At 40.9% G+C, this 72,089-nt stretch overlaps 1 protein-coding gene across 3 annotated transcripts; it reads right to left on the bottom strand.

The window, feature by feature from the left end:
• Positions 1-31,522: 31,522 nt before the first annotated feature.
• On the bottom strand, positions 31,523-69,337 carry LOC108041451 (plexin-B). 3 transcript variants are annotated; one of them, XM_044460680.1, is made up of 5 exons: positions 68,478-69,337; positions 57,422-62,191; positions 56,772-57,358; positions 33,096-33,278; positions 31,523-33,038 (listed from the first exon to the last, which is right to left on the bottom strand). In XM_044460680.1, the coding sequence occupies exons 1-5, from the start codon at positions 68,989-68,991 to the stop codon at positions 32,931-32,933; spliced, it is 6,162 nt and encodes a 2,053-aa protein (XP_044316615.1). In that variant the 5' UTR covers positions 68,992-69,337; the 3' UTR covers positions 31,523-32,930. The 3 variants fall into 3 exon arrangements, with proteins under 3 accessions (XP_044316615.1, XP_044316617.1, XP_044316616.1); XM_044460682.1 differs by lacking the exons at positions 56,772-57,358; positions 57,422-62,191 and having other exon boundaries at positions 68,478-68,554; XM_044460681.1 differs by lacking the exons at positions 31,523-33,038; positions 56,772-57,358; positions 57,422-62,191 and having other exon boundaries at positions 33,175-33,278.
• Positions 69,338-72,089: the final 2,752 nt, after the last annotated feature.

Below are 72,089 nucleotides of genomic sequence, written 5' to 3'. Positions count from 1 at the left end.
GTTGTACAAATTAGTAAATGTCCCGCACAGCAGTCAATGTGTCGGCAGCGGGAGGGAGTGCGCCGGGCAAGTCAGCCTAGCGATCTTCCTTCTTTGTTGGGAGCTATGTAGGGAGTTAATCAGTCCCGCGCAGTAGTCAATGTGTCGGCAGCGGGAGGGGTTGTGCCGGACAAGTCAGCCTAGCGGTCTTCCTTCTTTGTTAGGATTTATGTAGGGAGGAACTACCTCCGTTATCGCTGGCCCTTAAGGCACAACAACCAATAATAAAAAATGTGTAACGGCTGAGCCGGAATTCAAATCAAAGAGCGATGGCTCTGTCTTTATTGAGATATAAAAATGAACTGAACTTAAAGCTAACATAAAAAGGGAATCATAGTGGCCACTCCAATGGGTAGTGCTTGCCGGCTATGCACGAGCTTCCGGCCAGACGCGGTGTCAGCAATTTGGCCGGAGCGAGCTTTCGGACGATCGGTCATTGCCGTCGCCCGGTTAACTTAGTTAACTACTCTATTACTATTACTTACTCTATTACTCTACTATTTGGGCGATCATATTTGCTATCTGGACCGTAGTTCTCCTGGCCTGGATGACTCGCCGATAGGTGAAGCCGACGCAGATCAACGCGCAGCATATTGCTCCTGCCACCAGTACTATCTGATGTGAATGATAGTCGTTGATATTCTCCCCAACTCTCTTGATGTGTTCCAAGTTACGCTCACTTAATCGGTGAAGGTATGGAAGACTGAGGATGTTGTGCTTCATAGTAATATTTAGGGAGGGCGAGCTGGCTACTCCTGGGACCCTTTTCTGGGCCCTATCATTGTTGACATAACGGGTTTCATTAACCATGGCACTCTCAGTAAAGGTAATGAGATGCGTGCCTCGTATATGGATGTAAGTGCCATTATTCACACTCCCACGTGCCGGACGATCGTTTACAATTATGATGCCTTCATCTACGTGAGTAATTGGATGTAGATCGCTGTGCTGGATGTCACAGTGCGCTACGCCTCCAGCGTGGAGCTCCAGGTGTTGTGGAACAATTGTTGACCGTGTGGATTTCTCCATTGCAATCTGCTATTATTCTGTCCTCCAGCCTGAGCATCGTGTCGTGATGGGACACGGGAAAAACAGTGATTTTAATACACGACGATTTGATTATTGGAAACTTGATAACAAAGTACAAAAGGTTAGCGGACTGTAATATTTTAACGGAAGCACCGGACAATAAGTCTTTGATGGGGGTATCTGTGGGCTCTTCTATCCATATATCTTCTAGGTCTGCATGATCTAGTATACTAGGGCTCACAATGTTGGCCTTAGCTAGAGCTATCGCTAGAAATAAATTTTGCAGCTCCATACTAATCATTCTATTTCGGGATAATAACAACTCATATAGATGCCCCAGTCAACTTGGGTGCCCTTGGCCGACCTCAGAAGTTGGTTGACGGTGGTAGTAATATTATTAATTTGGTCCTGTACTTTACTATTGATGTTTATCTGCCTATTGTTTGCATTTATTAACTGAAATTCATTAAGTTTAATTTTTTCGAAATCCTCTGCATCTGGCGTTCCCGCCACTACCTTTAACGCCGCTCCTAGGAAATCTAAACTCCTAGCTACTTTGTGGTGGATGCCCAACGAGTCGAGCAGGTCACGCAGATGAGCGACATCGACACTCAAAAGTTTCTGCATGTGTGACTGGGGAAACATGCTGGTCATGCCATCCGTTTCTTCCACCACGCGCCTATATTCCGAGAGATTCGCCGAGTGTGTAACGAACGCGAAGTCTTCCCAAACTAAAATTTTACCATCAATGATGGGAATATATTTGGCCTGCGAGTAGTCCGTGACGTGCCCCGATGTTACGGTAAGCAGGACTAACAGGGATACGATTTCGAACCTGTAATATTGGATGTATTGTAGTGTTTGTTTAAAAGGGTAGCCCACTACCAAAGCATAAAGAATAAAGCACAATTATAACAAAAACTTATACCAAGTGGATAGGGGTGAGAAAATATGGAAAAGATAATAAAAAATGAATTATTATTTAATGTTGTCCTTGTGGACCACCCTCCCCTTAATGAGGACCGTGGTCCCCAGGTCCGCTTCGACAGCTTTTTCCTCACACAGTGGTGTGAGTTTATTGCCAAGCCGAATATTCTGCATTGTCGGGAGGCATTTTCCCTGGCCCTGAGCGTGTTTTGCGCCCTAATGATCTTATTCTGGACGTCCGTCTGTGGGTCGTCTGGGTGCTTTTGCACGATGTCGACTAGCCGTTTGTCAACGACAGAATGAATTGACTTATTATATTTGGCGGTTGCCAATAAAATAATTTCCACAGTATCGGTTATTCCCATGTCGATTTTTAGGCAACGAGCAAGCTCCAAAAGGGTGCTGTGAAAGCGCTCTACTTGCCCGTTTGAGACGCTATGAAGTGGTGGTGCATTTGTAATGCTAACGCCAAAATGGTTGTCAAGCATGGCTGAGATAGTGTGCGAATTTAACGAAGGTTCATTATCGCAATAGACTACTCTAGCCCTAGGGAAAAAGTTCATGATTTGAAGTATGGCTGGTTTAAGATCCTCGATTGTCCTAGACTGGACATGTTGCACAACTGCAAACTTCAAAAACTTGTCGATGCAAGTGAGGTAGTATTTCTTGTCTGTGGAAAAGATGTCGATATGTAGCAGTTCTCCCACATGAGAGGGGATCGGAGTCTCGCCTAGCTCATGCTTCTTTGGGTGCCTATCGTACTTGGCATATAAATAGTGGCGTAATTTGGCCAGTGCCCAGACTATAGCTAACAGCTCCCTTTCATTGGTAGCGTAGTTAACTTCTCTGTCTATTAAGGTTCTAGAGATCATTGTTATGGGTCTCCCTTCTTGGGATAGGACTGCGCCAATGCCGTATGCTGAGACATCTGTCGTTAGATCAAATGCCTTTTGGTAGTCGGGGTATCTGAGGATGACATCCTCGGAAGCCAGAATGTTACGCAGTTTTTGGAAAGACAGCCGTTGGGGCTCGTTGAACTGCACCTGGATGTTCCTGGATCTGTGTCTACTGACACTTCCAAGTTCCCCTTTCAAAAGATCAGTGATGGGCCTAGCTATGGTCGCAAAACCTTTTATGAAGCATCTATAATAGCTGGCCGAGCCAAGGAATGATCTGACCTCGAATATGTTCTTAGGCTCTGGGAATTCCTGAATGGCTTTTATTTTTTCTGGGTCTGTGGTAGCCCCGTTATTCGTGACTATGAACCCTAAAAAGCTAACGCTTTTCTTGAAAAATAGTGATTTTTCTGTTGATACCCTCATATTTGCATCGTGTAGGCTCTTGAGAACCCAATCCACGTGCCGGATGTGGGAGTTTTCGTCCTCCGAGAAGACGATAACATCATCAACATAGACATAGCAAAATTTGCCAATCTGCTTCCGCAGTATGTCGTCAATTGTTCTTTGGAAAATGCTGGCTGCATTTTTTAATCCAAATGGCATTCTGCGAAACTCGTACTTTCCTCCGTTAACGGAAAAGGAAGTTTTTTCACGGTCGCATTCTGCCAGCGTGATCTGATGATAACCAGACTTCAAGTCCGGGGTTGTGAAATACTTGGCCTTGCCTAAGTTTCCTAATATCATCGAGATGTTCGGCATGGGGTATCGAATGTTATTGTAGGGGGATTTCGACTTTTGGATGATGCCATTTTTTAGCAGATCTTGTATTTCGCCGTTGACAAAATCAGCTGCCCCCATTGGATATGGGTAAAGTTTGGCATAAATGGGCGTCTCATCAATGGTTCTGATGGTGGCTACCACCGACGTATTGTAAGACAGGGCCTCATTGGGGTCTGCGAAGGTTTTTTTCCTGTCGCTGAGCATTTTCAAAAATGTTTTTCTGACCAAAGGTGGTGCGTCTGAGCAGTCCACCTCAGTAAAATTTACATCGGGACATGTATGAAAATTGATTTTCTCTTCTTCCGTGCCCCATTTTAGCTGACCGGAGGCCAGACAAAGTGACGCCCCTGCCTGTTTTAAAAGGTCAAGGCCGATGATTCCATCAAAGGAGGACAAATCTGGTAAAATGAAGAATGTGGCCTTCAAGTTGAAAATTGTCACGAAGCATTTCTTCGTGATAGTGGTGACTCCATGGATCGAATGAACCTTGAATGGAGATTCTACCGGGCGGACGCCTTTCAATCCTTCGTATGGTCGGATGAAATTTTTGGCCGCGCCCGTATCGACTAGAAGTCTCATGTCAATCCCCGCTACTCTTCGTCTGATGACGGGTAGCAGGGATTTTCCCCTAAAAAATTAATGGCATCCGAGTCGTACTCGCTGATAGCGTCGTCATCAATTTCTTGTGCCGCGCTAGAGGCCGCTGTGGTGTACGTGTCACCAGTTTTGTCAGCGCTCTGGGCAATGTGATTTAGCCTTTGCCTTTTTTGTGGTTGCGTTCTCTCGAACGCCGCCGGCTTCCTATTCTGGTATGCCGGGGCCTGTGATGGTTTCAGCATCTTGGACAGTGATGGGTCAACATCCATGGGTTCGGGAGTATTTCTATGAAACCTGTCACTGTGCGGAGCAGAGTGTACTTGAACTTTGTGTTGTTTGGAAAAGTGGGGATTTTAACCGCCGCTATATTGGGAATTAGCCTGAGGGGTGGCCTGATGACGCTCTTGTGCCTTAGGAAATTGTTTTTTCTCCTTATCCTCCTGGCTTTTTGCAAATGATGATGCAAAGGTGTACCTATCATGGTTCGACTCCACCTCTTGAGCCAAGGCAAGTGCTGATGGCATGTCCTTGGGCTTTGCCGCGAAGAGGACATCAGAGAGACTGCGTTTTAATCCAGAGATAAATACGCGAAGGGCATCATCCCGGAATTTTTCGCATAAAACTTGTGCAGCCGTGGCTTCGTATGACATGGTCTCCTTGTTGGTGAGGAGGGTGAGCTTCCTTTCAACCTCGTCATAATACTGTAGGAGCGAGAGACTCCCCTGTCTGAGGGTACCCATCTCCTGCTCTATGACATGCATTGTCCGCTCGCGCTATAAGTAAAATCGAGTCGATTTATAATCGCGTCGAAATTAAGCACTGTGCCAAATGAGGATAGCACTGAATCGGCCGGGCCCTTATTTTGCTCCTAATTATAATGACCGCCTGATAATGGCGTGAACTTCCTACGAAATTCTTAAAAATATAGTATGCGCCTACTTCCGCCTGCCGCCAGGAGACGTATGTTTCCTGGGCACCCGAAAATTCGGGCAGGCATTTGACGGCGTCTAGTGGCTCATTACAAATGACGGTGTTATCAATGTCTATAGGTGTATAAACTTTAATTTGAGGGGCTACTGTTGGAGCGGGTGCGACTTGTATCGCCGCCACTTGGTTGGCCAGTTGTTGAATAGTCTGGCGCAACTCATGCTCCCTGCGCTGGCTGTCCTGTAGGGCATGGTTGACGGCAGCCTCTACTACCGCCTTTATTTGTTCTGGGTTAAATGCCATGTTTCTGGCTGAGGGAGTGCCGACGTTTACACTCTTCGGTGTAGAAGTTCTTGCCGGCCCTTCGGTCTCGGATTCAGAGTCGCTGGAGACCTGCCTGTTGTTCCTATAGTGCTGGAATGGGTTGCTCATATGGAGCTGTGCAAGCTAAATCGGCCTAGCAATTTAATGCATGCTCAAGCGGTCTTGCCCATGGATATGGCGAGGAAGCCGCGGGGGCTGAGATGCCGCTTGGTAACGATGGACGAGAGCTCGTTGAAAACTGAGCTGTTGCCTTGCCAAGCAATGACGGGGATCGCGGGGACAGGGTCTCCGCTATGGTAAACAAAAATATAAACAACAAAAATTGACACAGTAAAAATCCGTGGTGACTAAGCTGCCGTTCTGAAAGACAAAGAAGCGAAGCTAAATAAAATCGGAATACAAACGTCGCGGTGTCGAGTTCGAGTGTCGTAGTGGAGTGGGTAAGCGATGAAAAAAAAACAAACCCAAGATTGTTGCGAAGCTAACACAAAGAGTTTAGATGTAAGAAAAAAAAGAACGACTACATATAAGGGGTAAATTAAATGCACAAATTTAAATGAGACAGTATCCGTCGCCAATAAAAATATATCAATAAATGCACAATTAATAAATTTATTTCCCGGCGGCGCCTTTGCGTCTAGGCTGGGTATTAAATTTGTAGTCTGGTAGTTATATTGGCGATAATATTCGGCACCAAGATATTTATTGAAAGAATTTAAAAAATGCAAGCAATGATAAACATAAATAATATCACTTGTGATTATACCTATAAAATTGTCAAACAATTAGTGAGTATGTTTATTTATAAAAATGTTAACACGAAACTCTAATATAGAGCTGCAGAAAATATAGCGTATTTAAATATTTTACCAATGCAGATGCCGGAAAATTTTTGGAACAGAAGTGCTCACTTACATGATTTCCCCGACTTAGATGGGTAATTTAACGTGGGCGCCAATTAGTAAATGTCCCGCACAGCAGTCAATGTGTCGGCAGCGGGAGGGGGTGCGTCGGGCAAGTCAGCCTAGCGATCTTCCTTCTTTGTTGGGAGTTATGTAGGGAGTTAATCAGTCCCGCGCAGTAGTCAATGTGTCGGCAGCGGGAGGGGTTGTGCCGGACAAGTCAGCCTAGCGGTCTTCCTTCTTTGTTAGGATTTATGTAGGGAGGAACTACCTCCGTTATCGCTGGCCCTTAAGGCACAACAACCAATAATAAAAAATGTGTAACGGCTGAGCCGGAATTCAAATCAAAGAGCGATGGCTCTGTCTTTATTGAGATATAAAAATGAACTGAACTTAAAGCTAACATAAAAAGGGAATCATAGCGGCCACTCCAATGGGTAGTGCTTGCCGGCTATGCACGAGCTTCCGGTGTCAGCAATTTGGCCGGAGCGAGCTTTCGGACGATCGGTCATTGCCGTCGCCCGGTTAACTTAGTTAACTTACATAAAACTGTTTAATCAGCATGCTTTGGAAATAATGCCTTCATTGTTGTACATAAAACTGTACAAAATTGAGTTAACGAAACATTGCCAAAGTTTTAAATGAAAATAATGCCTGCTTTGAGATCAAGACTTGGACGGCGTTTACGAAATGCGATACATTCTCAGAATGTCCGTAATAATCAAACGCAAGAGGTACGTGCAGAAATAAATGCATCGGCACGCGCCCGAATTGCACAGCTTCGCGCTGCACAAAGACCAATCATCTGTTGAGATACCGCCGTTTGTTTCAACAGTACTGTGTCTCAATTTCATTCGTTTCAATCAGTCGAAGTTGCGCTCAGGCGAGTACATCCACATGCGTGACGCCATCGCTACTGAAGGACACGCGGCCAGCATCGGTTGTTTGACCATTCTCCCAGCTACTTATGTTGGAAGCCCGCCCCATATGCAGGAGTACGCTCAAGATGCGATGACGTATGTCCGTAATTACAGACGCCCGGATTTATTCATCACGTTCACATGCAATCCGAAATGGCCCGAAATTACGAATCGGTTGCTTCCAGGACAAACATCTAGCGATCGACCTGACATCACTGCACGAGTATTCAAGCAAAAGGTGATCTTTTACTTATGAATTACATCTTTAAGCAGAAGGTTTTTGGCGCAGTACGATGTTGGATTTTCTTGGTTGAGTGGCAGAAGCGTTGCTTACCACATGCGCACTTTCAGCTTTGGATGTTCGACAAGATCCGACCAGACCACTCTGGGGTGATATGAAGTCGTGAAATTGGGGTGAGACAAAGTTCTCCGGGTGCTCTAGTATTATATATATTTGAGCAATTCCACCAATTATGTATTCCACCAATATATCGTCTTTGACTTTCAAAGTGAACGGTCGTGTTTTTTTTCTGCGCTTCGAATTTTGTATTTTGTTTTCGTTTATTCCCATCGGTGGGTTTTATAAAAACAACATTAAATTTTCTTTCGGTTATTTAAACATAAATTTAAACTCCGTTCGCTTCGCGAGTGCACTTTGTATTGATACTATTAAATTGTTTTAGTTTTTCGTAATTCTTATCTGTGTTTTCTATCCTATTTATATCCACGCTGTTTCTCTTTTGTGCATGCACTTTAACTTATTTACGCTCCCGCTCTCTTGCTCTCTTTGCTTTTGAAAGTTCTAAGCGTGCAGTTTCTGCGCTCTTGCGGTACTTATAACTGCTCGCTTATAAATTTCAATTTCGCTTTCTTGGTACAGTGGTAAATAAATAAAATGAATAATAAAAATTTAGTCTGCTTTTGCAAAAAATGCAGCCTCGTAATCAGGGCTGACCAGTCTAATATGACTTGCTGGCTGTGTGAAAATATGGTGCACACCAAGTGCGCCGGTTTTACTGGCCGGACAAGTGATGACCTTTCAAAGGGGCCCAATTTGCAGTTTTGTTGTGACGCTTGTGTCGAGCTTGCGAACGAGATGAAATCGTTCATGCGCCAAACTAAAGGCGGCCTGATGGGACTGATTAGCTGTTTCGGAGTGGCTAGAGATAGTTTTCGCCGAGCTGATGATCTCCTATCTGCGCTGGACTCGCAGTTTAATAGTCGTAAGCTATTTGAAGAGTCCCCTAAGCGCAAATTTTAATATACCTGGAGTTACTTGGTCCACTGAGGATGGATCGAATGTCTTACTACCTATAGCACAACATGATTTTATTGATGGCCTGCTTGACATATCTCTATCTCAAGTAAACCATGTTCGAAATTCATTAGGTCGCCTACTTGATTTGTGTTTTGTATCGAATCCTGAAGGTGTGTTTCTGTCCAGAGTAGCACCACTCACGCAACCTGAAGATCCATATCACCCAACAATCGAACTTTCATTTGATACGGGTAGAGTTATAGAAGAAAAATCAGAAAAATCCAAACGAATACATTGTTTTCGCAAGGCAGACTTTCTGAGGCTTAATAATTTTATTTCTGGCTTTAATTGGTCTGATCTTTACTTATGCAATAATATGTCCGATGCAGTTAATGTTTTTTATACTGCAATAAACTCATTTTTTAATTCCTGTGTTCCGTGGTACTATCCGTCAACTTCCATTAAATCACCTTGGTTTAGCAAAGAGTTGACACACTTAAGAAATGTAAAGTCCAGACTTTTTAGGAAATATAAAAATACCGGTTCTCAATCTGTTTTTACTAGATATCTAAGTGCTCGGTCAAGATTTACCGCGCATAATGCTCAGTGTTATAATAGTTACTTAAACCGTTGTAAGGTCCAGTTCTCTCAGGACCCGAAACAGTTTTATAATTTTGTTAACACCAAGCGTAAATCTAATTCTTTTCCTTCCTCGCTGTCGTTCGAAAACATGACGGGAACCACAGATCAGGCAATAGCCGATATATTTGCCCAATTTTTTCAAACGACTTACTCTACTTTAGATTATTCATCTCAGCCTTATTCTTACACCATGCCCAAGTCAAACCTCATATTCTGTCCCACTTTAACAGAAAGCTCTCTTCTTTTGGATCTTCTTCGTATTAAGCCTGTTTATTCGCCAGGGCCCGATGGTATTCCTGGGTGCGTGCTTAGGTATTGCGCTAAGGCTCTGTGCAAACCTCTTCACAAGTTGTTTACCTTATCTCTAGAAACGTCCCAATTCCCAAATATTTGGAATTAATCATTTGTTATTCCTCTTTTCAAAAAAGGTAACAAGTTAGAAGCCAGTAACTACAGAGGTATTTCTAAGTTGTCAGCTATTCCTAAGCTTTTTGAAAAAATTATTACTCCTCATTTGCAGCACTTTTGCAGATCAATTATTTCTCCGTGTCAACACGGATTTATTAAACGTAGATCCACAATTACAAACCTTCTAGAGCTCACTACATTTGTGATAAAAGGCTTCAATAGTAGTTTTCAAACAGATGTCATTTACACTGACTTTAGTAAAGCATTTGACTCTGTAAATCACTTACTTCTTATTCATAAACTTGACCTTTTAGGTTTTCCAGTTGATCTGCTTAAATGGATTTCAAGTTATCTAAATGGCAGGTCACAAAGGGTCCTTTTTAAAAATTCAATTTCTGAAATTCTCCGTGTTACCTCCGGTGTCCCACAAGGGAGCCATCTGGGTCCGTTACTTTTTACATTATTTATTAACGATCTTCCCTCAATTATAAGTCATTCTCGCGTACTTATGTACGCAGATGATGTTAAGTTGTGCCTGCAATATAAGGACATTTCCGGCCATTTAGACTTGCAATCCGATCTAGATAATTTTCAAAACTGGTGCCGAGATAATTTACTAAATTTAAACGGCTCCAAGTGCAAGCTGATGACTTTTTATCGGGCCAATCCGATATACGCGACTTACACGTTAAGTGGCAGCTCTTTGGATAGAATAACTCTTGTAAACGATCTTGGCGTTCTCTTGGACCCTAAACTAAAATTTTCTAATCACATTTCGTCCATGGTTAATAAAGCCAGAGGAGTGCTTGGATTTATTAAAAGGTGGTCAAAAGAATTCGATGATCCTTATTTGACTAAAACTTTATTTATTTCGCTAGTCCGTCCGATTCTGGAGTATGGGTCTCCCGTCTGGAGTCCACAATATGGAATACATATTGGTCGTATTGAATCTGTACAAAAAAACTTCCTTCTTTTTGCTTTACGGCGCCTAAACTGGGATGCAAATCTTATCTTACCTTCTTATTCTAGTAGACTTCTTTTGATTAATTTACCATCCCTAGCCAACCGTAGAACGATGCTTGGTACTATCTTTATTTATAACCTTATACATGGTGATATTGACTGCCCCGACTTGTTAAGTCGGCTAAACTTTTCTGTGCCAAGTAGATTAACTAGAAATTATATTCCCCTAATTTTAAATCATTGTAGATCTAACTATGCCTTGCATGAGCCTTTCAGAGTATTATGTTCTGACTATAATAGACTTTTTCCTGTAATATCAAATCTTGACTCTCTGCCGCTCCTAAAACGATTAATACTTGCTTCATTGGCACAAGATTGATCTAACTATTACTTTTTTCCCCGGACCTTTACCTTTATTTTCCTATCTCGCGTCTATCCTATCGCGAATCGTGCCGTACGATACACGGCTGCGCCCCTCGGTCGGTTGGGCGGGTAAGTGGGCCGTGGGACTCCGCGCGAAAAAAAAAAAAAAAAAAATATATGAAATTGAGTTTCAAGTTTTTTTGTCATTTTGAACTATCCATAAGCAAAACTTTAAACTTGTGAATACTCATACTCATTCCTTCAGATGATCATTATATTGATCTTTATAATAATTAATGAATAACTTTTGGCCGGAAAAAAACAAATCTGCACAAAACGGAGCACGGAAAGGTCTTTTTTGCATTCGTTAATCAACCATAGAGTAAGAATCTGTATAGAGGCGACATTTCCAGTGATGCCACGTAGGGCAAAAACGGAAAAAAGAGAGTTAATTTGTTCGATCGAACTTCATTGGAGTCCCATGGTGAACTATTATTTCTGCACTGGTCGCTCTTATTCCTAAGGATTGGTGCGAGAACTCCCCATACTATTGCTAGTGCTTTGCACATGTTAGGGGTAGTGAGAAACCGAAGTTAGCTTCGAACATAGCTCTCAGCAGAGCTTTGGCAGAGGTCCGGGCAGAGCAAATTAAACCTCTATTTAGATTCTTACTCTACGATCTAAGAATATAAAATATATTTTTTTAAATGAGACCATTCTCAATTTTTAATATCTAAATTTTCGAAAAATTTTCTCGCTGCCGGGTCCCTGACCATCGCGGGAAATCATTTCTGGACTAAGAAACTAATTTTGTGTCAAAAGAGCTTCTATGATTGAATAGGAGTATATAAACTCGTCTTTGACTTTCAAAGTGAACGGTCGTGTTTTTTTTCTGCGCTTCGAATTTTGTATTTTGTTTTCGTTTATTTCCATCGGTGGGTTATATCAAAACAATTTTAATTTTCTTCCGGTTATTCAAACATAAATTTAAACTCCGTTCGCTTCGCGAGTGCACTTTGTATTAATACTAATAAATTGTTTTATTTTTCGTAATTCTTATCTGTGTTTTCTTTTCTTATATCCCCGCCGTTTCTCTTTTATACATGCATTTAACTTATTTACGCTCCCGCTCTCTTGCTCTCTTTGCTTTGAATGTTCTAAGCGTGCAGTTTCTGCGCTCTTGTGGTACTTATAACTGCTTATAAATTTCAATTCGCTTTCTTGGTACAGTGGTCCCAATAAATAAAATGAATAATAAAAATTTAGTCTGCTTCTGCAAAAAATGCAGCCTCGTAATCAGGGCTGACCACTCTAATATGACTTGCTGGCTGTGTGAAAATATGGTGCACACCAAGTGCGCCGGTTTTACTGGCCGGCCAAGTGATGACCTTTCAAAGGGTCCCAATTTGCAGTTTTGTTGTGACGCTTGTGTCGAGGTTGCGAACGAGATGAAATCGTTCATGCGCAGAACTAAAGGCGGCCTGATGGGGCTGATTAGCTGTTTCGGAGTTGCTAGATATAGTTTTCGCCGAGCTGATGATCTCCTCTCTGCGCTGAACTCGCAGTTTAAAAGTCGTAAGCTATTAGAAGAGTCCCCTAAGCGCAAAAAGGCCGCTGGTGGTAAGGAGCAAAAGAACCCGCAACCGAAATCAAAAGAACAACAGAGCATTCCGGCTGATCAGCAGCTGTTGCTAAGATCAGCAGCTAAAAAAGATTCGGTATCCGAACAATCCGTTACAGAATGCATGCAACCAGGGACTTCTAAGAATTCCGATTTGTCCGTAGTGGTTTCACAATTAGTGGATCCACCTATCTCTCACAATGTAGCATCACCACCACAAGGGACTACTGACTCCGGACAACCGGCTCAAGTTGGTTTTGCAGAAACAATGTCTGCTCCACCAAAATCCCTTTCAGTGGTTCTACTTAAGAAACAAATTTTCGTTTCTCGGCTTTCCCCTGATCAAACATCTTCTGATGTATTGTCTTATAAACAAGACAAAACTAAAGCCGATTGTAATAGTGTAAAGGTGGAAAAGTTTAAGTTTTCTTAAGCTAGAGACATTTCGTCTTTCAAGATAACTGTCCCTAACGAGCTTTTTGAAGCCATATGCTCGGGCGACTTTTGGCCGGATAATATGGTTGTAAAAGAGTTCGAGGCTAAGATAAAGAAAAAGGGGCCCGTGGGAGTAAAACTTCCTAGTCGAGGCCAAACCAGTGTACCAATTTCAAAAAACTAACTTCTAACCTCCTTCTTTCCCATCAGAATGCAAGAGGTTTGCGTAGCAAATTGTGTTTACAGAAACCTAGTTAAAGCCGGAGATCTTTAGCTCCAAAGTTTTTCCAGGTAAGTACACAATATATAGGTATGACCGTCCCTCTAGACGGGGAGGTGGAGTCTTAATTGGAGTTGATTCAAACCTCCCGTCTGAGGAGTTATTATACCCTTGCAGAGGGTATTATAATTTCAGTCAAAAGTTTGCAACGCAGTGAAGGAGACATTTCCGACCCTATAAAGTATATATATTCTTGATCAGCATCACCGGGAGAGTCAATCTAGCCATGTCCGTCTGTCCGTCTGTCCGTCCGTCTGTCCGTCCGTCTGCCCGTCCGTCCGTCTGTCCGTCCGTCCGTCCGTTTCTACGCAAACTAGTCCCTCAGTTTTAAAGCTATCTGCTTGAAACTTTCCCAATAGTTGTCTTTCTATTGCAGGTAGTATATAAGTCGGAACGAGCCGGATCGGGCGACTATATCATATAGCTGCCATATAACTGAAAAATCGGAAAAGCCATAACGTTGGTGTTTTTAAAGTTAGGAAGTTGGGACTTTTTATGAGTATTAAGAATACATCATATGAATAATTTTGAAGAATATAATTTACAGAATATTCTGCAAGGGTATATCAACTTCGGCTCCGTCCGAAGTTAGCTTTCCTTTCTTGTTTTTTGATGAATTCAATACCATTGAATTTATTTGTGTAAAGTTATCGCTTCCTGGTAACTTTATATACATAACTTGCTCATATATTCCGCCGTTGTCTGAACTTCCTGATTATTTAAATCACCTATCCGTTATTAAGTCCGTTGCAAATAAGCTTTCCGATAGGGATCAGTTGGTAGTTCTAGGTGATTTTAATATACTTGGAGTTACTTGGTCCACTGAGGATGGATCGAATGTCTTACTACCTATAGCACAGCATGATTTTATTGACGGCCTGCTTGACATATCTCTATCTCAAGTAAACCATGTTCGAAATTCATTAGATCGCCTACTTGATTTGTGTTTTGTATCAAATCCTGAAGGTGTGTTTCTGTCCAGAGTAGCACCACTCACGCAACCTGAAGATCCATATCACCCAACAATCGAACTTTCATTTGATACGGGTAGAGTTATAGAAGAAAAATCAGAAAAATCCAAACGAATGCATTGTTTTCGCAAGGCAAACTTTCTGAGGCTAAATAATATATATTTCTGGCTTTAATTGGTCTGATCTTTACTTATGCAATAATATGTCCGATGCAGTTAATGTTTTTTACACTGCAATAAACTCATTTGTTAATTCCTGTGTTCCGTGGTACTATCCGTCAACTTCCAATAAATCACCTTGGTTTAGCAAAGAGTTGACACACTTAAGAAATGTAAAGTCCAGACTTTTTAGAAAATATAAAAATACCGATTCTCAATCTGTTTTTACTAGATATTTAAGTGCTCGGTCAAGATTTACCGTGCTTAATGCTCAGTGTTATAATATTTACTTAAACCGTTGTAAGGTCCAGTTCTCTCAGGACCCGAAACAGTTTTATAATTTTGTTAACACCAAGCGTAAATCTAATTCTTTTCCTTCCTCGCTCTCGTTCGAAAACATGACGGCAACCACAGATCAGGCAATAGCCGATTTATTTGCCCAATTTTTTCAAACGACTTACTCTACTTTAGATTATTCATCACAGCCTTATTCTTACACCATGTTCAAGTCAAACCTCATATTCTGTCCCACTTTAACAGAAAGCTCTCTTCTTTTGGATCTTCTTCGTATTAAGCCTGTTTATTCGCCAGGGCCCGATGGTATTCCTGGGTGCGTGCTTAGGTATTGCGCTAATACCCTGTGCAAACCTCTTCACAAGTTGTTTACCTTTTCTGTAGAAACCTCCCAATTCCCAAATATTTGGAAGGAATCATTTGTTATTCCTCTTTTCAAAGAAGGTAACAAGTTAAAAGCCAGTAGCTATAGAGGTATTTCTAAGTTGTCAGCTATTTCTAAGCTTTTTGAAAAAATGATTACTCCTCAATTGCAGCACCTTTGCAGATCAATCATTTCTCCGTGTCAACACGGATTTATTAAACGTAGATCCACAATCACAAACCTTCTAGAGCTCACTACATTTGTGATTAAAGGCTTCAATAGTAGTTTTGAAACAGACGTCATTTACACAGACTTTAGTAAAGCATTTGACTCTGTAAATCAGGTACTTCTTATTCAAAAACTTGACCTGTTAGGTTTTCCAGTTGATCTGCTTAAATGGATTTCAAGTTATCTGAATGGCAGGTCACAAAGGGTCCTTTTTAAAAATTCAATTTCCGAAATTCTCCGTGTTACCTCCGGTGTCCCACAAGGGAGCCATCTGGGTCCGTTACTTTTTTATTATAAGTCATTCTCGCGTACTTATGTACGCAGATGATGTTAAGTTGTGGCTGCAGTATAAGGACATTTCCTGCCATTTAGACTTGCAATCCGATCTAGATAATTTTCAAAACTGGTGCCGAGATAATTTACTAAATTTAAACGGTTCCAAGTGCAAGCTGATGACTTTTTATCGGTCCAATCCGATATACGCGACTTACACGTTAAGTGGCAGCACTTTGGATAGAATAACTCTTGTAAACGATCTTGGCGTTCTCTTGGACTCTAAACTAAATTTTTCTAATCACATTTCGTCCATGGTTAATAAAGCCAGAGGAGTGCTTGGATTTATTAAAAGGTGGTCAAAAGAATTCGATGATCCTTATTTGACAAAAACTTTATTTATTTCGCTAGTCCGTCCGATTCTGGAGTATGGGTCTCCCGTCTAGAGTTTGCTTAGCAAACTACGTTACATTTAGAAATTGATAATAAACAATTAAATTTAGGCGTTCTGCTGCGAACATGGGAAGATGATGGCTTTCAACCGATTTGGTTTCGATTGGCAGAACGGCGATCCGGGCTATGGCTCTCCTGAACTGTCCCTTTGCGGTGCGGATGACGACAACTCTTGAAATGCCGTCCCCTCCTGTGACGACGCTGTCTACTCTACCAAGGGGTCACTTGAGTGGCGGTGCATTGTCCTCCTTAATCAGGACCATGGTTCCAGGTTGGAGATTTTGCCGAGTCGTCTTCCACTTCCCACGCTCTTGAAGCTGGGACAAGTAGGATATGCTGCACTTCCTCCAGAACGCTTGCTGCATTTGGCACACCTTTTGCCACCGACTGAGGTGTCCTGCGTTTAGGTGGGTCAAGTCAGGCTCGTCGATCGTTGGGTTCCCCTAGCCCCTGATAAAATGGCCAGGTGTAAGAATCTTCAAGTCGTTGGGATCTTCTGAAATAGAATAAAGAGGTCTTGAGTTGAGCATTGCTGAGATTTGACAGATGAGGGAATGAAGGAATGTGGTATGGTAGTGCGTGATTATTGCATCGGTAACTGGATGATGCTTAGGCAGCAAAATCGGATGCATGGCTTCGAACTCGAGGTTTGAATTCTGAGTACGACCTCCGACGCGCAGAAGTCCTTCGTCGTCCAAAAATGGGCATAAAGACCGCAGCTTGCTAGTTGGGGCAGCGGGTTCCTTAAACTTAGCGCTTTGTACTCCTCGCCGAAATGCACAATGTGAATGCTTTTCAGCAAAAGTTGCGTTCCGCCTTTGAGATCATCTGGATTGAGTAGTGCCTTCGGACTCGCTGAATATGATGCGCTTGATGAATTTATTTACGAATGCACAAATCCGTTGAAGCTTCGTGAAGGAATTGCTGAATTTACAGGACGCTGCCAAATCCAGCCGTTGCGTTAATATAAGTGTTTTTGAGCGCCTCTCGGGTAGATCAGATGGATGAGACGCGGTTTGTGGCCATCCTGCGCTGCCGGCTTGTAAAAAGGAAGGTCCGTTTTTCCAAAGTGGTGATTCTAAAAGTTCAAGCGGCTTGCATCCTCTTGACAATATATCCACCGGGTTCAGTTGTGACGGCACATGATGCCAGATCATTCCCTTTGTCCGCCGCTGGTTTTGAGCTACCCTGTTGGAAACAAAAATGTTGGAGTTAGAAGAGGCTTCTCGTATCCAAGCACTATTGTAGAATCGCTCCAGCAGTGGTATTTGCGAACAAATTTGAATTCCTTGGCGATGTTTGTCATAAGATCGGATAAAAGAAGCGCTGCTGAGAGTTCGAGCTTTGGGATTGTCAGCGTTTTCAAAGGAGAGACCCTGGATTTCGAGCATAACAAATATGAAGAATATACACCCTGCAACTCAGATTGGACGTATACGCAACCGCCATAAGCAGCCATGCTTGCGTCGCAAAACCCATGTAGCTCAATTGTGGCCAGTGGCGTTAGAATGAATCGCGGAAATGTTAGACAAACACTTGAAAGCTGAGAAATTTGCAGATTCCATTCGCAGTGCATTGCTTGCGGCAAGCATTCGTCCCAGTCCAACCTTTCCTTCCATAGAGCTTGAAGAAATATTTTGAGTTTGGTAACGACGGGTGAGATTAATCCAAGTGGGTCGTAAACCTTGGCTATCATGGATAGCATACTTCGTTTTGTGATGGGTTTGTCGGGTAAATTATGTGCGAGGTTAAAGAGCAGGCAATCCATCCTTAAATTCCATAAGCTTTTCACAATCTGAATCGCTTTCTCTTTCTTTCGGAAAATTACACTTTGCCAATAGTTCTTTTACTTGTAGACGGATTTGGACGGCCTCCTCCACGGAATCTCCTCCTGAAATTAAGTCGTCTACATAAAAATCCTGTCGCACGATTTTCGCAGCTAGTGGGAAGTTTCTTTCTTCGTCGAGAGCCAGATTCTGCATTGCTCGAATTGCTAGAAAGGCAGCGGGCTTGGTTCCGTACGTTACGGTATCCAACGTGTATGTCCTTATTTCTTCATCGAGATGACCGCGCCATAGGATGCACTGAAGAAATTGATCTGGGTGAGTTACTCGCACACAGCGATACATCTTGCAAATATCGTTGCACATAGCAACTCTGCGAAGACGAAATTTGATGAGAATGTTACAAAGTTTGGGTTGTATCGACGGGGCCGTATGTAGCAGATCATTTAGAGATACTCCTGACGTAGATTTGGCTGATCCGTCAAAAACCACACGCAATTTTGTCGTAGAGCTATCCGGTTTTTCAACGCAATGATGCGGCAAATAGAATTGTGGGAAAACATGCTCGATGTATTCGTGCATGAAAGCAGAGTACTTCAGTTTAGTTTGAAGGTTTTTTGCCAGTTTGACTTCGAGCGCCTTGAAGCGTCTAAGTGCGCGTTGAAAGGAATCTCCTAACGTGTCAGTGCTGAATTTAGTCGGCAACCTTACGGAGTACTGACCCGACTCAAGTCTAGAGTAGCACTGTAGAAACTGCTGTTCGCATATTTCGTCTTCAGCGGATGTTATTGGAGATTCGCCGCACGAATTGTCGATTTCGCAGAATCTTTTTACAATCTCTGATAAGGAATCATCCTCAAACTTCGGGACTTTACGAAAGGCCGCCAGAGATGAATAGCTGTTGCGAACGAGATGGTGTCCACCTGAAGCCACCCAACCTATTTTGGTCTTTTGGAGAATTGGTAAATTGTCTGCCATTCGAATTTGGCCTACACAGATTAGGTCGAAAAATAGACCGGCCCCAAGCAATAAATCTATTCTCTGAGATTTGAAAAACGTGGGGTCTGCGAGTGATATATTTTTAGGAATGCTCCAGTTGGAGATGTCGAGGCCAAAGTTCGGTTAATAATCTGTTATTGATTGAGTTATGACTACTGGGAAGGATGTGGTGAATCTCTTGTCATAGGACTGAGCTACAATGTCAGTTGACAAGTTAGATGCTATCGTTGACTCGCCAATTCCTGATATCGATACGGCTGCATGATGAACCTTGATCTGGAGCTGGTTAGCCAGACGCGTGGTGACAAAGTTGAGTTGGGATCCAGAATCCAACAAGGCACGGCATGGTATATACAGGCCTGAATGGCCTTTTGCATAAATGATTGACCACGTTCCTAGAGTTGTCTTCAGGGTAAGTGGCTACGAGAGTGGAAGCTAAGGGCGTTGATAAATCTGGTATACTTGGCTGGGATGCAATTGCAAGCTGCGAGCCAGGTGCACATGAGACTGATGATTGAGCCGCTATGGGGGCCAAATGCAGTAAAGAATGGTGCTTTTGCTGACAGTGCCTGCAATGCCCTGAGCGACATTGCTGCAAGCCATGACCTTTCCGGAGACAATTTAGGCACAGATTTAAACGTTTGGCTTCCTTGTGACGTAAGCTTGGGGACAGATTTATGAATTGTAGGCATTTCACGATATAGTGATCCTTAGAATCGCAAAAGGTACAAAGTTGTTGGTTTCTGATGTTTGTGGCAATGAAAGAGCTTCGATTTGATCTATGGGAGCTTCGGCTCACCTGAAGGCTAGGTGTGGGAACCGTAGCGCTGTTAAGATTTTCCAGCATGCGACATCTCCTTTCCAGGAAGGTTGACATATCATTACAGCTGGGAAGCTTGTCGGATGGCAATGCCTCCTCCCATCTTTCCTGAGTGCTGTGGTCGAGCTTGCGTGAGATAATGTGAATGAGTAATCCATCGGCCAGTTGAGGAATGGTTGAGATGGTGCTAAGTGCCCGAAGGTGTGAGTTGATTTTGTCACTTAGACCGCGCAGGGCTTCTGAAGATCCTTTTTCAACATTTGCCAGCCCAAAAATAGCTCGAACATGACCCTGAAAATGTAGCAATTTGTTATCAAAACGCTTTGTAAGTAACTCCAATGCCTTATCGTAATTGGCATCGGCAGGTTCCAACGATTTGATTGTGCTTAGAGCCGCGCCATCCAAGCATGCGCGCAGGTGTTGAAATTTCTCTACATTGCTTAAATCCTCGTTGTTCCCTACGACACTGTTGTACATGGCAATGAAATCTGGACAATCCTCGTAGCTGCCGCTAACATTGATATTGTCCTGGTAGGCAGGAAATGGTGTTGAGTTAGCATCTGCAATGTGTGACTTCATAAAGGCATCCATGTGGCGAGTCAGCGAAGACTTTGCTTTCCAATAGGAAATTGCGAACTCGGAGCGTGCATTTGAGGAGAGCTCGATTAGGTCCAGCCTTTCCACTTTATCTTGCCACATTTCGAAGTCGTCCTTCATTTTCATACGAACTAATAAGTCGGCTTCATCGTAGGTACTCAAGTCGCCGATGCTGAAATGGTCGCCCATTGCCTTTAGTTGGCGCTGAAGGGATGCGCACTTGGCCTTGTAGAAGTCAATATCAGCCGATTCTTTATCTTGACTGTCTGCCGGTGGCAAAATGTCAGCAACTTTGGCCATCTTAGATGTTGTTCACTGTAGCACGACTAACGGATGCAAGAAATTTACCCTTGACGATTGCGAAAGTCAAATTTGGGCACAGGAAAACGCGATTACCGTTTTCTGGAGACGATTGTATGTGTGTGTGTGTGTAAGAAATGTGCCTGACGGCGTTTGGCCAGACAGCAAAAGGTTAGAACTGAAGTTGCCATTTGCACTAAAACCCAGATAGAATCACGTCGGGGTCACCAATGTTTTGAGGAGATGCTGTAAAATAAAAAAAGCCTAGCCTTCGTTTTAAGATCGCGTACTTTTAAGCTTTAGGCAAGAACGAGAGAAGAGAATAGTAGGTGTTGTACAGTGTTTGTTTTTTAGGTTTTACATTCGTAGTGTTAAATTAACATGGTGCTGTTAGCGCAACGCATATGCTGTTAGCAAACTACGTTACATTTAGAAATTGATAATAAACAATTAAATTCAGACGTTCTGCTGCGAACATACATATTTAAATTAAATTAAATATATTTGAATATACTATGATTGCTAAACAAAAACAAAGCGAAGTATTTTTAAATTGAATATTCTTAAAAGATATTTAATTAAATATATTTCGCTTTATTTTTCATCCATGGCTGTTTTTTATTAACTTTAAAATGAAAAAATTAAAATTAATTTTTATTCAAATATATTAAACTTTGATTTAATGATTTATGGAAACATTAAATTTAATTTTAATTCAAATATATTAAACTTTGATTTGATAACTTAAAATATTTAAAGTAAATACGAATAACAACATATCTAATATTATCAACATGTATTTAAATTTGTTCATATTTAATCAAACAGTTTTATATGTTTTATTCTAATTATTAAATAGTATATTTAATATATTGACTATTTAAATTATTTGTTCGCAGCAGAACGCTTTATGGAAGGAAAGGTTGGACTGGGATGAATGTTAATTTCTCAGCTTTCAAGTGTTTGTCTAACATTCCGCGATTCATTCTAACGCCACTAGCCACAATTGAGCTACATCACGTTTGTTATGCTCGAAATCCAGGGTCTCTCCTTTGAAAACTCTGACAATCCCAAAGCACGAACTCTCAGCAAAGCTTCTTTCATCCGATCTTATGCCAAGGAATTCAAATTTGTCTGCAAATACCACTGCTGGAGCGACTGTACAATAGCGCTTGCTTGGAAACGAGAAGACCCTTCTAACTTCATCATTTTTGTTTCTAACAGCCTAGCTCATCCATCTGATCTACCCGAAAGGAGCTCAAAACACTTATATCAACGCATCGGCTGGATTTGGCAGCGTCCTGCTTAGAATTCAAACCTCGAGTACGAAGCCAGGCATCCGATTTTGCTGCCTAAGCATCATCAAGTTACCGATGCAATAATCACGCACTACCATACCATATTCCTTCATGCTGGTCCTCAATTCCTCCTTGCAACAGTTCGTCAGCGATATCGAGTATCATCAATAAATGCATCCGCTGCTTTCGAATGCGGCCCAAACTTCTCGACCAAGTAAGTGCCCACTGCCAGCCGAGCGCGCCCAGCCAAGCCCAACATTTGATGTAACTGGCATTGACTTTTGCGGTCCATTTTAGACAAAATCGGAAATAAGAACCCGCGCGCAAGAAAAATGATACGTCTCAATTTTCATATGTTTTGCAACGAAGGAAGTTCGTTTTGAATTGGTGGAGGACTTATCGACATCATCATTTCTCGCAGCATTGAAACGCTTCATAAGCCTTCGAGGGAAACCGTATTCAATATGGACTGATAACGGCACGAACTTTCTGGGTGTTCGGAACGAGCTAAAGGAACTTCGCGAATTATTTCTAAGTGATCCACAGAGAAGCGAGATTTTCAACAGCTGTACAGCGTTGGGAGTCAATTGGCATTTCATTCCTCCACGTTCCCCACATTTCGGTGTATTATGGGAGGCCGCTGTAAAATCAGCAAAGTACCATTTTTACCGCATCGTTGGAAACTCAACTCTTTCATTCAACGAGCTTCGAACCCTCATCTGTCAAATCTCAGCAATGCTCAACTCAAGACCACTTTATTCTATTGACGAGCCTGACTTGACCCACCTAAAAGCAACTCACCTCAGTCGCTGGCAAAAAGTATGCCAAATGCAGCAAGCGTTCTGGAGGAAGTGGAGCACATCCTACTTGTCCCTGCTTCAAGAGCTCGGCAAAATCTCCAACCCGGAACCATGGTCCTGATAAAGGAGGGCAATGCACCGCCACTCAAGTGGCCCCTTGATAACGAGAACACCGTCATCACAAGAGGGGACGGCATTTCAAGAGTTGTCGTCATCCGCACCGCAAAGGGACTGGTCAGGAGATCCATAGCAAGGATCGCCGTTCTGCCAATCGAAACCAAATCGGTTGAAAGCCATCATCTTCCAACGGGGGAAGCATGTTTGCAGCAGAACGCCTAAATTTCATTGTTTACTATCAATTTGTAAATGTAACGTAAAGTTTGCTAACAGCTGTGCAGCATCTGCGTTGCGCTAACAGCTGTGCAGCATCTGCGTTGCGCTAACAGTACCATGTTAATTTGAGCAGTACGAATGTAAAACCTCGAAAACGTACACTGTACAATACTTACTATTCACTTTTCTCGTTTTGCACTAACACTTCGAAAGCACACGATTTCGAAAACGAAAACTAGGCCTTTTTATTTTAATTTAATAGAAACGGCCGAAGTGGGGTGCAAAACAGCATCTCCTCAAAAAATTATTTAATCAATTTAATAGAATATTTAACATATTAACTATTTTAATTATTTAGTATATTTAATAAATATAATACTTAATATACATTTACATATACAAATATTTATTATTTATTTTTACAGGGTAGGTTTAATATTCAAAATTTAGCTACCTTAGGAGTATATGTATATAAATATAAAACAAGTACATTTTATGTAAGTTATCCAATTTATCTATTTCGTATGAAAATAAAATTTGGTTTAATGATTTTTTGCCTTTTAAATTTGATTTTAAAAGCGCGCAAACCTATTTTGTTTCCCCTTTGGGTTTTTCTTTTTTCTAAATAATTAAAATAGTTAATATCAAATACTTATATAAATTTAATTTATATTATGATAATAATTTTATATAGTGTTATTATAATACGTATAATTTAAAAATAGCACATATTTTTAAATCAATATATTTAAAATACAATAAATATAAAAATATTCATCCTGTTCAATCGCAAAATTTCTGAGGCTCCTAAAAATCGTTCACACGTCGCACGCTGAATACCCTAATGACAATTATTCCAATGTGAAGTCATGGATGAAATAATAGACTAAACCATGTTATTTCTACTACCGACTCTTTGCCAAGTCTGAAAGCATTAATTTTATCTTACTTAGCACAAAATTAGTATTAGTATTAGTCTCGTACGTATTTCTAACTTAGTCTGTCCGCTTCTATATTGTCCTTTTTAACTTCTCATTTTTACGCCCATTGGGCTCCGCGCGTACAAGCACTGCTTGGTTTCGTAAGGGTCACTTGTTTGCGCTGATCATAGTGCATCCGAAAATAAAATAAATAAATAAATTATGTATCTTTATAGATATATTTGGTAATTTCTAAAAAATATACTACATTCGATACATACTAATTATCATATAAAGGCAATACAAAGTAAGTGTTTTTAATAATGCTAGAATTGAAAAATAAAGAGTATGCTTGTGAATACATGTGCACACACACATTCGTCGGCTGTCGCAGTATGCGTGTAAGAGAGCGGCTGGCTCTAGAGCACTCTCTCGCTGGCTTTTGGGTAGGAGAGCGAAAAGCCTGTTGAAAAGCCAGTTGAAAAGCCAGCACAAAAAATTCGTGTGTAAAAAAATCGTATGGCGTTATGCATTCTAGCGATTATATTGGTATTTAGTTACTGGGACTTCTGATACTAGCGAATTGGGCACGTCGTGGTTTCCGAGTGGTGGGGCGATGAAATCTCGTTAGGTTCCGGGATGGACTCCTCGAGTACTTGTCAGTCTCCCGGGAGATGCATAGGCGCCGAAATATGGAACCTGACTCTGGCTTACTTCGGTCTTCTTGGCTCCCGGCATGAACCCTTTGTCGCCTCCTAGTCGGTTCGGAGCTACAGCTATCGAGCTGTAGTGCTCCTGTAGTTGAGCGAGTCGTTTCCACACCGACTCTGGAAACGATCCTGTAGCGAACGCCTTCTGCGTTTCTGCTACGGTGCCGTCGGCGCTGAACACGAACTCGAGTGCTAGAGCGGCTAACTCATCTTTACGGCGGGCATAGATCAATCATACTCCAACGCCTGGGTTTTCAATCGAATCGGCTTCTTCATACTCGCCGTCGGACTCCTTCGTATCAGCCATGCTTTATTGTAGTACGCGAAACTCCTTTCTTTTCCTTTGCAATATCGATCCTCTACTTTTCCTTCTTATTTTACTCTCTGTTTTCCTTCGCTCTAACAGTTTGTAACGCTCGGCAGGGGCGCGATTCTTCAGGGTAAAGCCACTTTGGTGTTGCTCTAGTTAGCCTCAATGTCCTTGCTCGGGCGCCACTTGTAAGGATGCTCTCTGGCCGGGATGCAATTCTCATTCGGATCCAGAGGTCCTTTTACAAGAAATTTGTAAAATCACTGAGACACTGGGAAATGTCCGCGGGGCGAACGATGATTTTCAATTAATTATTCCAGAGATTTACGCCTATCCACTCGAGGGAGGTATTCCAGGACCTTCGACGTTATGACTTCGGACGGAAAATTCCACCGGCTGGACCTTCGGGCGAGGCCGTAGCCGGGTTTTATTGTACGTGGCCGAGGTGTGAGGGTGGTGGGGTCAAAGATTCCACGGGCTGGATTTCGGGCGAGGACGCAGCCGAATTCCACCGATTGGTCGGGGTGCGAGAGTCGTGAGGCCAGGAATCCTACGGGCTGGACCTTCTGGTGGGGCCGCAGCCGCATTCTGTCGGGGTTGGCCGGCTAGAAGCTAGTTTGATTAACCATGTCGGAAGGATCTGCCATTCCGCTACGATGTGGGATTAGTGGGGCAAGTGAGAGAATCCCATAGATTCGCTTTCCAATTACTAAATAATAATTCTTCATTTCCTTTCTCTTACAAACTTATGATAATAATATTAAACTTAAATAACCATCGTCTTTGACTTTCAAAGTGAACGGTCGTGTTTTTTCTGCGCTTCGAATTTTGCATTTTGTTTTCGTTTATTCCCATCGGTGGGTTTTATCAAAACAATTTTAATTCTCGTCCGGTTTATTTAAACATAAATTTAAACTCCGTTCGCTTCGCGAGAGCACTTTGTATTTTATACTAATAAATTTGTTTTAGTTTTTCGTAATTCTTATCTGTGTTTTCTTTTCTTATATCCCCGCCGTTTTTCTTTTGTGCATGCACTTTAAATTATTTACGCTCCCACTCTCTTTCTCTCTTTGCTTTAAAAGTTCTAAGCGTGCAGTTTCTGCGCTCTTGCGGTATTATAATAAATAATAAAAATTTAGTCTGCTTCTGCAAAAAATGCAGCCTCGTAATCAGGGCTGACCAGTCTAATATGACTTGCTGGCTGTGTGAAAATATGGTGCACACCAAGTGCGCCGGTTTTACTGGCCGGACAAGTGATGACCTTTCAAAGGGGCCCAATTTGCAGTTTTGTTGTGACGCTTGTGTCGAGGTTGCGAACGAGATGAAATCGTTCATGCGCCAAACTAAAGGCGGCCTGATGGGGCTGATTAGCTGTTTCGGAGTGGCTAGAGATAGTTTTCGCCGAGCTGATGATCTCCTCTCTGCGCTGGACTCGCAGTTTAATAGTCGTAAGCTATTAGAAGAGTCCCCTAAGCGCAAAAAGGCCGCTGGTGGTAAGGAGCAAAAGGGGAACACCCCGCAACCGAAATCAAAAGAACAACAGAGCATTCCGGCGGATCAGCAGCTGATTTCAGCAAACACAATAACTGCTCCACCAAAATCCCTTTTAGTGGTTCCACTAAAGAAACAAATTTTCGTTTCTCGGCTTTCCCCTGATCAAACATCTTCTGATGTACTGTCTTATATACAAGACAAAACTAAAGCCGATTGTAATAGTGTAAAGGTGGAAAAGTTTAAGTTTTCTTATGCTAGAGACATTTCATCTTTCAAGATAACTGTCCCTAACGAGCTTTTTGAAGCCATATGCTCGGGCGACTTTTGGCCGGACAAAATGGTTGTAAAAGAGTTCGAGGCTAAGATAAAGAAGAAGGGGCCCGTGGGAGTAAAACTTCCTAGTCGAGGCCAAACCAGTGTACCAATTTCAATAAACTAACTTCTAACCTCCTTCTTTCCTATCAGAATGCAAGAGGTTTGCGTAGCAAACTCAATAAATTGTATTCTGATAGCCTTTCCTTTGCATCTCATATTATTGTGTTCACAGAAACCTGGTTAAAGCCGGAGATCTTTAGCTCCGAAGTTTTTCCAGGTAAGTACACAATATATAGGTATGACCGTCCCTCTAGACGGGGAGGTGGAGTCTTAATTGGAGTTGATTCAAACTTCCCGTCTGAGGAGTTATTTTTTGATGAATTCAATACCATTGAATTTATTTGTGTAAAGTTATCACTTCCTGGTAACTTTATATATATAACTTGCTCATATATTCCGCCGTTGTCTGAACTTCCTGATTATTTAAATCACCTATCCGTTATTAAGTCCGTTGCAAATAAGCTTTCCGATAGGGATCAGTTGATAGTTCTAGGTGATTTTAATATACTTGGAGTTACTTGGTCCACTGAGGATGGATCGAATGTCTTACTACCTATAGCACAGCATGATTTTATTGATGGCCTGCTTGACATATCTCTATCTCAAGTAAACCATGTTCGAAATTCATTAGATCGCCTACTTGATTTGTGTTTTGTATCAAATCCTGAAGGTGTGTTTCTGTCCAGAGTAGCACCACTCGATCCATATCACCCAACAATCGAACTTTCATTTGATACGGGTAGAGTTATAGAAGAAAAATCAGAAAAATCCAAACGAATGCATTGTTTTCGCAAGGCAGACTTTCTGAGGCTAAATAATTTTATTTCTGGCTTTAATTGGTCTGATCTTTACTTATGCATTAATATGTCCGATGCAGTTAATGTTTTTTACACTGCAATAAACTCATTTTTTAATTCCTGTGTTCCGTGGTACTATCCGTCAACTTCCAATAAATCACCTTGGTTTAGCAAAGAGTTGACACACTTAAGAAATGTAAAGTCCAGACTTTTTAGGAAATATAAAAATACCGGTTCTGAATCTGTTTTTACTAGATATTTAAGTGCTCGGTCAAGATTTACCGTGCTTAATGCTCAGTGTTATAATATTTACTTAAACCGTTGTAAGGTCCAGTTCTCTCAGGACCCGAAACAGTTTTATAATTTTGTTAACACCAAGCGTAAATCTAATTCTTTTCCTTCCTCGCTCTCGTTCGAAAACATGACGGCAACCACAGATCAGGCAATAGCCGATTTATTTGCCCAATTTTTTCAAACGACTTACTCTACTTTAGATTATTCATCACAGCCTTATTCTTACTCCATGTCCAAGTCAAACCTCATATTCTGTCCCACTTTAACAGAAAGCTCTCTTCTTTTGGATCTTCTTCGTATTAAGCCTGTTTATTCGCCAGGGCCCGATGGTATTCCTGGGTGCGTGCTTAGGTATTGCGCTAAGGCCCTGTGCAAACCTCTTCACAAGTTGTTTACCTTATCTCTAGAAACCTCCCAATTCCCAAATATTTGGAAGGAATCATTTGTTATTCCTCTTTTCAAAAAAGGTAACAAGTTAGAAGCCAGTAACTACAGAGGTATTTCTAAGTTGTCAGCTATTCCTAAGCTTTTTGAAAAAATTATTATTAATTATTTGCAGCACCTTTGCAGATCAATCATTTCTCCGTGTCAACACGGATTTATAAAACGTAGATCCACAATCACAAACCTTCTAGAGCTCACTTCATTTGTGATAAAAGGCTTCAATAGTAGTTTTCAAACAGACGTCATTTACACTGACTTTAGTAAAGCATTTGACTCTGTAAATCACTTACTTCTCATTCAAAAACTTGACCTGTTAGGTTTTCCAGTTGATCTGCTTAAATGGATTTCAAGTTATCTAAATGGCAGGTCACAAAGGGTCCTTTTTAAAAATTCAATTTCTGAAATTCTCCGTGTTACCTCCGGTGTCCCACAAGGGAGCCATCTGGGTCTGTTACTTTTTACATTATTTATTAACGATCTTCCCTCAATTATAAGTCATTCTCGCGTACTTATGTACGCAGATGATGTTAAGTTGTGCCTGCAGTATAAGGACATTTCCTGCCATTTAAACTTAAACTTGCAATCCGATCTAGATAATTTTCAATACTGGTGCCGAGATAATTTACTAAATTTAAACGGTTCCAAGTGCAAGCTGATGACTTTTTATCAGGCCAATCCGATATATCCGATGATCCTTATTTGACTAAAACTTTATTTATTTCGCTAGTCCGTCCGATTCTGGAGTATGGGTCTCCCGTCTGGAGTCCACAATACGGAATACATATTGGTCGTATTGAATCTGTACAAAAAAACTTCCTTCTTTTTGCTTTACGGCGCCTAAACTGGGATGCAAATCTTATCTTACCTTCTTATTCTAGTAGACTTCTTTTGATTAATTTACCATCCCTAGCCAACTGTAGAACGATGCTTGGTACTATCTTTATTTATAACCTTATACATGGTGATATTGACTGCCCCGACTTGTTAAGTCGGCTAAACTTTTCTGTGCCAAGTAGATTAACTAGAAATTATTTTCCCCTAATTTTAAATCATTGTAGATCTAACTATGCCTTTCAGAGTATTATGTTCTAAATATAATAGACTTTTTCCTGTAATATCAAATCTTGACTCTCTGCCGCTCCTAAAACGATTGATACTTGCTTCATTGGCACAAGATTGATCTAACTATTATTTTTTTCCCCGGACCTTTACCTTTATTTTCCTATCTCGCGTCTATCTTATGCAGTACGATACACGGCTGCGCCCCTCAGTCGGTTGGGCGGGTAAATGGGCCGTGAGACTCCGCGCGAAAAAAAAAATTGCTTATATCTATTGTGGTGGCCTAGCCGTCAGTCAGAATCGTCACAAATGCCATCTCAATTATCCTGTTTACATAAACCTCGTTAAAACCGGGGATCTTAACCTCCGAAGTTTTTGCAGGGAGGTGGAGCCTTAATTAGCGTGAAGTAGGTCAAGTAGGTTAACTAGAAATTCTATTCCCATAATATTCAGAGTGTTATGTTCAGACTGCAATAGACTTTTTCCTATAATCTCAAATCTTGACTCTCTGCCGCTCTTGAAACGATTAATGCTTACTTCATTAGCACAAAATTGATCTTACTCCATTTTTGAATATCTCGCGTCTTTCTTCTCGCGAATCGTCCCGTATAATACACGAACATGTGAGAGGGAAATGAGGGGAGGGTAGATAGCCCTATCGCTAAGTTTGTCGGGCAAAGCGGACTGTTGCTAAACGAACTTTACAGTTAATTTTGAATACTCAGGCACATTTAAAACTTATTCTGGTTATGTTGAAAAGGTAAGAAGCTTACCAAGAACCACGCCCAAAAGCGACGAGCTTCTTGGACTCTTTTACCTCGGCCCAAGTCCTTTAGGACAGTTTCTAACGCCGAAAAAAAAATTGTCTCTCCGTTTCTATACCAATAAAAGCCTGACTGCTACAGGCTATCATGGTTACATCGTATCATGGTCTTACATAGTTCATAGAAACAATCAAGGTTCAAATATACCACTCGAAGTATTTAATGTCTTATTTATTAAGTTTTCACTTCAGTTGGGGTTTATTTAAATCGAGTTCAATATATATATATAATGTCGCATTGAAAAATAGCTTGTTTCTGTATTGTGTCTAAAGTGGCTAGATTGTGCTCAAACTTAACATTGTTACTGTAAAACTCAATAATATGTGTATAAAGATGAAGTTTAAAAAACGGGTCTGATCGGACGTCCATAACATATAGCTGCCACAGGGACAATCGGGTTAAAATTGCATTTTTAAAAGAAGCTTTATTCTATCGCTGTCATAGGAACCAGCGGATAAAGTGTAATAAATTTGGTTGTTTTAAATTATAGGCACAATTCAATTATATTATATAATATATAATCATACCTCAGTATTATTATGGTAGTATGACTACCAGGCTATTAAAACTTCGTCTTGCCAAATCAAGCTTCGGTTTACATTAAAAAAAAATAAACACGAAAGGAAATAAACTTCGGCAAGCCGAAGTTTATACACCCTTGCAGTTAATACAAAATACAGTTAATCACGAAAAACAATGAAGTTATGTCGATTTTGCGCTGCATTTTGCCATCGTTTCTATTGCATCTATATGATATTGATTTTGACAAAACTAAAAGCGTAGTTCTGATATATAGTATAATTACTATATCTCAAAGGAATATTTTAATAACAAGAAAAACAAAAATAAAATATAAAATTTTTTTTCATTTTTATTTTATTTAATTTCTTGATTTTCTTATGGGAGCTCTATGATATAGATGTTTGATTTTAATTTAATTAAAACCGTAATTCCATAGTATGTAAATATTGCCAAATCCAAAGGAAGAAAAAAAATAATTGAAAACAACAAACTTACACTTAGAAAAATCTCGATTGTTCCAATGGGAGCTATTTGATATAGTCGCCCGGTCCGGCTCGTTCTTTCTTATATACTATCTGCAATAGAAAGACAATAGTTTTAAAACTAAGGGTCTAGTTTGCGTTGAAACGGACGGACGGACATACGGCTAGATCGACTTAAATTATAATACCCTCTGCAAGGGTATAAAAATTATATTTTTTGGATACCTGGTCAAAAAAAAAGGCTAAATGGGGGGCTATGATCCAAATTTTTCGGTATAAATGTATTAATAAGAAAGTTTTCGTAATTACATTTGTTTATTATTATTTTTTTTTAATTTACCGTTCTTTTACAAATTATATATTTTAATTGACATAAAAAGAGAATCGTGGTCGAAAGATAAATATTATCTGGCGCAAAGTTATTCTAAATCGAGGTTCATCGTTGTTAAAGAGAAAGATAATCTATCAATTTCATTTATGTTTTTGGGACTTAATATTAAATACAAATATATTTATTAACATTTTTTATCTTAATATGATTACAGAAATTTTTATGATAGGGATATATTGATCAGTTCTTAACTTGCTTACAAACTTTACTAACGCGAAGGTAAAATGCACAACACATTTTGAAAGATATTACTTTTATTACATAAAATCGAGCGAAATTGGGTAATCGAATTCGATTTACGAAAATATCCATGTCGTTATACAAATATAACCTTTTCAGCTAAAACTAAATTATTTGCGTGTTTTCGTAATTTTGGTTACTTGTTACCCAAAAATAACAAAAAAATGTATTCACGATGTACCGCGATTTACTATGGTTTTTATGTTTTTTCTTACAAATCAAACGGCTTGAAATTTTTTGATAGATCGGTCACGTGATCGATCGGTTGAATCACGGATGCGGAATAACTTTATTTTACCCTTAAAGCATTTGAATGAAATAATAAAAATTATTAAAATAAAAAGTTTTTTCTTTTCTTTTAGTTTTTTAATTATTTATAATGATCATAGTCCTTAACTGCGGATTATAAGTTTGACAGAGGTACAAAGTGACAGATCATGTTTAAAATTGGAATGTTAGCCAGCCTGGATAAATAAAAAATTGGATGAGCTCGTGCACAAATCCGTACAAACCGTGACAGAATTAAATTTATGTATCAAGAAAAACAAAAAAAAAACATTGAAATGTGAAAGAAATAATTTCTCAAGTATATTTAAAAAAAAACATTGTCCGTTGGAAACCACTTTTGGACATCAGTTTCCCCTACAAGAGTATTGCTAATTATATACTTACTTATCACGATAATCTGACAAAAGGTCTATATACTTAGATTGCCATACTATATTTAAATGCAATAAAGGCAATACGCACGTGTTTTTGCGTACAAGTACAAAAGTATACAACGCAAAAATGATCAGTATTTCTTTGAAAATGTTGTGTATTTTTTCTTCGCAATAATATCAAAAGGTTGTTGATCTTATCTTACAAAGCCTGCTTCTTGTACATACATGTTTGTTTAGAAACAATTTTTTATGTCTACTTCTATGCACACTATAAAAAGTACTCAATTTTTTAAACCAGTCATTTTTTTTTAATTAAAAAATTAAAAATGTTGCCAAGGACCAATAATTAAAATTGTCTCGGTAACAAAATCTGAATCGAAATGTAATACATTTTAAAGTCCAAACAAATTCTTGCTTATGTCAGCAATTAGATGTTCCGTCGCCGTCGAGTGTAGCAGCAACATTTTCTAATTTTCGGGAAAGTTGCATCTTTCGGCAATTTATATCGGTTTCAAGTGCTTCCATAATCTTTAAAAAGAAGAAATAACAGGTTAAAGCAAAACACATAATTAATAATATTATTACCTGATCCTTATATTTGGTTATGTAAATGTATAACTCTTTTAATGCAGAAATAGTATCAAATTCCTCATTTTGTCTTACTGATAGTTGTTGCATAGCAGTACTCATTTCCTGGTCGCTTATTTGTGGAAGCCTTGATACGTCGCTGTAAAATTGCTTAACCATAATTCTATAGTTTGGAATATCCTGCATATAAACAAATTTTTAAGGTGTTTATGAGAAATAATATATTATTTATTTTAAAAATGTATTATTATATGACATATTTATAATATTATTTGCAATTAAATGTCCGGTTAATCATTAAGTAGGTCTCCGCACCGATATTTTACATTTCTACTTCTTACAACTCCAAGCCGGCATGAAAATAAAGCAAGGCCATCATCACCTACGGATATTGCACAACGCCGGTTTCAGAAGCAAGAAAAGCGGCGACTACCCAACACCATGCACGAGCCGACGGGTCAGCAAGGCATAGGGTTCAGCTTTTATTATTAGAATTTAAATACTTAGTATTTAGTCAATCGTGACGGTCATAGCCTCGCTATCCCCAAAGTGTTCTCATTGGCGCAACACTGCGCGTCTTATATTATTCTTTACTACAGGAAATACTTAACTGGCAACCAACGCGTTCGAAAGACCCTCGATCCGTTCAGATAAAAAAAAAAACAAAATATTAAAATTAAAGTAAATTAAATTTAAAATTAAATGGTCTTCACCAAATTTATAAAAATTATAAATATTTAAAATAAACTATTTTAAAATTAAGAATAAAATAATTTAAAGAGCTCTCAGACAAATATAAGCACAATTTCAGAAAAATTTCAGCAAAAAACTAAATGGAAAAGGAACAAAAATCATTGTACTTAGTTTAAAAAAAACATATGAGTGATAATGTTGTTGAAAAATGGTTAGAAATTGTTAGAATTGTCAGAAGCGCGGAAATTGCCCAAGAAAGTCCAAGCAATTTAAATATTGGCAATCTCGAGCGCGAAAAATTACAATACATTCAGAAACGCTTGGGTGGTGTAAATATCAGCACATCAGAAGTAGAGACAAACTAATGGCGGCTTGAAGGGACTGATTAGCTGTTTCGGCGTTGCTAGAGATAGTTTTTCCCGAGGTGATAATAATATAATATGATGATTAAATATCCGTAAGCTATTAGAGAAATCCGATAAGCGCAAAAAGCCTCATTCAAAAAACAGCAGAGCACTCCCGTGTATCAGCAGCCGATTGCAGCAAACCTTTAAATGTTGCTAAGATCAGAAGCTATAAACGATTCGGTATCCGAACAATCCGTAGTAGAAGTATGCAACCAGGGATCAGTATGCAATTAGTGGATCATTCTATCCATGATATTTTAGCTACACCTCCACAAGGGATTACTGAGTCCGGACTACCGGCTCTGTGGAAAAAAGGATGATCAAAAAAAACCCGTTTCAGTGGTATTTGTTTTTCGGCTTGATCAAACATCTGAAGTCTTATATACTAAACCAAACTATAGCCGGTATAAAATCGTGTAAAGGTGGAAAAGTTTAAGTTTTCATCGTTCAAGATCACTATCAAAAATGAGCTTTTTAATGACCTTGCAACTTTTGGACGAAAAATACGGTTGTAAAAGAGTTCGAAGCTAAGATAAAAGGGGCCCATGGGAATAAGACTTAATAGTCCAGGCCAAGCCAATGTAAAGTCTTCAAAATAACTTCTAATTGTATTCTGAAAGCATTTTATCTCATATTATAAGAAACCTGGTTAATGACGTGAAGTTACTTAAAGCACAACATGATTTTGTTAATGGCCTGCTTGACATATCGTTATGTTAAGTAAACCATGTATCACATATCGTTATCTTAAGTAAACCATGTTCGAAATTCGCTTGACTTGTGTTTTTAACCAAATCCTGAAGGTGTGTTTCTGTCCAGGGTAGCACCACTATCGAAGTGACAATCGATTCGGGTACCGAAATAGAAGAAAAATCAAAGAATTTACCCAAAAGAACACACTGTTTTCGAAAGGCAGACTTTCTGAAGGTAAACAATTTTATTTCAGGCTTAGAAAGTTGTGACGCTGGGCGCGCACAAATCGATATGAAAACAAGAGAGAACGCTATAGTCGAGTGCCCCGACTATCAGATACCCGTTACTCAGGTAAAGGGAGTGCGAGGGAGATGGAGACAGAAACTTTGATCACGCATAACTTTTTAACGAATGGTCCGATTTGAAAAATTTCTTCTACATTTCGATAGGTATTGATAAACACAATAAAACTGCATTTTTACATTTCTGAAATATTTAAATTTTTAAAATCGTATATAAGCAATTGTGGGCGTTAAAGGGGGCGTGGCACCTTTTTGAAACAAACTTGCGTTGCGTAGGAACTCCTAGAATCTGCATGCAAAATGCCAATCTTCTAGCTTTTGTAGTTTCCGAGATCTCAGCGTTCATACGGACAGACAGACAGACAGACGGACAGACGGACATGGCTATATCGACTCGGCTAGTGACCCTGATCAAGAATATATATACTTTATAGGGTCGGAAACGCTTCCTTCTAGCTGTTACATACTTTTGCACGAATACAATATACCCTTTTACTCTACGAGTAACGGGTATAATTAAAAGACTAATAAAAAGAACGTTAAATTCGAATTCAAACTAAGAACGCGCGCGCGCCAACGTCCGCTCACGTAGGGGCACACTAGACCAAGAGAGGTGGCCACACTTATACCGGCAAATCCCACACAGGCTCGCCGAGCCCTATATAAGGCGGATCACGGGCCATAGAACTTCACTGAACAGCAGACCGTCTTCGGGTAGAGAGTGGTGGTGAGCAGCAAAGTCATTCTCGGTGGACTGGATCATTCGATCTAAGTCCGCTTATAAATTGTAGTTAGAGAAGAGACGTTTGAGTTCAGGATCACGCCTCCTTACGGCTCGGTTCATCGGCCGCGCTTTCTTTCTCTTGCGGCTGACATTAGCACCAAACCGTCTCTCTCTCTCTTGCGGCTGACATTAGCACCAAACCGTCTCTCTCTCTCTTGTGGCTGACTTTAGGGTCCCCAAGCACCACACCGTCTCTCTCTTGTGGCTGACTTTAGGGTCCCCAAGCAACATACTCTCTCTCTCGTGCGGCTGACTTTAGGATCCCCAAGCAACATACTCTCTCTCTCTTGTGGCTGACTTTAGGGTCCCCAAGCACCAAACCGTCTCTCTCTCTTGCGGCTGACTTTAGGGTCCCCAAGCACCAAACCGTCTTTCTCTGTCTTTTGGCTTACTTTAGGGACTCCCCGGCACCAAACCGTCTCTCTCTTGTGGCTGACTTTAGAGTCCCCAAGCAACATACTCTCTCTCTCTTTCTTGCGGCTGACTTTAGGGTCACCAAGCAACATACTCTCTCTCGCTCTTGCGGATGACTTTAGGGTCCCCCAAGCAACCTATTCTCTCTCTCTTGTGGCTGACTTCTGGGTCCCCAAGCACTCAAATCATCGCCCGTAGGCGAGTGATAACCGGCCAAGGGCCGTCCGATACTCTCAGTCTGTTCTACCAGCCGCCGTAATCCCGTGCTGTTCCTCTCGAGCAGCTGGACGGCTCCCGCCACCCGGCAGTCGAATTGGACGAGGGAAACGAAAGCCGCAAGGGCGGCACACCGCCAGTCAGGGGAATCCATTGGTCAGAATCAATCAAATGTCAAGAATCTTACCGAAATAAACCTAGTTATAATCAATTACTGTGTAATTCTCCACGACTTCTACTCTGGGCTGGGTCGGAATTCCCTTTCAGCAACCACGCCTGACACAAATTTCTGTGACGAACCCTGTCCATCCCTGAGCCATCCTACAGTGACAAACCGTCATAGTGGCGCCCGAGCAGGTTAACGCGGTTGCAAGAGATGGACCGACACCGTCGGAGTAATGTTGAGCTGGGTATATCTGGCAGCAAAGAGCGAACTAACGGAATACAAGGAAGAGTTCGGATTAGAAACGGCAGAAAGACGCGAAGATTTAAGCCGTTTGTTGGTAGCGTTCGCCAAAAGAACGGATCACACAGAAACAGTCAGACAAAGACTCGCAGAACTGACAGAAAAATATAAGAGAGAAAAAAGCCAGGCAAAAGAAACAATTCTGGCGATCGTTGTAACCAGGGAAGAGAAGGGGAACAGCAACGAAGGCCCATCAGCCAGTACAACAGCTGGGATAATAGCCACCAAAGAAACAAGTCTAAGTGACAAAATGGAAGAAGAGATAGAAAAAAAATGGAGAAGAAAATGGAAACAGAAGTCGTAGACCGGGTACGCGATTGGGGCATCCGGTACCAAGGAACAACAAAGCCACTGGAGTTCCTAAGCAAAATGGAACAGTGGGCAGGCGGATATGGAATCCGGGAGGACCAGCTGATACAAACGATGCCATTCATTCTAGAGGGGGTCGCGAGCGATTGGTGGAACACCACGCCGACCAGGATCGTAACGTGAACTCAGCTCAGAACGGAACTGCTGAAATACTTTTTGCCGCCGAGGTATGAGGAAAAGTTGGAGACTCAAATTGCACAGATGAAACAGAGAGAAACGGAGCACGTAAGAGAATACGCAATGGGACTAAACTAATGCATTTTTTTTTTTTTTTTTTATAGTTTATTGAACACGCCACACAAGGATGGACCTTGTTTTCGTGTATTGACTAATTATTTCTAAAGATCCCAAAAAATGCGGGTAACGGGTGCTCCATTCTTGAGCAAATCAGGTGTGGTCATAGCCGGTCAAAAGTTAATCAAGATGTGTTATTACAGAAGGCGACCGTGTCTGTCACGGCCGAGAATCCATAAGTCTGCCGGGTGTCGTCTGCGGAGACGCCGTCGACCCAGTGGTGTTGCAAGATGTCTTGCCAGACAGTTTGCATGTGTGAGCAAACGTTCCCGGTATCGACTTGAGGATTTGCAAATCGTCTCTGTTACCGTCGGCACTCCCGTGTCCTGGAACATAACTCGGTTTTCTACATAATGGTGCCACTTCACCCCTAGCATCCGCCTGAGAGCCTTTGTAATGCATGTTTGCACCCTTTTTAGTGACGAATCACAGGCCGTGCCCCAGCAAGTGATTCCCCAGTTTAAGGTTGGGAGGACAATGGCCTTAAAAAGCCGCACCTTAGCTTCAAGGGATAGGCCGCTGCCTGGACGAAGGAGCCAGTCCATTTTGTCAAGTTTTGTTCTTGCTGATCCACAAACTCGATCAATTTGTCCCTTCCAACAAAGGCGACGGTCTAAGGTAACTCCGAGGTACGTCACCTTATCTTCGTGCTTGAGCCTATTCCCATCAATGTAAAGGCTACGCGAACGGCCAGGGCGGAGAGCAAAAGTGGCATGTTGCGTTTTGTCAACATTAAGCGCAATGTTCCATCGAGAGGCCCAGCACTCAAATTCGTCTAAGAATGTCTGGACACGTCGGGACGCAGACGTAGTGGTGCTACCAGCTGCAAGAAATGCAGTGTCATCTGCATATGTGGCCAGGAGTGTACCACGAGCAACTGGGTTTGGAAGATCCGAAGTGTAAATTGTATACAGGACCGGGCCAAGGACGCTTCCCTGCGGGACACCAGCACGAATTGGGCGAAGTCCAGAACGGTGTCCACGAATGTCTACAGCAAACTCCCTTTTATCTAAAAACGATACAACGAGATTCCAGAGCCTTTCAGGCAAAAGCGGCATTAGCTTGTAGAACAGTCCTTCGTGCCAAACCCTGTCAAAGGCCTGTCGAACATCGAGAAAAACGGCTGAGCAGTATTTGTGGTCTTCGAAAGCCCCCAAGACATGGTTAATTACTCTGTGCACTTGCTCGATAGCACTATGGCGACTACGGAAACCAAACTGGTGGTTCGGAAGTGCGTCTTCAAAGGCGTTAATAGCTAGAAGTCTACCAAGCATGATCCGCTCAAAAATCTTGGAGAAAGTGGACAGCAAACTAATCGGCCTATAAGATTCCGGGCAACATGGGTCTTTTCCTTTTTTTGCCACCATTGTAACTAATGCTCGTTTCCAAGGTGATGGAAAATAACCAAGGTCCAGGCAAGCATTAAAGAGGAGACAGAGCTGTGCAATGACAGAGCTAGGCAGAGCCTTTGCTACTTTTCCATCAATCGCGTCCATGCCAGGAGCTTTAGTAGTAACCAGTCGCTTTATATGACCACGTACTTCATCTTCGTCTACTGGACGGACAGTAACAGGAGGACCAAATGAAAGTCCTAGCCTAGAGATTGTTGTCTGGACTTCATCGCTTGTTGCAAATTCAAATGGAGTAAAGCGATTTTCAAGATCATCAGCAAATACTTCAGCAATCTCGGAATCACTGTGGGCCCAAGTCCCATCACCACGTTTAAGGGAAAACCTCTGAAGCGGCTGTCTTTTAAGGTTGCGGGTGCATTTCCAGAGCGCAAATCCGTGATTCTGGTTAGGATCAATTGCACTGAGCTTGTCTATAAAAAATTCTGACTTGGCCGAACGGAGGACTTTCCTTAGCTCTGATACAGTAGCCTTCCACCTTGCCATATCGATGGTATGCCTCGTCCTCATCCAGACACGGCGAAGTGCATGACCTTTTCTGGCCAAGGCAGCAATTTCTGGCTTTGAATAAGCCCAAGATGGAGGAGGAATAGGTATGCTTCTAGGAGGAGGGGCAGCTTGATGGATCTGTTCAACTAAGACCTCAGCAAAGGAATCTACGTCGTCCACAGAAAGAAGAGAAGGTTGCTCCTGAGTCAGAGCAGTAAGTTGCGCACTGAATCTTTTAAGATCCGAGCCCCGGGGAAGAAGCCTGGATTTGGTGACGATCGTATAGGCAGCCACGCAAAAATATATCAGGAGCGGAATATGATCAGAGGAAAGTCCCGTACACTCTGAGATTGTAAGGTGGTTGCACGGGATGCCTTTGTACACAGCAAAATCAATGGCCGTCGGGAGGTGGTCATTGATCCAAGGAAAATGAGTGGGTCCGCCAGTAGCCAAAATCTGCATATTTGAGTCAGCAATAACTGACATCAGGGTGTTTCCCCGAGGGCATGCTCGCCTGCACCCCCAGAAACTGTGGTGCGCATTCCAATCACCTCCAATGAGAAAGCGGCTACCTACAGAGCCAAACAGACGCAGAAATTCCTCAGTCGTCCAAGAAAGGCGGTGACCAGGTGGACAGTAGACAGCACCAAATGAAATTCTGCCAAACCCAGTGACCAAACTTATGGCAACTGCTTGCAGGTGAGGCTCCGATATTGTGGCACTTAGGTGATAATCTAAACAGGATTTGATGATGACAGCAGCACCACCACGATGTCGATCATCAGGGTGGTTGGCAGAGTGAACAGCATATCCATTAATGTGGAAGAATGAACGGCTGGTAAAATGTGTCTCTGAGATCAATAAAATGTCAATGTTGCGTTCCTGGAGGAGATGCTCAATCTCGAGTGATTTGCCAACTAAGTTGTTGGCGTTCCAAATAACGATATTTATACCGTAATTAGTCATCGCATTGCGTTGACCCTGATAGATTGGCGTGCTTAGAAATCACGCTCTGTAACATTTGTAGTGTGGTCGTCATTACTGACATCATTTGATCAAAGCGTAACAACAATTTATCAATTGCAGCCGCTTGGGCTATCGCAGCAGCCTCTTGTTGCTTCCTTAATCCATTAATAAATTCCAGAAGCCTGTCCTGAGAAGGTTGTTCAATCAAGGAGGTCTTTTCACTTGGATGTGAATTTACCGTTGGCGAAGTCTGACTTAAGGATGCAGGAAGACGCGTAGAAAACCAAGCATTTTGAGCCGGGGGAATGGCAGGCTTAAAAGTACGTTTTTCAGTGGGTCTACGCCCTACAGAACCAGTGGGCTTACGTCTTTCAATAGCCTCTAAATAGGCAGGACATCGACGGGAAGACGCACTATGATTAGAACCACAGTTAATGCACTTGAGTTGTTCCTCATTTATGGCCAAGCACCGCTCCTTGTCTTTTGTTTCATGGTCACCAGCGCATCTGGCACACTTTGGCAAGAGTGAACAAAAATTTTTAGAATGTCCAAATTCTTGACATCTGAAACACCTTAAAGGACCCTTTCTCTGAAGCTGCGGTTCTACTTTAACCACCTGGTAGTCAATTGTCTGGATATCATACACATTTTTGTTGTTTCTAGCTGGTTCCAGCTCCACAAAGAATATATCCCGGTTCGCCTTCCCATTTTCACCAGGGGGGTTGAATACATTCCGAGGGTTGTGTCCCAGAGCTTTCAGTTTTGCAGTGATTTCGGCTATTTCAGTGGAAGCGTGAAGTCCCTTGATGACGACTCGAAAGGCTCGTTCATTTTTAAACTGAAAAGTGCTGACAGGAATTCCATTATCCTTGAAAAGCTTCTGGACTACACGGTAAACATTGCCGTCATCCACAGTAATCCTACAGGAAGATTTACCAGTTGTCTTGAGGCGAAAACCATTGGTCACAGAAGATAGTAATGAAATTAGTTGCCTAAAATCAGTGATTCCCCTCAAAAGGAAGGGTGGCGGACGGGGATCACGTTTCTTGGTTTTAGCTTGAGAAGAGGCATTGCGTGGGGACACCGAATGCAAGTTAGCTTCAACAGGCTCAGACAAACCATGACCAAATTTAGAGGTGGTGATTGATTCATTATTATGAGTAGAAGTCATTGTATCATCATCATCATCGTCAGACAAAATAGCAAAGCTATTGTTGTTTCCTAAGTAGGTAGAGCCTTCTTGACTTGAAGAATGTGATTGTATGGTCATGCCAGAGGATGGAGCTTGAGGACGTTTATGGTCGCCAACAGGGTTTGGCAGCGATGATTTGTTGATATTACTACCTTCGAGTATGTCAAGATTTCGTCTTTTCCTTAGGTTATTTACCTGAGTAAAGCGTTCATCATCGGCAGCATTTTTACTAATCCACTTGGGGGTAAAAATGGTCATAGTCGGGACAGATGAGGTGTCTGAATAATTGGAATCATCAAATTCATCCGAAGTATCAGAGAGGCACCTATTGGCATCAAAGGCAGTCGCCTTGGCATTCCTAGAGGCATTCATAACAGCTACTTTAGCAGCTTCATCTGTATTGACTGGTGGTCGCGTAACTTGGTCCTTAGCAAAGACCGAGTGCTTAGCCACATGAGAGTCATAATTGGTTTCCCGACAAACTTTCGTCGAGATGGCTTGAAATTGGAAGACATCTTTTTTGGGAACTGCACCAGCATCTGACATTGTACTTGCGTAATGAACTAAGAAAACAAAGAAAAAGAAAGTTAACCGCAGCAGCCGGCCTGCCAACCGAGGGCAAGGCCGGAAAATGTTTTGTTAAGAAAGTCAAAAGAAAAATCGTAAAGACACAGGAAAACAGAATTTTGTATAAAACTTTTTTTTTTTTTTTTTAAATACGGGAGCTCTGAAATAAACACAACCGGTTAGCCTGACACATAAGTCGAGACTCCGAAAAACTAATGCAATTCACAAAACTCTCGGAAGAAGCAAAACTGGACCGAGTATACAAAAACAGCAGGAGCAAGATAGAAGGGCAGGATTCAACTCGTTGACAGAATTCCTCAAACTAGCGGAGGAAGTAGAAGAAATAGAGGCAGAGAACCTGACACGGGAAAGTCAACCTTCACAGGAGCAACTAAGACCGGAGATATGCATGCGCTGCGAAGGAACCGGACATGCGGCACGCACGTGCAGCAATCTACCGAGGCTGTTTTGCTGGGTCTGTGGAATAAACGGTACGAGAACCACGGAGTACTGCAGGGCAGGGCCGGGAAACGCAGGAGGCCTGAGCAGATGAAGCTGGCAGCTCAGGCGGCAATAAAAGAGCCAGCAGCAGGGGAAAAGCTGTATTGCGACGGGTTCCAGTAGCCCGGATAAGGGTCGGAAACAAGACAGCAAAAGGAGTCGTGGACACAGGAGCATCGAGAAGCGCGATAAGCAGAAGCAGATATCAAGATCTGAAACAACAAGACGAATGGTGTGGAACCCGAGCAGAAATAACACTGGCCAACGGAGCAACGCAGAAGACGATAGGAAAATTCGCGGCAGAAATCCAATTTGGAGGAAGATCGTTCAGGTTAACGTTCACGATACTAACAGAAGTGGCAGGAGGAATTCTGTTAGGAATGGACTTTCCAGCCGGGGCACGCAGCACGCTGAGGTGTGGAGGCTTAGAGCTAGAGATAAGAGCGGCCGGAGACTAAGAGCACCAACCGGATGCAAATACGGAGCCAGAAAACACGACAGGAGAACCATCCGAAAAGGAAGTACAGGACTTTCTGGAAACGCAGAGGCAAGTATTTGAAGGAATGCAGTGATATTACAACGCATAAGATTTACCTCAAGGATGATAAGCCGTTAAAACAGAGGTACTATCCGCGAAATCCAAAACAGCAGGCGATCACCAATGAACAGGTTAACGAGTTGTTGGCACTGGGACTCATAGAACCCTCACGTAGCCCGTACAGCGCACCAGTAGTGCTAGTAAGAAAGAAAAACAATGAATGGAGAATGTGTGTGGACTATCGACTGCTGAACGACAGAACAGAAAAAGACGCTTATCCAGTACCAAGACTAAACTTCATCATGGACCAGTTAATAGAGGCAAAGTTCATCAGCACGATAGATCTTAAGTCAGGATACTGGCAGATCCCAATGGATAGGGATAGTAGGCAGTTCCTCGGACGTGGAACTCACAGTTCCCGGACGTGGACTTTTCCAATGGAAAGTCATGCCATTTGGGCTAACCACAGCCCCAGCAGCGTTCCAAAGGGCGATGGACACAATAATAGGGCCAGAAATGGAACCATTCGCATTTGCGTATCTGGACGACATAGTGGTTATTAGCCGAACCAAACGTGAACATTTGGAGAAACTAAAAGAAGTATTCAGGAGTCTACAAAACGCGAACCTGCGGATTAATCCGGACAAATGCCACTTCACTATCTAGGACACGTCATAAGCGATCGGAGACCCGGACAAAGTAACGGCAATTCGAGACTTACCAGTGCCGAGGAGCACAAAGGAAGTACACCGTTTTTTTAGGAATGGCATCATGGTACCGACGATTCATACCAAATTTCACCGAACAGGCAGGAGCGCTGCAAAGCTTAATCAAGAAAGGACAAAAGTTTGAATGGACTGAAGAGCACCAGGAATCGTTTGACACAACTAAAAACAAGCCTAACAAAGGCGCCGGTACTGGCATGTCCCGATTTCACAAAGCAGTTTAAACTGCAAACGGATGCCAGTGACTTAGGCGTAGGCGCAGTGGTAAGACAGGACGGGGAGGACGGGGAGCATGTAATATCGTTTGCAAGCAGGAAGTTGAGCAAAGTAAAAAAATCTACAGTGCAACCGAAAAAGAATGCCTAGCGATATATTGGGGCATCAATAAGTACAAGATGTATCTAGAAGGCTATCGGTTCATAGTGGTAACAGACCACATGGCTTTGAAGTGGCTAAACTCAATAAAAAGTCCGTCGGGAAGAGTGGCCAGATGGGCGCTAGGCGTATAACCATTCCAATTTGAAGTCCAGTATAGAAAGGGGAAATGGAATGCGGTAGCAGACGCCTTATCCAGAGCACCACAGGACGAGTTGAAAACAATAGAGTACACGGAGACCTGGATCGAGGAAAAATACAAGGAAATGGAAGGAGTGCTACCAGAAATACAAGGTATCACAGCAAAGAAAAGCAGGGAAGATGCTGACAAAAGTGGCAGAAGCACCGTGGGAAACCATATGTGTGGATTTTGAGGGACCCCTACCCAGATCGAAGCACGGAAACACCACACTATTAGTTATCGTGGACAAATTCTCGAAACGAGAAATAGCATGGAAAAATGGGGGATACGGCAACAGTTGACGGCACCGTACACGCCCCAGGAACAGTCAAAACGATGATCGCGCAGCTAGCAGGAGAGGATCAGACAACGTGGGACGAACATTTGCCAGAATTAATGCTAGCATACAATAGCAGTGTGTCGGAATCTACAAGATATAGCCCGGCTCAGCTGGTATTCGGGAAAAAGTTAAGATTACCAAATACGATGTTGTACAGGGTAACAAAGGGAGCGGGGTTACAAGAGGAAAGTATAGAACAAAGATGGAACAGATTAAAAGGCGTGCGATAGGAGGCAACACAACATATGGAAGAAGCCGCGGAACAACAAAAACATCACTACAACCTGCGGAAAAGGGATTGGAAACCAGAGATCGGAGACTTGGTATGGAGCAAGACACACTATCTGTCAAAAGCGGCAGAAAAATGTAACGCCAAACTAGCACCAAAGTACGACGGTCCCTGGAAGGTAACCAATTTCGTGTCACCAGTGATCATGGCAGTAAAAGACCCGAACACACGGAAAACAAAGAGGGTATACATTGGAGACACTAAGCCGTACCGCTAACCATACAACATATAGACTGGTCATTTCATACAACCAAAATGGTATCTCAGTAGATTGATTTCTATTAATTGGAATACATACATATATGAAAAACATTTTACTGCTACCACTGATATGCATTTTTAAACCGAAATGAAATATATGCTGAAATATTAAAAAATATACTATAACATATAATATTCTTATTTTTATCATTAACCCAATAGTGAATACGCCCATATTGTTAGGGTACCAAATCTGAAAAGTAGCAAAAGACAAAATATTCTTGCTGCATTGAAATGAAATGATCGCACACACGCACCCCTGTATGAGAATGCATGAACACGCATACATACAAAGCCCAATTCAAGCGCAGGGCAACCTTCTTCAAAATGCGCGTCTCTGCGACTGAACGACCGAACTCGTACAATGAGCGCGCGAGCGTCAAAATGAGAATAAGAATGAGAGCGAAAAAAACCCGAAGGCACACGAAGTGTCCGGGGCCTGCCGCTACCAGCTGGGGGGCCTGCCGTAAAATATTTTGAGTGTCCATTTTGGTTGTTTGAAATGACCAGTCTATATGTTGTATGGTTAGTGGCCGTACGTAGGCACAAATGCAATACAGAACGAACACCGTAAATTAGCAACACATGGCGAGCACGATCTATCATTAAATACTACACATAACAAAACACTACACAAATGCTATTACTCCACACTACACACCACACACAACAGTTGTCATTACACTTCATTACGCCCCAAATGTAAGCAAACACTAAACATTAAGCCTAACGCATACATTCGTTGTCTCATTACAGAAAACATGCACAAGTTCACGGAGACAGCGCGGAAATTCCGCGAAAAGCATTCGAGGATGGCAGCAGCGCAGACGATGGGCGCGCACAAATCGATATGAAAATAAAAAGACTAAAAAAGTTAAATGAAAAGAGCGTTAAATTCAAATTCAAACTAAGAACGCGCGCGCGCCAACGATCGCGCGCGTAGGGGCACACTAGACCGAGAGAGGTGGACACACTTATACCGGCAAATCCCACACAGGCTCGCTGAGCCCTATATAAGGCGGATCACGGGCCATAGAACTTCACTGAGCAGCACCAAACCGTCTATCTCTTGTGGCTGACTTTAGAGTCCCCAAGCAACATACTCTTTCTCTCTCTTGCGGCTGACTTTAGGGTCCCCAAGCAACATACTCTTTCTCTCTCTTGCGGCTGACTTTAGGGTCCCCAAGCAAGGGTCTTGCAATTTATCTAATTTATTTATGTATACCTCGCTCAGGGTAATAGTTCCTGGCAATCAGACAAGTACATACAACAGCCGCTATTTAAAAATGAAATTGATTACGTATAGATAATCTTTTTATACCCTTGCTGAGGGTATTATAATTTTGATCAGAAGTTTGTAACGCAGTGAAGGAGACGTTTCCGACCCCATGATGTATATATATTCTTGATCAGGATCAATAGGGGAGTCGATATAGCCATGTCCGTCTGTCCGTCCGTCCATCTGTCCGTCTGTTTCAATACCGTTTGCGAGCTCAGTTTAAAAGCTAGCGATCTGAAACTTTCGCATTCGTCCTAAAACATGTGTTCGCAGATCAAGTTTGAAAACCGCCCCGATCGGATGTCTATATCCTATAGCTCCCATAGGAACAATCGGATATAACTTGCAAGAATGGAAGATATTTCGCGCAGTGTAAAAGCTATTGACATAAATCTTTCCAAATATTATTTTTTTATGCGTACCTTGATCAGGGTAAAAGCTCGTGGCGATCGGACGTCTATAACCTATAGCTCCCATAGGAACAATAGGGTGAAATCGGTTAAAATGTAATGATTTTTAGGATATTTCGCACAGTATATAAGCAATTGTCATGAATCTTTCCTAATCGTATTTTTTTATGCATACCTTGATCAGGGTAAAAGCGCGTAACGATCGGACGTTTATATCCTATAGCTCCCATAGGAACCATAGGGTGAAATCGGTCCAAATTTGATGATTATCAGAATATTTCGCGCAGTGTGTAAGCTACTGACATAAATTTTTACAAGTCTTATTTATTTACGCATATCTTCATTAGGGTAAAAGCGCTTGCCGATCAGACGTCTATTTCTTACAGCTTCCTTAGGAAAAATTGTTAAAGGCTGCGAAAGTATCCCTTTTTTTCTATTTTTATATGACATTTTTATACCCTTGCAGAGGGTATTATAATTTTGGTCAAAAGTGTGCAACGCAGTGAAGGAGACATCTCCGACCCTATAAAGTATATATATTCTTGATCAGGATCACCCCCTGAGTTGATATAGCCATGTCCGTCTGTCCGTCTGTCCGTCTGTCTGTTTCTACGCAAACTAGTCTCTCAGTTTTAAAGCTATCGAGTTGAAACTTTGCACACACCCTTCTTTCCTTTGCACGCAGTATATATGTCGGAACGGCCGGGATCGGCCGACTATATCCTATAGCTGCCATATAACTGATTGATCGGAAATGCCATAACTTTGGTGTTTGTAAAGTTAGGAAGCTGGGATTTCCTATGGGTTTTATATTTGGCCAATCAATCCGATCTACCATATTTCATAAGGATCGGCCGACTATATCCTATAGCTGTCATATAACTGAACGATTGGAAATGCCATAACTTTGGTGTTTTTAAAGTTAGGAAGTTGGGATTTTTTATGAGTATTAAGAATGCATCATATCAATAATTTTGGAGAATATAATTTACAGAGTATTCTGCAAGGGTATATAAACTTCGGCTCCGCCCGAAGTTAGCTTTCCTTTCTTGTTCAGTATAAAAGCAATTTACATGAAACGATGCAAATCTAGTTTACTTATGTATACCTTACTTTTTCAGTTTTAGCAATTTCGGCAAATTCTGCAAGGGTATAAAAACTTCGGCTTGCCGAAGCTAGCTTCCGTCCTCGTTTTTTTTTTAATTTTAAAGTAATTATGCAATTCATTTTTGAATTACATTTCTTGAAATTTTGTAAAGAGCGCGAACAAGCCACAAAATGTTTGACCAAAATCATTGTGTTCAACCGAATGTGGAATTTTGCATCAAAATGTTGGTGTATGTGAATTTTGCTTTAGAAACTAAGTAAGACAATACGTTACATTTAAGTCAATTCATATTCATATTCATTTTAATCACTAAAAAACATTGTAAATCTCACTTAAATGGAAGCCGCTTGTCAACCAAAAAATTAAAAAAACAAAAAACGAAATTTTAACACATCAGTGCACGATAATTTTATATGGAATAAATATAAAAAAATTTAAGTGACAAGAAGATGTTACATTGGTTGTATTTGAAACTGTGTTTAGCAGACCTTTTTCAGTTATTAAATTTAAATAACTTCGAATCTAAGTAAATCAACTTTCGAAAAACCCAAGCTGAACAAGAAAGGAAAGCTAACTTCGGGCGGAGCCGAAGTTGGTATACCCTTGTAGAATATTCTGTAAATTATATTCCCCAAAATTATTCAGATGATGCATTCTTAATACTCATAAAAAATCCCAACATCCTAACTTAAAAACACCATTTCCGATCAATCAGTTATATGGCGGCTATAGGATATAGTCGGCCCATCCAGTCCGTTCCGACGTATATACTGCGTGCAAAGGAACGAAGGAGAATGCAAAGTTTCAATTCGATATCTTTAAAACTGAGAGACTAGTTCGCGTAGAAACAGACAGACGGACAGACAGACGGACATGCATAAATCAACTCAGGACGCGATCCTGATCAAGAATATATATAATTTATATGGGCGGAGAGGTCTCCTTCACTGCGTTGCTCACTTTTGACCAAAATTATAATACCCTCTGCAAGGGTATACAAGGGAGATTTAAAGTACTTAGTTAAATTGTTAAATACAATATCAAGTTACAATTTATTAATCAATTTATTCTTTTGTCTGAGATATAATATTTCCTCTAGCTGTTATCGATTTTCCTTTACACCCCTTCTCTGAATTTATATTTTTTATTGATAGAACTTGAGTTGGCCGTTTTGTGCAAGACTAAGAAAATTATTATTTATTTGATTTTTAAACAAAATGTTGTTCAAAATTGGACATTAAAAAATGATCTACTTAACTATTTTAAATTAAATTACCTACTTTCTGTAGCCTTACCGTTTAATTTCCTAATGAAGGATTTGCTACACAGCTTGATGGCTACGATATATTAAACCACAACCTTTTCAAACGGCTCTATCCCATAACGCAAATACAGACCGATTTAAATAAAAATAAAACAAGAAAGGAAAGCTAACTTCGGGAGGAGCCGAAGTTGATATACCCTTGCAGAATACTCTGTAAATTATATTCTCCAAAATTATTCATATGATGCATTCTTAATATTCATCAAAAATCCCAACTGCCTAACTTTAAAAACACCAAAATTATGGCATTTCCAATCGTTCAGTTATATGGCAGCTTTAGGATATAGTCGGCCGATCCTTATGAAATTTGGTAGGTCGGATTGATTGGCCAAATATAAAACTCATAGAAAATTCCAACTTCCTAACTTTACAAACACCAAAGTTATGGCATTTCCGATCAATCAGTTATATGGCAGCTATAGGATATAGTCGGCCGATCCCGGCCGTTCCGACATATATACTGCGTGCAACGGAAAGAAGGCTGTGTGCAAAGTTTCAACTCGATAGCTTTAAAACTGAGAGACTAGTTTGCGTAGAAACAGACAGACGGACATGGCTATATCAACTCAGGAGGTGATCCTGATCAAGAACATATATACTTTATAGGGTCGGAGATGTCTCCTTCACTGCGTTGCACACTTTTGACCAAAATTATAATACCCTCTGCAAGGGTATAAAAATAAAGCTGACACTTAAAAGAATAGTCAAAAGATTAAAAAATCATTTAAAACGATGCATTATTATTATTATTATGCATTCAAACAGACATTTAGACGGATTAATGCAAACTTCTGATTAAAATTATAATCCTTGTTGAAAGAAATTAAACCTAGCCTGAAGAAGAGGTCAGGAGAAGAGTTCAAAAACCCTAGTCAACAAAATTATTGAGGTGGTCGAAAAAGATCATTTCATGCCGTTGCACTAGAGAGAGAGAGTGCTCTGTGGATCAAATGCAAACTATCAGCCTTAGATACTGGGCAGCTGACCCCAGAAAGCTTTTAGATGTAATATATGTAATAATGTGTCAAATCGCTCATCGGAATACTCGCCTCTGTTGATAACTCATCTCGAAAGCCCCGAGATAATTGAGCACCCCCACAGGCTGACGGGAACTATGTAAGTTCACCACTGACCAACATCAAGGTAAACATAGATAGCTATGCTAATGGTTGTATTAATGTCGTTATGGCAGCAGTCAACATTTTTAAATATTTAGCGGCAAGTATGCAGCCGTCAAGCAAGCCAACAGATCGCCGTCAATGTATTATCATAATTATATGAAGCCCGTGAAAAACCAGAAATCCCATTGACATACACACCAATTAGTTTATAATCGTGCCTGTTGTAACTGTTCGAAAAATGGTTTTTAACGTGTTTATTACCACACATGAGAGCTCTGAGCGATTTGGATTCCGAACCAAACTTGATAACATCAGAAATTCGTTCTGCCTTCGAACATCAGGAATATTAATAACGCGATATTTCTCAATCATCATCAAAATCAATTCGGCTGCGTGCAGACGTGTTTTATTAACGCTCCGGAAAAACAATTAGCCAATCAGTCGAAAACGTTCGAAAAAAAAAATAAGCGCGAGGTTTTGCGTTTCGCGATGCAAATCGCATATCGTAAACTAAAGTTTTAATTAATTAAATAATTAATCTTTACGCACTAACTATAAACAAATAAGTAAGAACGTGGATCAGCGCACTCAACGACAAAAACAACAAGACGAAGCCCGTGAAAAAATTCAGAGAGAACAAGACAAACGTCGTCTCTCTTTGGCCCGTAACAACGCCTATTTTACGGTGACGAGTAATACTCTAGAACCGAAAGTGCTTGAAGGTGCAAGTTTACTGACCGCCGAAAACCAGAGAGCTAACTCTTGCTCTCCCGCCCTGCTCTTCACCGCACGAACGCCATGGAGTGAGCAATGCAAGACTCCAACAGAGCTTCTGCCGCCTAGCGCAACAACAACAGAAACTACTACGACTACTACAACGGTCTCTGTCGCCAACAATGCAATAACGACTCCACCCTCTTCTTGTGCTGCGGGTAAAGCAACAACACAACCAAGTGCAAAAATCGGTGCAAACGGCAAAAACAAAGCTACGGTAGAAGAAGTGACAATTCTGCAAGCGGGTTCGGCCATTCAGACAGGCATGGATCGCTACATTAATATCTCCAAGCGCAAGCTAACACCCCCAAAAAACTCGGACGGCAATAAGCCCAAAATAAATCGTTCCAACAAAGGCCCTGTAAATCCCGGGCCATTAGATGAAAACAGATTTTCCATTCTGGCGGAACCTGAAACAGAGTCTGAACAATTAGCCCCAAGGAAACTAAAGCCCCCACCTATTTTTATTCGGGAGAAGATCTCGAATGCCCTAGTCAACGAAATAGTTGAGCTTGTCGGAAAAGATAACTTTCATGTTATGAAAGGGAATATAAGCGAAACTAAACTCCAAACCAAAACCGAAGACGATTTCCGAGCAGTGTCGAAGTACTTAAACGATGCCAAAAAGAATTAAATTTGCAAGTTGTGCTTAAGGGAATTGAACCCGATGTGACCCCCTGCGAAATTACAGAGGCCTTAAAAGAAAACGGTTTTTGCGCAAAAAATGTTATAAACATTATGAACAAAAACAAGAAGCCGCAACCACTCTTCAAGGTCGAGCTGGAGCCAGACAGCAGAACTTTGAAAAAAAAACGCAGTGCACCCGATCTACAAGTTGCAGTACCTTCTGCACCGTAGGATCACAGTGGAAGAGCCGCACAAACGGACCGGACCAGTGCAATGCACAAACTGCCAGGAATACGGTCATACCAGGGCTTACTGCACCCTCAGGTCAGTATGTGTAGCTTGTGGAAACTGCCACGGCTCCGAACCCTGCCCTGCCAACAAGGAAGACTCTCTCACTAAAAAGTGTGTAAACTGCCAAGGAAACCACACAGCTAACTACAGAGGCTGTCCAGTCTACAAGGCGATGAAAAGTCGGATGCAACGAGCAACAACGGCACGCTCCCTGAACACACAAAACACTTAGATGAGATCACAAACGACACCGGAAGTTTTCTTCACAAAAGCAGCCAGATCATCATTTGGCCCTTCAATTACCACCAACGGAATTTCTTACGCCAGTGCTCTAAGATCAGGCACAGCTCACATAGAGCCGAAAATTGATAACATCCAGCAGGCCATGGGACAGCCACAAAGTAACATGGAATGTATCATGATTACTTTGCAACAAAATATGATGGAATTTATGTCCTTCATGAAAACCACCATGCAAACCCTTATGCAAAACCAAAATATCTTACTACAAATGCTTGCAGCTCAGCAGTATAAATAAACCATGCCTAGCCTTCGAATAACTCTGTGGAACGCCAACGGTGTTTCACGGCATAAACCTGAAATAACTCAATTTCTGAACGAAAACCACATCGACGTTATGTTGCTGGCAGAAACGCATCTCACCAGCAAATATAACTTTCAAATACGGGGATACACGTTCTATGGCACAGATCATCCAGATGGTAAAGCGCATGGCGGCACTGGAATCTTAATAAGAGACCGCGTCAAACACCACTTTCACCAACGGTTTGCTAAAAATCATCTGCAAGCTACATCGATAAAATTACAGTTGGGCAATTGCAACCTTGCCATTGCCGCTGTCTACTGCCCACTCCGCTTTACAGTCTCCGAAGACCAATTCATGGACTTCTACAATTCGCTTGGAGAGCGATTCATAGCAGCAGGAGATTACAACGCCAAGCACACGCACTGGGGATCCCGCCTTGTGACCCCCAAAGGAAGACAACTATATAATGCACTCATTAAAACATGCAACAAACTGGACTACGTTTCACCAGGCAGCCATACATACTGGCCTACAGATCCTAGAAAACTACCTGATTTAATTGATTTTGCTGTGACAAAAAACATCTCTCGCAATCTAATATCTGCAAAATCGCTTTTGGATCTATCATCGGACCACTCACCAGTGCTAATAACTCTTCTTCAAAGCCCGGAATTAATCGAGCACCCTCTCAGGCTGACGTCGCATCGAACCAACTGGCTGAAGTTCAAAAAGTACGTAAGTTCCCACATTGAACTAACTCACAGCTCAACATCAAAGAGGACATCGACTGCTACGCCGATGCCCTGGAGTCTGTACTCGTCGCAGCAGCCAAAGTCTCAACACCGTAAGGGAGGGATGTGCACACACACCAACACAAAACTAACCATGAAATCGAACAGCTTGTTCTGGAGAAAAGACGTTTGAGACGTGCTTGGCAAACCAGCAGATCGCCATCCTCAAAACAAAGTCTTAAAGAAGCTGGTCGCAGACTTACCAGGGCTCTAAGGCAAGAAGAAGAAAAAGCACAACGCCAGTACATTGAGAAACTTTCACCCACCAGCACTAAGCTTGTGGAGGGCCCACCCAAAACTAAGTGCGCCGGCCGAAACAGTAATCCCCATAAGAGACTCTTCAGGCAGCTGGGCCAGAAGCGACAAAGACAGAGCTTGTACATTTGCTTTACACCTTCGAAATGTTTTTCAGCCAAACCCTGCAACTAACTCATTCGCACTACCGTCGCCGTCAATTCGAATTGAATCTGAGACGGAGCCAATTCTGTTTCAACCAAATGAAATTGCAAAAGTAATCAGCGAGCAATTGAAACCAAAAAAAGCCCCAGGCGGTGATCAAATAACTCCCAAAATGTTAATCGAACTTCCAAACTGTGCAGTTGAGGTTATTTGTAAACTCTTCAACGGGATTACACGACTTGGCTATTTCCCAAAAAAATGGAAAAAATCGGTAATCATAATGATCCCAAAGCCAGGGAAAGATCACACAATACCAGCTTGGTATAGACCGATAAGTTTACTCTCGTGTCTGTCAAAACTGTTCGAAAAATGCCTTCTGACGCGCATCATTCCATATCTGAAAGAGCACAACGTTATTCCAGCACATCAATTTGGCTTTCGAGAAAGCCATGGAACAATAGAGCAAGTCAACAGATTAACAACAGAAATAAGGACTGCATTCGAGCTTCGGGAATACTGCAGTGCGGTATTCCTTGACGTTGCACAGGCTTTCGACCGAGTCTGGCTTGATGGCCTTATCCATAAAATCAGAACGATCCTGCCAGGAAACACTCACAGGATACTGGAATCGTACCTTTACAACAGAGCCTTCGCCGTGAGATGCAAAACCACAACATCCGATGACTACGCTATAGAGGCTGGAGTTCCCCAAGGTAGCGCCCTTGGTCCAACTCTATTTCTCCTCTACACCGCAGATATTCCCACGAACGAGCGGCTAACTACTTCTACATTCGCAGACGATACCGCGATCATAAGTCGGTCCAAATGCCCAACTCAGGCAACAGCACTACTAGCTGATCTTCTCGTTGTAGTGGAGAGGTGGTTATCAGACTGGCGTATAAAAATAAATGCGCAAAAGTGTAAACACATAACGTTTACTCTTAACAGACAAACGTCTCCCCCGCTAACCCTGAATAACACCCCACTTCCACAAGCTGACGATGTAACGTACCTTGGCATCCACCTAGACAGGAGACTTACATGGCGGAGACATATCGAAACTAAGAAAATTCACCTAAAACTAAAATCAAACAGTCTCCATTGGCTTTTAAACGCGCGCTCCCCCTCTGCCTGGACTTCAAGGTCCTGCTCTACAATTCAACGCTTAAGCCAGTCTGGACCTACGGCTCCCAATTGTGGGGAAACGCGAGCAGCAGCAACATCGACATTATTCAGCGAGCACAATCAAAAATCCTGAGAACTATCACTGGGGCACCTTGGTATGTTCGGAACGACAACATCCACAGAGATCTTGGCATTCTACCCGTAAAAGATGAAATATCAAAACAAAAGCGTCCTACCACACCAAGCTAACTTCTCATCCAAACCAGCTCGCCAGGGGCCTAGCCAGGGCTTCCATCCGGACCCGATTGCAACGCAATGACCTTCCAGCTCAGCAATAGTTATTAGAGCCCCTAAATTTTCGCGCCAGTCACCTTGACTGTCAGATAGCTTTTTAATTTAAGATTCTATATACTTATTGTTAGTCTCAATTCAGAGAAGATCCAATAAATAAAATGCAAATGTTAAAAAAAAAAAAAAAAAAATATTTCTCGATTCAAGCAGTCTGGCATGATAGGCTCATCAAAATGCTATTGCCTAAATATACTACTAAGTTACTTTTACAAAAGAGCCTTCGCAGTGCAACAACATAAATTATTGAAGCTATCCTATTGAAGTTAATCCTATACACAGCAGATATGCCTACAACCAAGTTGTCCAATGACACTGCAATCCTAAGCTGGTCGAGATGCCCAACTCGAACAGCACCCAACTTGCTGATCATCTGGTGTTATTCAAGACAATCGTTTTTTCCACAAGCCTTGAATCGAACGCAGATCCCTAAAGTCTGCGATTTAACGTATCTCGTCGTCCACCTCACTTAACCTGGCGGCGGAAATGAAAGTAAATTCATTATAATCCATTGGGCTATAAACGCTTGATTGTTCCCATGTCTTAACTAAGATGTCCTGATCTGCTATATCACTCTCAAGCCACTGTGGACATACGGATCCAAACAGAGCGCACAATCCGAATGTTTGGAATGAAAACATCCACAAATCCATAATAAATTTGTTTAGCCCCTAAATCATCACGCAAGCGTTTTATCTAATTGAATCCGCGTAAGATTTTAAATTCTATTTATAAAATTTATCATAGAATAATTGGATATTTGTTCTAACCATCGAACCTTTAAACTGAGAGAAAGGTTTCCTTAGAAACAAATGGACAGGCGGACAGTTCTAACTCGATTCTAATGTTAATGCTGATCAACATATATATTTTAAACACATATTTTTTTTTTGATTAGGCCATACATATAGAGTCTGCTTAAATGGTTTGTAAGCTTCTGACTGAAATTAAGACCCTTAAGGCTTTAAAATCACACAAATTAAATTTATTTATTAGAGCGTACGAGTAACCAAAATATTACTAACAATATAAACAAACATTTAAAATTTCATACTCACTTTTGCAAAAAGCAACTTATTCGACGGAGAATCTTTTCCAAGTCTGTGTTCCGATGTTGAGCAGGCATCCATAAAAGTCTGCGCAATGACACTTAAACAGGAATCCACACAAAAAGTTTTATTTACGTCAAATATAAAATCTGGATTCTTTATAAAATTAACCCAGAATCGAAGCGGCAAACAGTTTGATTTCCATGCATGCACAATATCTGTATCAGCAATATCATGACGTCGAGCGGCCTCATCTAGTAAATCAAAAAGCCATTTCACTGCAGGTGGTAATTCCTCGTTAACGGTTAAAATAATTGAGAAGAAATCATCAACAAATTTTTGTATTGTTCCTTTAGTCGCCAAAAGGCGTGTTAAGTAGACTTCTGGAATCGTTTTGTTGACCCTTTCATTACAGCTATTAACGCAATGCGATGATTGCATTGCTGGTGACGCTCCAGATAATGCTGAATTTTTAATGTTCATATAATGGTCAGGCAAATTAGGCTTGATAAGATGGTAAAGTCGAGGCTGATGCAACCCTGACTCGATGTCATTATTAATTATAATATGGCTTTGCGAATTATTAATAAAATAAACTGTAATGTAAGTAAAATAATTACGTTAATTAGTCTATTGGTGTATTGGTGTTTAGTACTTACAATTGTGGTATGGAGCGGGATTTTGGTTTTTACCATACGGTATATGGTAATTATCGTTTTGTCTCGCTATAAGTGACATTACAGCAGATTCTTTAACTCCATAATGAGCCAATGTGTTGAGCCGTTTCCATCCGTTAATTGTTTTTGTGGTTAAGTCTTCGTCCTGTAATGTGAGATGTCCTCCTCGACCATGTCTCCATTCTAAGTCCACTTCGTATACAGAGGGTCTCATAGAAAACGGAGTATTTTTAAAAATTGAGTCGAGAATTTTCAGCTTGACTTGAGAAATGGTATCCCAATCGTTAACACGACATTGGACCTTTTCATCAAGATCATCTTGTAGAATATGCAGTATGACAACGGAATGGGTAACTTGTTCATGCAGAAGCCGTTCTTCTGAAAGTGAGTAACGAGCATCGTTGGTTATTGCGTCCACTAAGCCCTTCTCGATTTGATGCTTGATTGCCTTGAACAGCAAAAATAAATTGGATCCAGCATACTCCTTTAGGTAATCGTACATACAAATTGCTAGGTAGTTGGTTAACATTTTTTCAACTACGCTTTCAGTACGACGTAGCATTAGCTGAGGATGCTTGCTGGCAAGAGATTTATCAATTAAACGCAATAAAAGGGACTTCAAGATTTCCGTGGCATATTCCATTTTGTTCATTAGAACAACCATAAGTAATGAAGCGACGTTAACTCGGTCACGTATTGAAAAAGATGACCTTTGAGCCTCTAAAGTTTCAATGAACATAAGTAAAAAATATTTATTACCAATCAGTTGTTCAAATTGCATCATAGCAGCATCATAGTTAGTATGTTGGCTACTTCCGCGAAATTTTGGAGAATTTAAAATTGGGTGATCTGATACACCGGGAAAAAACACTTTCATAATATAATTGACGTGATCTAACGTTGGTATGCCAGTGCTTTCCAAATCTGCTGTGAGATCGGTCATGTCCGTTTGAAGCTCCGCAAACGCCTGTTTACACTCAGAACGTACATTGCTTTCCAAGGTAATCATTTGAATCTGAATGCGTTTGTATTCACGTTCGGCTTGTGTAGATTTTCTTCTGAAAATTATTAGCACGATAACCAGAACAATGACAAGAACTGCTACCGTTAACATAACGACGAACAAGGCATGTGAGAAGACATAAGGTTTATTTAAATCATATTTTAAATATCCTATAACGAAACGCAGATTCCGACCTACTTTTACCACAACAAGAGGTAAATCCGTAGATTGATCCACACCATTTTCATCAGTTGGGAGCGGTTGCTGCTCCGGTGGAATGCACAGAAGTTGTGTAAGTGCCAAACTGGTAATGTTGCATTGAGTAGTACCAATGGTTACATTAACGTCGTATTCATCAGCTGCCAAATTTAAAAGCTCGCCTTCTATAACCAAGCTGTCACCCTTATAGAGTTTAATCCCGTCATTAGGAAATGGCAAATATTTGGGATCCGCTAAATAAACTATGGTGCTTCTTATATCATGAAAATATTTATTTAAGTCTCGGACAAGCTGTACATTATCCATTACAAAGCTTAGTTGTAAATTTAGTTGAGTTTCATGAACCTTTACAAAAGTTGTGACATCCATATTATTATTGCCGAAATAGCTAGACGCACTTCCTCCAGTTGTGTATATGTGAAAGTTTTCTACGAAGTCCGCTCTTCGCTTTTGTCTAATTATTTCATTTTGAAATCCATTTTCAGTTGTCGGAGAAGAGTTTCTAAATTCCAATTCCGAATTAAAAACTTTGTCGGAATTTTTAAAAGTTTGAAATTTATGATTAACAGGAGGAGATGGGCACTCCATTTGATTTGAGTTAATTACAATGCAAGACGTTTTGTTTACTCGCTCGTTGTCGAAGAAAACCTCCAGCTCAGGTTTTTGAATTGAGTCGAGATATATTCCATGAACAGTCAGAACGCGACCACCACTAACAAAACTGCGTAGAGGCTTGATTTGCATTATTCGCGGGTCCTGGGTATAATTAAAAATAGAACAGGGCTGCCGTGGTGGCGTTCGGAATTGATAAGAAGCGAAATTACTCCGTGTCGGATTTTTGTTAGTAATGCTTGGAGCCGAGATCTGGCATTCTAATGTTCGGTTGGCGCCATCAATAACCAGGTGGAGTGACCGTATTGGTTCTGGTTGCGTCGCCTCTGATGTAGTACAGCTAACTTGAGAAGACGAAGCTTGGGTAACATTTATGTGGCACTCATACTCATCTAAAAACGCACGCATAGTTGATCCAATGTTCAAAAACTTTCCTATTAATGACAATTGTGTTCCCCCCGATCTGGGTCCAATCATAGGATATAATCCTGTTAACAGCACGTTCTTAAAATGAAATTGTACACTTGATTCAGTATACCCAGCATCATTTGCGACCTTAATTGGTGCTGACATTTCATACATCGCTGCTCCAGTACGGCACTCAATCTTCACAGATATTTGGTAATTTACGAGTTCACACGGAACCGTTCCGATAAATATTTTACCACGTACATCTTCTTCTCGAATACCCAAATTACTGCCTTCAATTGTAATAAGAGTTCCACCTTCAATAGGTCCCGATAAAGGTTTAATAATATCGATCCTTGGTAAAGGACACTCGTTTTCTGAAGCCATTTTAGATGCTGCGCTGATAGAACTTCTGTCTGTTATACAAGTCTCATTATATACACATGAGCTGCTGCACCAGGCACATTTGTATTTTGGATCACGAGTTACACATAAACTGCAATCAGCATGATCCCTGTGAGAGCCTAGTACGTCGCACTTGTACAATGTCACGATTGCTGTGTCCACATAGTGTTGGAAATTCCAAGTAACTACAACCTTTGCTTCGTACTCATGTGTATTAGTCTCGTAGAAATAGGGTGTTTTTTCACAAACAACAATTTTGTTCGACTCAATATGCGCAGGCAGTAGCATTTGAGCAGCTTCAATATGAATTGTGCACAAAAACCCTGCATGAGCGCTTTTGGGTTTTGGTAAGTTTTCAATCTCTAACCGAATTTCTTTTGGCACTCGCACTGGTAAAAGAATAGCCGGACGATTCCTTTTCAAATGGGGGCATTGACCAACAGCACTAATAGCGATTTCTATATTACGACATTTTAATGATTTGTGGACACACTTGTTGTCAAAAATACACCAATTGCAGCCCCAGGAACTGCGCACACATTCTTGACAATTTCCATGATGTGAACAATCAAAGAATGCAAAATATCTCGAAACAAAGTCCTTATTTGTCTCCGAACTTCTTACTGACAATGGAACCAACACGTGGTCAGTATTAGTAGGTATAACCGGCCTTTCATCAAGTGGGGGCGTAGCGCATCCAAGTCCATTGTCCAGAATTTCGGCATCAATGGGTGTAGAATTTCCAAAGACACATCGGTACTTTGCATTAAAAGGTTCTGGTAATGTTCGAATTATTAAATGGAGGTGGGTTAGCTCGGTGATTGGTATTTTTTCTGGGATGATAGATTCAAATTCAATGCATTGCTGACCACTTCCCAATGAAAGCCAACGTGATGCTGATGTATCTCGTTGACAAGTTGACCGCACAGTGCACCGTTTTTCCAAAGAGCACCATCCACAGAACGGGTCACGAGACTCAAGGCAAGCTGAACAATTTGTGTAAACAGAACAGTGCTCAATTCTAAGTTTAGTAATTTTCCGTTGAGATAGAACGTAAAGAAAATCCTTTTTTGGCGACATCATTGTATTTGGCAGTATACGATTTCCAGCATCCACAACTATTTCTTCGTACTCACCTGGACTTTGGCCAGATAACAGAACCTTTTTTATAACTCCCATGTCTGTCCCAAGAAAAGCTAGGGAATGTTGTTGATCAGTCGTTGAAGTAGCAGTTACTGATGTAATGGACACGTTATCAAAATGAAAGAGAGCATGGGTAGTGATAGGGGATACTCCGCTTATCTTAAGTCCTACAGAGCAAAAGTTGTAAATGTTACCGAGCGAACCAACAATTGGACATCTGCCATCATTAATGGTGCCCGATATATAACCTAAATTTCTATCTTTTATGGTACCGTTAAAGCACAGGTGAATATTTTCAATAAACATGTCTTCAATATCTTTAATGCTATATATACACATTGCCGACCTGCTTTCTGGCTGATCGCTTATCTCTTTTGATGGCGAAAACACTGTTACTAATACGTGATCATCTTTTTTGATTCCCATTTTCTGAGCTAATTTTTGGCTGGCTGGTGTTACCTTAGCATCACGTAATATGTTATAGTCGATGTTGCTTTCAGTTGCCGTGCATTGAATAGTTATTTCAGTGTAACTGTCATAATTAGGATCAGTTATACATATACGAGCCAAACGGGTTACATAACCTGCTTCATCTGCCAAATGTGATTTTTTTTGAACAATTACAAAATACGCATATTCAGAAGAATTGAAGCCATAAACGTAATCGACCAGGAAATGGTCTCGATATTTAACATCGATGTTAATAATTGATTGCTGTATTGAAAACTCTGCGTAGTTTAGATCATCAAGGCGTCGGGACGAGATGGCCGGCACGTCATGACGATAATCACCAACGTTTGTAAATGTGGTTCCTACGTATAATATATCTTCTTCTTTCCATGAATATCTTGACGGACCCACAAATGCATATGTAGATGCATTTTCATCATTAGCAGCCAATGGCACTGCAAAAAACTGAGGCGTTGCTGGGAACCGTGGCAGGCTGTAAATTTCGCAGGCTCCTGTCAATAACAAAATATAATATTTATTATTTAAAAAAATAATAACCATAATCATAATATAATCAAGTTTTTGAATATGGTCCAAAAGGTTATATTGACTTATTTGTATTATAATTTCAGTCAAAAGTTTGAAACACAGTGAAGGGTAATTTCCGACCCTAAAAAGTAAATATACGTGGGTGGTCCGATAAGTACTTAGCCTCCAAAATAAAAACGAAAATTTTGGAAAAGTGGCGATTTATTTCTCAACATAATCTCCTTTTAGTTCGATACACTTGACCCAGCGATGGTCCAACTTCTTTAACCCGTCTGAAAAATACGTTTTCTCGAGGTCTGCAAAGCAGGGCTCTCTGGCGGCGACGACATCCTCATTCGACGCAAATTTCTTTCCAGCGAGTGACTTTTTCAAGTTTGGAAACAAAAATAAGTCACATGGGCCCAAATCTGGAGAATATGGTGGATGGGGTAGCAGTTCGTAGCCCAATTCGACCAATTTGGCCTTGGCGAGGGCGGAAGTGTGAGCCGCTGCGTTGTCATGATGGAAGAGCACTTTTTTCTTCGCCAAATGGGGCCGTATTTTCTGCAATTCGGCGGCGAATCGGCCCAATAATTCGGCGTAGTACATCCCTGTGATCGTTTTGCCCTTCTCCAGGTAGTCGATGTAGATCACACCTTGTGAATCCCAAATCACCTTTCCGGCCGATGGGACAGCGTCAAACACTGCTCTAAAGTGGTCCCACGGTTGCGTTTGTTGTCCGGAGTGAGCAAACGCGGCACCCATCGCGCCGACAGCTTTCTCATGCCCAAAATTTCATGCAGGATATGACCCCCGCGGTCTTTTTACATGCCTACTGTCTAAGCTATCTCGCGCATCTTCAATCGGCGGTCTGCCAATGCCAATACGAGATCGTAGATTTTTGTCACGTTATCCTCCGTGGTAGCCGTTTTCGGGGCACCTGGGCGTGGCTCATCAAAAACAGACGTGCGACCAAGTTGAAACTCGTTAAACCAATTTTTGACGGTCGCCATCGAAGGAGAAGAGTCACCGTATACAGCATCCAAACGCTCTTTGATTTCGCTGCGCGATTTACCTTCCAAAAACAAGAATCGAATCACAGACCGATATTGCTCTTTCTCCATTTTTCTAAAATCAGCGGACACGTCGGATTCCACACGCAGTCAAAACAAAACTAAGAGTCCGATTCGGCTGAAATTTCGACAGTAGCCGTCTACGAGAATGTAGTACACGATAGCAAATTTCTCTTGCGATAGTGACGACATCGGGCGGTGAGGTTAAGTACTTATCGGACTGCCCTCGTATATATCAGCATCACCAGGCGTCTGGATCTAGCCATGTCTGTCTGTCCGTTTCTATGCGAACTAGTCTTCATTTTTAAAACTTTTTAAAAAGTCTTCCATCTGTTGCATAAGTCGGAACGAACTGTATCGGCTCATATAGCTCCCATAGGAACAATCGGGCAAAAAAAAAAAAAATTGCTGCTTCGGTGCTTCTTAACACTCCGAGATATAGTACTTTTTAGCGATTTCAGAAATACGGTTTTGGGTTTTAAAACAATCAAACAACTATATCATATAACTGCCATAGGAACAATCGGGAATAAGAGAATAAAATTATAAATTCTTTATTTCTTAACATATTGCCATATAATTAGAGATATAGAATTTTTTCAATTTCAGCAATACGGCTTTTTTTATAAAAATTGGACGACATAGCTTTATTGTTTTAAAGCATACACACATAAAAATCGAAATATAGAATATTTAATTTATGAAACAGCTGCAAGGGTATTTAAACTTTATAAGTAAGAGTAATAGAATAATCAGACCACACACGCGAAAAAAGGCACCACCAACAAAAAAAGTTTTAATGAGCATTCAACTCACGTTCGGACTTTGATGCATTATGATCAGCGCAAACAAGTGGCTCTTACGACACCAAGCAGTGCTTGGGCGTGAAAAACGAGATCGCGAGAAGTGAAAAAGGACAATATAGAAGCGGACAGAGTAAGTTAGAATACAAACGAAACTAATACTAATACTAATTTTGTGCTAAGTAAGATAAAATTAATGTATTTAGGATTGGCAAAGAGTCGTAGTACAAATAACATGGTATTGTCTATCATAGTCATTACACAGTACTCTAAACGGCGAAAAAGTTTATAAATAAAAGTCAAGCATCGTTCTACGGTTTGATAAGAATGGTAGTTTAATTAGAAGAAGTCTACTAGAGTAGGGTAGTAATATAAGGCTTGCATTCCAGTTAAGGCCCCGTATAGCAATTAATAAAAAGATCTTTTGCACAGACTCTATCCGGTCTATATATACACATTCCTGAGGACTCCAAACTGCTGAACAGTACTCCAGGATTGGACAGACTAGTGAAATGAACATTCTTTTTAACATAGGGATCATCGAATTCCTTTGACTACATTTTAATAAATCCAAGCACTCCCCTGGCTTTATTTACCATAGTCACAAAACATAAGACTTGGATCAAGTACGCCAAGGTCATCAACATGCGTGATTCTAGACAACGCACAACACCCCAGCGTATACGTGGCATATTGTGGGTTCACCCTAAAAAAGTCATTACTTTACACTTAGAGCTATTTAAATCCAAGATTTTCACAACACCATGTTTGAAAAGCATTTAGGTCCAATTGCATGTCTAAACTGCTAGGTATAACTTAACGTCATCTGCGTACATGAGAAATCCATGTTAAAAGATTACATGAAAACCCTAATAAGTCTAGCTTTTATACAATAAGAGAGTGATTTACTGAATCAAACGCTTTACTAAAAGCTGTGTAAACTACGTCAGTCTGCTTGTTCTTTCTGAAGCCATGTATTACAAAAGTCTCTTGCTCAGGTCAGTCGACAAACGCTGATCAACAGAGCTCGATTCAGAGAATGCCCACGGAAGACGACAAGAAGCCGCGGTCGACCCATCAATCCGTTTGGACAATTTGGATCCCATCAATCCGTTGACTGAGACGGCCGCGGAGACGGACAAAGGTGGCCACTGTCGTTCCAAGGGCAAAAAGCGACGAGTCCGTCGATACAATCCCCGGTCCCTCGTCAAGGATTTCTAGGCAGATTCAAAAGGCGCAAATAGGGCAGTCGGCGTCCTGATTTGCCTAATGCAAACAGAATAAACTGTTTCTGAACGGATTCATCTTGGTAATGCTTATATTGTGGAGACCATACACTGAAGCAGTACTCTAGCATAGAACGAACTAGGGAATCATAAAGGATGAACGGAAGTTCACATACTTTCGACCAGTGCTTAATAAACGCACTAACAACAACACATACAACAAAAATGGACACAAAAATTGTTTAGCGACACGCCCCAGGGCTATTAGCGGCAGGGGACCGGGCAGAAACAGTAGTTGTTTCGACTTTATGCCAAAAAAAAACGACTTTGGGACCATTGTGCGCCGTTTAGCTTGGTTTAAATTCATGGTTTTGGCCATTGAGCTGTTGCGCTTTGTCTTTGATTTTCGCGTGTGTATATGCTTAGTCAAATTTTGGATTTTAATTTTTTGACGCTTCTTATAAATCTTTGGTGCATTGAAAATGGAACCTATGAAGACAAATGATCAAAGTTGATCAACGGAACATCGAAAACAGCGGCTTTATTCCTGAGTTAAGCCAACAAATACGGATCTAAGATCCCTTTATTACGGGACTAAGAAAATTGCAATGCAAACACATTTTGAACTCAACGAAGTCTGCATTAAATTTGTACTCCTTTGACTCCTTTTTTGTTTATATATGTTAATGGTTCAATAAAATGACTTCAACCAAAAGAAGACACGTCTACAAATCGAACAGCTCGTCCTCGAAAAGCGACGATTACGTCGAGAGTGGCAATTCCACAGATCGCCGCCTGCTAGACTCACTAAAGCTTTACAGCAAAAAGAAGCATATGTCCACCGACGCTACATAGAGCAATTTTCAACATCTGGTACAAAACACTCACTATGGAGAGCTCACCCACCTCTAAGCTCACCGAAAGAAAATGTGATGCCTATTTGAAATCCCACAGGCGGCTGGGCGCTCAGCGATGCACGTTTGCCAACCACCTTAAAAATCCTGCTCACTTTGACGACTTTACCATATGAGCTCAGATTCAACATGAACCAATTGAGTTTCGCCGAAACGAAATCGTTAACATAATCAAAAATCAAAAAGTAATTCCGTCACATCAATTTGGGTTTCGTGAAAAGCACGGAACAATTGAGCAGGTCAACCGGATAACATCAGAAATTCGTAACGCGTTCGAAAAACGAGAGTACTGTACTGACATATTTTTAGATGTCTCTCATGCATTTGATAGAGTTGGCTAAAAGGTCTAATGTACAAGATCAAGACAATGCTCCCCTACAACACCCACAAGCTTTTACTTTCTTACTTTTACGACAGAAAATTTGCTGTGAGTTGCAACACTGCTATAACTGACGATTTTACTATTGGAGCTGGAGTTCCTCAAGGTAGCGTGCTTGGGCCAACATTATATGTCCTCTACACAGCAGACGTTTGCTATTCTTAGCCGCTCAAAATGCCCGATGCACGCAACTGCGCAGCTAGCTCTTCATCTAATCGATCAGATTGGCGAATTAAAGTGAACGAACAAAAATGCCGATCATGTTAAACCACACTCTACTCCCGCAAGCAAGCGAAGTGACATATCTAGGAGTACACCTCGACAGAAGACTCACATGGCGCCGGCACATTTAAGCCAAAATAACACACCTATAGCTAAAAGCCAGTCCCCTTACATGCTACCAGTCAAAGAAGTGATCGCAGAACGGAAGGAAAAGTACTTTACCAAGCTATCGTGCACCCTAACCATCTGGCGATAGGTCTTACAAGGTTGAGCAACTAATCACATCTTCGTCGCAATGACATACCCACCCAGCGACCGACTTGAGGGACGCGCAACCAGAATGCAGTCTTAATATACTGTTAGTTAAATTTTAATGTTAAGACTCGTAAACTTATTGTTAAGTCTCAAAATTAAGAGAACATTTAATAAATAAAATCAAAGTTATAAAAAAAAAAACGTATGTTTTGGGACAAATATACATATTTGCAGAAAGTATTTTTGTTGCAATTATTATATAGTATCTTTATTTTGATTAAACTTTACCAGGGTATTTTATACAACCAATCATTTGTATACCGATGGATTATAAAGGTATATAAGGCTATATGATATCTGATCTGCCTAATATTTTGTTATATCACTTTACACTAATATGTTGTGCAATGTTTTCAGTCTCTACCTTAACTATAAGTATTTTTGATCGCCCTCCCTAAAGAACTCCGACCACTGTGTAATGCACCAAAGAAATTGGTGATGCATTGGGTTAAGCTTGTTCAGGTATAAGATATACTTTAACTGTACTTAAAACCAAAACTTCTTATTTAAAAAAAAAACCTCTTAAGGAGGTAATAAAAAGTCGTGACACCTTCAGCGTACAATTTTTCTGATATCAAAAATTTGTGACCAAAATAAAATACACTTTTAAGATTTCATTATTGATGCGGACAAAGAGCTTAAACTCTTGGGAGGATAAAAGTTAAATGGTCTATCCTTTTTCTTTACAAAATTTTGATATCAGTAATTTTGTATGTTGAAGGTATCAACGAACCGACACCTCGATAAGACGAGTTTTTGTTCGATATACCCTATGCATTTATATATATTATAAGTTTGTATACGTATGAATATGTTAAAAAAAATGATTTTATGTCGATTTACCAATGAAGTTTTCGATCGTATCACATAGTCGGACGATATTTTAAAAATAAAAAATTGTAATTATTTTTCCCGATTGTTCGGCTCTATGAGAGATGTATATATAATATAGTCTACTTATCCGTCCCGTTCTGACTTATATACAACATAAATAGGAAAGTAGTGTTCGAATTTATATGGTCGGAAATCATACTTTTACTCCGTTGCTAAGTTTTGAACGCATGCAAGGGTATAAAAATCAAACTGCGTGGTTTTTTAGACCCAAGTTTTTAAATTTTAGAAATATCGGGCTTCTAATCTTTCAAATCCATTTCTAATTAAAGTATATATATGACTTATCCATTTTTTTAAGACCTGGGTATATAAACTTTGTCTTATCGAAGCTAACCTTGTTTCTCGTTAGCGCAAACATTAATTAAAATAGCTGTCTTATCCAAATTGATATTTTTTCAGGAATTAAAATTTTAAATCATTATTTGTACGTATCTAGAATTTTACCTTGACGAATGCTACCACACGATATAAGAATGCCATCGTGAGCGTAGCTTACTACCAGAATTTTATTGTAATTGTTGACCAAAGTTGTCTCTATATCGTCCGGACATCCTCCGGCATGGCATTGTGGTGAATCATTTAAGGGTCCAGTAACAGCCTCAGACAGCACACGAAGGTTTTCGTTAAGTTTAAGTAATTTATTTGTTGCACCCGCAAACAAGACATTGTGCATAAAATCAAAACTGAGATGTGTAAAATAATTTTTAGATGGATAGTCACCACCAGTTTCTATATTATATATTCCTTTCGAGCGATTTCCATTGTTATGTGCTGTTGATGGAGCTGATGTTGAAGGCAGGTTAAACTGGGCGACAATGTCATTTGATGAAAACGAGACCTGCGCCGGTATTTCTTTTACGCAGGTTACGAAATGATGTCGCCAACTGAATATGGTGATAATACTCAGTCCATAAAATATGTTTAATAAGTAAGCACAATACAAGTCTTTTCGCAGCATATTTATTATTATTATTTTTAGGTTTAATTTTCCGATCAACTTTTAGTGGTTTTAGAGCATCAATTCTCCGGCGCATTTCAAAGAATTACATTATCAGTCCCTAAACAAATTTGCTTTTCCAAAAATATTGTAAAACATCTAGCACCTCTTTTTATCTGAAGCACTAAGTTAGTTGCATTAAAGCAATAAATTAATATTAAAATTGGTCATTGCGAACTTCCGATTTTTAGCGACCGTTTGTTCCACATTTTGACAACTGTTTAATCAGCGTAAACAAATTGTTTTTATTTAAAATTCACGAAGCAACGCTAAAACATTGTGTGTACACTATTAACGCTAGAGCTGGGCAAACTTATCACGGTGGAATCGATCAGACATACGTTCCACTATCGAGTTTAAGTTTCTTTATTTAATACCGAAATCCCACAGAGCACACCCCAGCGGAACGGCTGGGATTTTGACAGAAGTGAAACTTCTGTTCCCATCTAACATCCAAGAACATCCGGCAACAGCAGATTTTTCAATTTTAATCAATTGAAATATTACGACTGAAATATTATTATAGAAAGTATGATAATTACCGAAAAAGGACAAGTTCTTGGTGACAAGACCTGCAAGTACAAATAGTCTAATAATAACACATATCGGCTAAATAATGCCCTCTTCCCATAGAGTCCATCCGTTCGAAACGGTTGGGATTTTTAACAAATGTGAAACTCGTATTCCCGCAGAGCACATCCACCATCCGATAACAGCTGAGCTGAACAGCTGTGGCTCATCATTTTAGCCCGTTGCATTTTGCACAACATTTAACATTAGCACAACATCACTAGAACTGATACTTGGTAACAGACTGCAAGTGATCTACGTGAATAACCAAATCGGATTAATATGTCTGTCAGCCACCAAAAAAATATGAACAGCTAATGCCCAATATTGTCTAAATGGTATCAAATCAAGTTCATTAAAAAGAAATATGTTTGTTTTTAGTTTTATTATATTTCAAATTTCATTTTATTTTTAATGTCAAGGCAGAAAGCCAAGATCAATTAAATAACATCCAGCCTTTTTCGAGCGCTATCTCCACAAGCTCGGACTTGTGGTCCACCTTTGCGCGCTTTGCATGGGACGAAGAGCTGACTGAGCGTTGAATTTCGCTGACGAGGGTTCCAGGTCAGCAGGGTCCACATCTAAGACCTTCACAAAGTATTCCCTAGTCTCTGCAATAAATATATTTTATTAGTTTGTTAGCGACCTTTGATGATTATTTTATTTTGAAGTTTTTCCGGCTCGAGGTCAATAATTGAAAAATGTTTCAAAACAAAAGCTTAAAAATTTTATTTACTTGTTCACTTCGGCAACCGTCTTCAGGGCAACTATAAACAATATAAACACATAATAATAACATAAATTTAGACAATGAAAAATAAAATTTAAAATTATTCATAATTGTACACGTCTGCATCGTCGGACGTGGAGATTAATACTAGTTATACCCGTTACTCGTAGAGTAAAAGGGTATATTGTATTCGTGCAAAAGTATGTAACAGGTAGATGGAAGCGTTTCCGACCCTATAAAGTATATATATTCTTGTTCAGGATCACTAGCCGAGTCGATCTAGCCATGTCCGTCTGTCCGTCTGTCTGTCCGTCTGTCTGTCCGCCTGTCTGTCCGTCTGTCTGTCCGTCTGTCTGTCCGTCTGTCTGTCCGTCTGTCTGTCCGTCTGTCTGTCCGTCTGTTTGTCCGTCTGTCTGTCCGTCTGTCTGTCCGTCTGTCTGTCCGTCTGTCTGTCCGTCTGTCTGTCCGTCTGTCTGTCCGTCTGTCTGTCCGTCTGTCTGTCCGTCTGTCTGTCCGTCTGTCTGTCCGTCTGTCCGTCCGTCTGTCCGTCCGTCTGTCTGTCTGTCCGTATGAAAGCTGAGATCTCGGAAACTATAAAAGCTAGAAGATTGGCATTTTGCATGTAGATTTTAGGAGCTCCTACGCAGCGCAAGTTTGTTTCAAAATGGTGCCACGCCCCCTCTGAGGCCCACAAGACACAAGCTGTGGCCACAGTTCTGATGCTATTATGAACATTTTAATTGATATGTATTTGTTTCGTCAATACCTATCGATTGGCCTAATAAAAGTTTGCCACGCCCACTCTAACGCCCAAAAACCCATTAAACGCTTAAGCCTGGCTAGCGCCTACATTTCCGCCTTTCATGGCGCCATCTAACGGATGACTTTGGAACAGCTTGCCAAGGTGCTCAACAGAGTCAACGTTAATTCTCGATAAGGATTTCTATTAAAGGAAATTGCGATGTCATTTGTCAATACCGAACTATATCCCAAGAACTATGCAAATCAAATCTAGTTAGCCAAATTGGAGGTCTGAGTCAAACTCTGGCGTATGTGTTTATGTATGTAAGCATATAAGTTAACTAAGTTAACCAGGCGACGGCAATGACCGATCGTCCGAAGGCTCACTCCGGCCAATTGCTGACACAGCGTCTGGCCGGAAGCTCGTGCATAGCCGGCTAAGACTACCCATTGGAGTGGCCGCTATGGGTCTCTTTTTTGTTAGCTTTAAGTTTCAGTTTAGATTTGACTTATGAATAAAGAGCTGTCGCTCATACAAATTATACTCCGACAACCGTCGGTAAATTCTTATTATTGAAAAACTGTCGGAGTCCCTAGGCCAGCAGGTAAAGAAGGGCAGTAACCCTTCCAACATAATCTTCGTAATTCATCTTGGAGAATTCTACGTCCAGCCGGCCAACTACCACAGCGACGAACCTTGCTGCAACTGCGAGGGACGACCCGTGGGATATTTAAATAATTAATTGGCGCTCAACGCAAAAGTACCCACAGCGGTATAATAGGGATCATGTAAGTGAGCACCTCAGTCCTTATACTTCCCGGCATCTGCATTTGTGTGTAACTTATAATAAATAAAAGAAATAAATCGCGGCCAGAATATTCTTCTGCAGCTCGAATAAATAAAACAAGTAAATCACTGCCAGAATACTTTCTGCAGCTCCGCTTCCATAATTTGTTTGGTGTTAATTTAAAAAAATAAATACAATATTAATTAACATACTCATTATTTGATGACATT

The sequence above is a fragment of the Drosophila rhopaloa genome, unplaced genomic scaffold (assembly GCF_018152115.1).
Source record: "Drosophila rhopaloa isolate 14029-0021.01 unplaced genomic scaffold, ASM1815211v1 contig_203, whole genome shotgun sequence".
Lineage (NCBI taxonomy): Eukaryota > Metazoa > Arthropoda > Insecta > Diptera > Drosophilidae > Drosophila > Drosophila rhopaloa.
Note: the sequence above shows the minus strand (reverse complement) of the source record. Positions and strands in the feature narration are given on the sequence as shown.

What these genes read in the sequence shown, in the direction of transcription:
- LOC108041451 (XM_044460680.1), bottom strand. Translation starts at nt 68,991, where the DNA reads ATGCTGCGAAAAGACTTGTATTGTGCTTACTTATTAAACATATTTTAT. An exon ending in TCCCGCTCCATACCACAATT is followed by an intron (nt 57,359 to 57,421) that starts GTAAGTACTAAA and finishes CTTACATTACAG; the next exon opens with TTTATTTTATTAATAATTCG. An exon ending in ATAAGTTGCTTTTTGCAAAA is followed by an intron (nt 33,279 to 56,771) that starts GTGAGTATGAAA and finishes GTTTATATGCAG; the next exon opens with GATATTCCAAACTATAGAAT.